This window comes from Phacochoerus africanus, chromosome 2, assembly GCF_016906955.1.
Source record: "Phacochoerus africanus isolate WHEZ1 chromosome 2, ROS_Pafr_v1, whole genome shotgun sequence".
In the NCBI taxonomy this organism is placed as follows: Eukaryota; Metazoa; Chordata; class Mammalia; order Artiodactyla; family Suidae; genus Phacochoerus; species Phacochoerus africanus.
Window position 1 is genome coordinate 202,442,366 of NC_062545.1, and position 72,089 is coordinate 202,514,454.

Sequence of the window (72,089 nt, forward strand, 5' to 3'; positions counted from 1 at the left end):
CTAGAATCTAGTATATGGCACAAATGAACCTTTCCACAGAGAAGAAAATCATGGACTTGGAGAGTAGACTCATGGTTGTCAAAGGAGAGTAAGTAGGAGCGGGATGGATTGGGAACTTGGGGTTAATAGATGCAGACTATTGCCTTTGGAATGGATAAGCAATGAGATCCTGCTATGTAACACTGGGAACTATATCTAGTCACTTATGATTGAGCATGATAATGTGAGAAAAAAGAATGTATGCATATATGTGTAACTGGGTCATGATGCTGTACATTAGAAAATAGGTAGAACACTGTTAACCAGCTATAATGAAAAGAAATAAAAATCACTATATAAAAAAAGATTGAAAGTCTTATTTGTTTGAAGAGACAAACCTCACTCAGTCACCTCTTCTCTATTCCCTCTCACTTTAAACTCCAAGATTATAGATAACAAACTAGATACATGGCCTTCTCTCAATGCTGCTTCTTTCTAAAGATATTAAAGATAAATTTCAACCACTGGACTTGCCTGATGGAAGGTAGCAAAGAGAGACTTTGGACCCCTGGACCCTCTGCTCAGGGGCTGAAACCCTACTCTTTCCAAATTTACCTGGGCATATATAGAGTTGGACCTGGCCTTAGGTTCACATAGTATACATTATCAGACAGAGTAGCTATATCATCAGGATAAAATGAATACCCAGAGAGGATAATTAGACACACAACGTTTCAAGGACCATGAAGTAAAAACACCAACTGAATAAACCATCTGAACATTGCAATGGATGGATCGATAACTTAAAATAAGTGTAATATGGTAGGATATAAATGATGATATCAGCAATATAGGCAAGAACAAGAAATCTTATTTTTTAAAACTGCTAGAAATTATGAATAAATTTCTAGCAGATAAAATAAGATGATACAATTTAAGAATAAATATGTGAATTGGGATATTATATTAAAAATACAAATGAAAGAAAAATGAAAATTAAAAATAAAAGAAGGAAGCTATAAAATCAAGCAAGATGTATGGTAAATAGAAAATGACAAATACTCAGACCAAAGAAGTTTTGATGTAGAAATGCCCATATGGAGAATGCTCTTGATAAAAAGGCTCAAGTAGAACAAAATATTTTTGTAAAACTTTTTTTATCCCCCAAATAACAATAATCATAGAAGTGAAAATTAAAGAACAGTAGGGTAGGTGGTCATCTCCTGTGCCTTCCTAACATCTTATGTAAACCTCCATTACAGGACTTTCCATTCTGTTTCAGTCTAATCTATTTATGTGCATGTCTCCTCTGGTAGTCAGTTATATCTCTCAGAAGAACAAGTGTAGGCATTTTTTACCTTTGTCTTTCAAAGTTTACACAAAGATATTATAATCTATCATAAAACTTGGCATGTAACAGGCACTCTCTATATACAGTTAAATGGAGTTGGATTAGTTTTTGTCTAATACTTTCAATTATACTATTATTTTACTTGAACTCTTGTGGCCAACTCAGACCTCAAAACTTAGTTGACTTTAACTAGCTGTTTTGCTATCTGTCTTACTGTTTTTCCTGAAATTGGTCCTAAGGCTTCCCCATTCTCTGACCACTCCATCTGATCTTCTAACCTATTATATTGCCTAATGATGACAGATTCGTGGGAGATACACAACGAGACTTGTATCCAGTTTTCATGGGCCCACAGGTTGGGACTAACATTTAGAAGAGTGTTAATAAGGGACTGGATAGAGTGAAAAATGAAATATTTGAAAGAATGAAAAACACTGTCAGATGTACTATATAAAGTATTGGAGGAAAAAAAACTATGCTATAAGATAGCCTTATGAACAAAAGTAGCCTCTTCCTTATGTAGACTGATCCACAAAATAGAGCATACATGCATACTCTTAGAAGAAATTCAGCCTATTTTAAAAAAAAAAAAAAATTCTTGCCTTGCCTTCCAAAATTGTCAACAATTCCCCTTAATGTTGATTGGGAGATAGATGTAGAAACATCTCTGCAGTCAACTTTGTGTTTGAAGTTCTCACATTGCTACCATCTTTCTAAGCCAATTAAGCATACCTTTATCATTCCTCCTGGTAGGGTTTTTCAGTATGTGCTAAATGGTTTAATTAAAATCTGTCCTATTTCCCTAATGCCCATTTGGAGGAATATCTTTCTCAAAATAGCAATTAAATATATAACAATTCATTACTTAGGAAGAAAAAAGAATCACAAATTGTCCCCCAAAGATAAACAAGCAGACTTTCAATTATCTCATTTTATATCCTGCTTTACAAATGTATAATGGCATTTTTCTTTTCCTTTCTAACTGAATTTGCCAAAGTAATCCCCCAGTTGGGAATTTTGATGTCTTATAGTAGAAACTGTCCTGTTACTATGATTAGAGTGGATGGGGAAATATATAACAGCAAACATAGTGATGTTGTTAATAGTAAAGATGCATGGTCTAGTGGAGAGAGATTAGGTTTTACAGATATCTTCACTAATTCTACCATTGGGTAAGCACTCTGCCAACCTCTTTATAAATAGCATTGCAAACTCTTATAAAGTTTAATATTATGATTCTCATTTGATAAATGATGATACTATATCTTTGAGAGGTTTAGTAATTTCCCCTAAACTAGTTATCTATTAAGTGGAGAACAGAATTTGAACCCAAATTTGCCTGACTCAGAATATATTACCTTCTTCCTTTCCAGAATAAATCAATGGAAGTTTTAAATGTAAGTTACATACTATAAACTTTGCCTGAATTTTACCTTACTTCTTTTTCCTAAGATCTGAACTTAAGTCTCTGCCCTTTCACAAACTAGGGATGTGACCTTAGACCAACAACAGCATCACTCTAGACCCTCAGAAAGGGTGGGATTTTCCTACTCTTACGATTTTTTTGTAAGGTTTCTACACAGGAAAGAACAGAGCAGTGAAAATGTGATTATGGATAGCTTACAGAAATCAGAAATTTGTCAAAAGAAGTGTATGAAGAACCACTAAGCTAAAAGATGGGCCTTCACCTAAGTGACAAAAGAGGTGAGATTTTATGGTTGAGGTGATGTGCCAAGGTATATAATCTTTACATTATTATAAGGACTTTAAGCCAAATTCTTAGATTTCTTTCCTAAACAAGGTTCCTGACCCAAGATGGTTTGTTATGCTTTGCAAAGTTTAATACATACTCAGTCTTGTGACACTCCACATCACATCAGGCAGAGCAGCATGAGTGGATGCAAATTAGCTAACTGTTTCTGCTAGATATGTTATGTAGGGAACAGAAGACTTAATTCTACAAGGCTGGACTCTCATGCATTTTCTTCCAACAATAAATTCACTACAAATAAAAAATAAACATTAAATGTTAAACCTATGAATATCTTTAAATGGCTAAAATACACACCAGAATTGAGCTGTCTTTGTACTTCCTAAGTCTGTTCAATGATAGAAAATCATTTGAAAATGGTATTCTAAATTCAATGATTAATTTAAAATTGTTCTGGGAATTTCTACTTTTGGTTGTGTCTTCTGTGTCTAATAAAAACAATCCTTGAAGATAGGAGCCTATAATTCTCTCCACACGAGAAGCAAAAGCTCAGACTTTTTGGTATCAGTTATACTAGGCTCCTGGAAATACATTTTTACAGGCTTGGAGTACAAAGGGAATTGCTATTAATCCTAGAGCACATCGGTTTTCCCTACATAGCATTCTTTAAATCAAGAAATGGGAACTAATTAAAAACAGAAGAGGTATAGAAGGTGCTATTTCAGGGTCTATCTAAATAATATATATTCACTTATATAGGATGCAACTGATATAGATTTAGAATCTTTGAGTTAGAGAGTGGATTTAGAAAACCTGAGGTATAAGGAAGGAAACATAACCAGGAATTTTCTTGAAAAGGTTATCTGAACAAGTTCACGAAATATAACAGCAAAATGGGAAAGAAGACCATATTTGAAGTGGTATGTAGGATTCAGCCAGGATCATATAGAATCCTCTCAGAAAGCAAAGTGAAAGGAACCCTTCAAATAATAAAAACATCTCTCCTATCTCAACTCTGCTTTCACAGGCATATCATCTCTCATACCAAAGGCTCACTTATTTTTATTAAAGTATAGTTGATTTATAATATTAGTTTTGGATGTACAGCATAATGATTCGGTGTTTTTGCAAATTATACTCCGTTATGAATTGTTACAAGATAATGGCTATAATTCTATGTGCTATAGAATATATAACTATAGCTAATCGATTTTATCTGTTAATCCCATAACCCTAAATTATCTCCCCCCCTTTCCTCTCCCCTTTGGTAACCACAAGTTGTTTTCTATATCTATGAGTCTGTTTCTATTTCGTATATACATTCATTTGCAGTATTTTTAGATTCTACATCTAAGTGATACCATACAGTATTTGTCTTTGACCCATTACATGAAACATAATATTCTCTGGGTACTTCTACATTGCTGCAAATGGCAGAATTTCATTCATTTTTATGACCAAGTAATATTCCATAAGGGGTGTGTGTATGCATGTGTGTGAGCATGTGTTTTCTTAATCCAGTTGTCTGTTTATGGGCACTTGGGCTGCTTTTAGGTCTTGGCTATTTTAACTAGTGATGCTATGAACACTAAGGTGCATATATCTTTTTTGAAGTAGTTTTTTCATTTTTTCCAGACAAACAACAAGGAGTGAAATTACTGGATCACACTGGTAGTTCTATTTTTTAGCTTTTTGAGAAACCACCAAACTGTTTTCCATGGTGGTGCACCAATTTACATTCCATCCAACAATGTACGAGTTACTTTTTTAAAAATTTTTCATTTTCCTTTCTGCCATTTTCAGCAGTAGCTCATGGGCTCAACCCTGTCTATGCTCTGCTTCAAGGTCACACACAATGTTGGAGCATTAGTACTGGTTAGAAGTGGTCTCTCTCTTTTAAAATACTAAGCAGTTCTCTCTAATATTACTGAATAATCTTTTCCTCACCCTCTACCACCAGTTTTTCTGCACAAGATACTGCAGGGGTGAGGGTTCAAATAGAAATCAGATCATTGGCCTAAGAAAGAATTGCACTCATTACATATTTTAACACTACTCTTCATTCTGAATAGTTAATTATGGATTTCAAGCATTAAAAAAGAAAGCCTTGCAGCCTGTACAAAAATTCTCTTGAAGAGACTGTTTTCATGAAAGTGCCTAAAGTACTTCATCTTCTCCCATAAAAGCAAGAGAAGATGATGACAGTCCAGCTGCTCGGCAAGGATTGCTTACCCTTTATGGGCTCCCAGAAACTTCCATGCAACATAAAGAAATTCATATTTTTATTGCCTCATATTCTCTCAGCATGAAGAAGAATTTACATTTCTTAATTGGATTTCTTTCTCTCGGCACGAGAAATTGCAACTATTTCACTAGACTCTACTGCTTAGCAGCCCCCAAGAAGCAGTTGTATCACTTATTTATAAGGCAGGGTGTAGGGCAAAGTTTTTCAGTAAAGTCCAAGGACTACTTACATTAGGATTGCTAAAATGTGTTATAAAAATGCAGTCCTAAGTTGTTCTCCAGAGCTACAAAATCAGACTCTCCAAGGGTGGGACTGAGAAATCTTCACTTTAAAAGTTCTGTATGCTTTTCATTTATGCATAAATAAAGAATTACCAATTTAATAGAAATGACAGAGATTTGGGAATCCACCTGAGAAAACCTTTTTTTAACTGTTTTTTCCTGGTTTGATCAATATGAAATGGTGAATTCTACACATGGTCTTTTAAGATCTAAGGGTATGCAATTTGTAAAAGATGAACCTGGAATTCATAGAGTGGGAAGAGTTCTGAAATTTTCAACTCAAGAAGGAAGCTCAGAGAGACTTCTAAGCCATTTCCCTCTAAATTATAGACACAGCAAGTATCTCTCTACAACTGTGAACTCTGGAGACAAAATCTTATGCCTTAAAAATATTTTCTAGAATGAGATCCTGGTACAGCATAGGGACTATAGTCAATAATATTGTAATAGATTTGTATGATAACAGATAGTAACAAGAATTTGGTGATTATTTTGAAACATATTATAATATCAAATCACTATTTTGTATACCTGAAACTAATATAATATTGTAAGTCAATTACATTTCAATTAAATATATATTTTTAAATTAAAAATTAAAATTAAAAAAAATGAGATCACACTCCATTTCGAAGTGCCAGTGAAAATGGGCACTTCAAAATAGATCATTTATCAAATTTTCAGGATCTCTCATTTATCGACTTTTGGATATTACTGAAAGGACCAAAGCTTAGCTGCCTGTTTACAATTTCAGGGTTGTACTTTATCCATAAAACACACTTCTGTTGGTGGTTACAAAGATGTAACAGGCTAGTCTAACCATAAGTTTGGCTCTATATGCTGCTTAGGTACTTGTAACTACATGAAATAATTATACAATCCTTGAAAGTATTAAATTGCTAAGCTGGAAACTCCAAAGCTTTTCCCCATTGATGGATGCCTCAGGTACCACAGGGAACTGAACTAGTTGATAAGCCAAAAAAAAGTGATAAAAATGTGTCAGGTACTTCTTCCTATCAGTCCATGTGTTAGATGTTCTACATACCTTACCTCAATTATTTCTAACACTGTAGAAGTTACTTTCATTTTCCATATGAGGAAGGAGAAAGGATTTAGAAATTATATTTTTCCTGACCACAATATTTTCTGCGACCAAGATAAAATTTGAGTTCAGATCTAACTATCTCCAAAGTATGTGCTTTCTCCAGACAGAAAGAATAAAGAAAAAGAATTACCAAAGGGAGAAAAAGAAGCAGAGGAGTAAATATAAAAGGAAAAAGACCCCAAAAAAGTTTCCACTGTAGGCTTTACTGAAATTGAGAAGTTCCTTGGAGAAATTGTTATAGTGAGCCAAAATGCAGAGAATAAGGGATACATTATATTCTAGAAGTAAGGTAGTTTTCCATAAGAATCCTCTATTCTTTAAGAAAGAGTAGAGCTCTAGCATCCATTATGGCATGAACCTTGCATGACTACAGGAGCTTATCAGAATGCCTTTACTCATTAGTGTAACAGAGAGGAAACAAAAATATTCGCTAGCCATCCACTTTTGCAAAGAGTTCCAAGTGTTTTACAACAAAGTTCTTTTCCTATGCATAATGTCAACTGGAGACATTTTGGTTCCTATCACAACACTGTCACTAAATGCTCTAAGTTAAACATTTTTTACAAAATAATTCTCTTGACTAAAAATAGTTATAGTGCCTAAAAACGTAGAAATTCTTTTAAAATGTAAGTCTCCAAATAGCTGGAATCTTAAAACACATAAATTTTTGTTATGAAATGTCAAAGATTCTGAAACTGGCAGTCAGAGCCCATGGTTTTTCCTGTATCTTTAAAAAGGCTAGAAGTCGGAGTTCTCATAGTGGCACAATGGTTAACAAATCCGACTAGGAACGATGAGGTCGTGAGTTCGATCTCTGGCTTTGCTCAGTGGGTTAAGGATCCGGCGTTGCCATGAGCTATGGTGTAGGTCACAGATGCAGCGCAGATTCTACGTTGCTGTGGCTCTGGCATAGGCCTGCGGCTACAGGTCCAGTTAGACCCCTAGCCTGGGAACCTCCATATGCCATGGGAAGAGGCCCTAGAAAAGGCAAAAAGACAAAAAAAAAAAAAAAACCAGCAGAGGGAAGTTAATAAATAAATAAATAAATAAATAGGCTAGAAGTCCATGAGAAGGCTTCATATTTCAATAAGATTATATAGCTCCTTCAATTTTTTTTTTCCTTTAGGCTCTGAGGGATGAGGTAGAACAACTGACACTAAGGGGGAAAATATGTGTGATCTTGATTCAGTGGTAGCTGAATACATCTTAGCCAGAGAATTATCCTCCCAATATTTGAATTAAAATTTTATAAAATATCAATAATATTTTTATAAAGAAAAGATCTTTATTCCTAAGAACTTATGGACTCCTAAAGTTCTTCGTGGTTGAATTATGGGCTACATGAGGAAAACAGAAAGGGTAGAAATAGGGAACTCAGAGGAACAAGGATCTATCAGCTCATACTCCAAAAGCATGAGCACTCATATGTGTTATATATGATATTTCCATAAAATTCTTTCAAGGGCTTCCATGGTGGGAGTAGGTATATAGGATCGATGTTAGAATTCTTTCTCTATAGCAGTTAACACCTTCAGTATTCTAACTACTTCATATCAAATTTTGTTGTTTCTGTCAATTGACTCACACATTGCTAAGTAGTAATCTCTTTCTTAGGAGTGTCCCTTGTCCTTCTCCTCTCCTTATTGAACTAGGTTCAATATTTTAGTATGAGAGAACACATTCATACAGGTGTATGCTAACATCAAGTAGAACTACTCCTTGTCCCTTGCCCAATTAGAATACTTCTGTATCATCAACAAAACTTCCTTCAAAACACTTTAAAAAAAGAACCTAGGGAGAAAATTGGAGAAGAACATAACAAAAAAATTCACATAAGAAAGCAAACAGGCAATATATTTGATTAAATATATATATTTGTAACAAAAAAATCTAATTAGAAATCATAATGAGGAAGAATTCTTCACCTATTAAATTGAAAACGTTAATTTTTATGAAAAAAGAATAATTTGGAGGACAAAGTTTAGTGTGAGAACCACTGGATATAATCTAGGAATTAGGCAGAATTCCCATTCCAGTTAAGTGTAATACTGGACCAGGACATACATACCCATTTGTCAAGAAAAATCTTTCTTCTTGCAGGAAATTTTCTCCCAAAACAAAGGATGGAATTTATCTGAACATGCTTAATTCGTTCTCTCTAAATCATCTATCAGAGTAAGTCACTCTACCTCCCCATGTGGGTAATTAATTTAAAAAAAAATAGAAAGGCAACAAATATCAGAATTTGGGGCAAGAATCTTCCTCCAAGTATCCCCATATAGAAGTTTCACCCCTGGTCTGTCATGGTTCTGAAAATCCCACTAGTCCACTAGCAGAGATTTATTCCTTTGAGTTGAGATGCCTTAAATAGAGTTTCTTTTAAATTTGAGACCCTCAGAGGCAAAATACCATTAACTTCTAATATCTTTACCATACTGGCAGAGATTAGAGTTGTCTCAAGAAAGAGAGGGATCACAGGGAATGACTCATTTCCCCCTGGGTATTAACCATGTATTTTGAGGTATACATGTTAATAAATTTGTCCATTTTTCTTTCATTAAAAAGTAATAACAGAAATTCCTTTCATGGCTCAGCGGCTAATGAACCCAACTAGGATCCATGAGGATGCAGGTTTGATCCCTGGCCTCACTCAGTGGAATAAGGATGCGACATTGCTGTGAGCTGTGGTGTAGGTCTTAGTGTGACTCTGATTCTATGTTGTTGTGGCTGTGGTGTAGGCCAACAGCTGTAGCTCTGATTTGACCCCTAGCCTGGGAACCTCCATGTGCCACAGATGTGGCCCTAAAATGCAAAAAAAAAAAAGTGATAATATTAAATAAAGATAGGCACCAGACTGGAGAGTAGAAAAGGAGACAAGACTGCTGGTCAGGACCAGATAAAATGTTGTAATTACTACATCACTGGGCTTGGTCAGGAGAACTAGTTCCAGTTTTTATGCTTTCCTTACATCTTGGAAATTCAGTGATATCAGTTGTAAAAATTAGAGGACTGAACATAATAAGATCTAGGGTTCCATCCAACAATAACTATCAATTATAGGATAACTGGAAGTAAATATAAAGATGGAACTATAGTCTAAGTCGCTGAAGAGAAGGAGAACTCTAAAAGGTATGTACAACATGATCAGACAAATGTAACCTATTTTCCATTTCCTAAGAGTCCCTTAAAGTACAGATTTTTTTTCTATTTTGCTTTACCTATCAATAATAAAATATTCTGGAAAAATCAAATTATCTTCATCCATTTATCACAAATAGTGCACAGAACTTACTCTCTTATCACCAAAAAATATAAATACCCAGGAAAAATACAAGTAAAAATTTATAAATCTACATATGAAGTATTTTTATAGACATATATATTATACTGTTAATCCAGGGTCAAATTAGAGTTCTCTTCAGTCTTACTTCACTTAGAGGAACAAAATATAAAAGACCAAGCAAGCAGACTGTGACAGAAGATTCATTATAAACTGAAACCTGAATCATTATCATTACACAGAGTTTATAAGTGCAAATGGTACCTATTTCTTGGCAGATTAAAAAGCCAAGTCGTGAGAAATATTGCTGAGCTAAACAGGGCTGTTTAATAAGCCACTCAAACCAACACTCTTCTTATCCCTTGACACACACACACACACACACAAATTGTATCTGTAAACCTAATAAAATCTCGTTTGTTTTACTTGAAGATCCTATGAACCACCTGGTGCCTCTCTTTGCACTTATTATTCTCTATTAGCTTATATTTGGTAGAAATTAAGACTTTTATATGATCATTCTTTCCACTAGCTTTAAATTATTAGGTCGATGCATGTCTTTGGAGCTAGGAGTCAAATATGAAACTATTAGGAAAAAATAAAATTGAATGCTATTATCAATTTTAGATTGTAAGACTTATACTATAATTATGCCTCTGAGTTTTCATAATGACAGCTTATTGGAAACACTGTACAATGCTAAGTTATATTAATAAAACACTTGTTCCCAGTTTCAGGCTTTGATTAGAAATTTCGTGTTTCCCTGGTCACTAAGTCTATAAACTTTGATCATGTCAATATCATTACACGTCAATATCAAGCCTATCTTTAGCTTTAAGTTTAAGGATATAACTGATGAAAAATGCTGAGTAGAAAAATATAATTAATACCTTCAAATTGTAAATACTGCTGCTCAGGAGTAAGGTAAATTTAATGACTAGGAAACCTGAGAAATTTCTCAAGGTAAATTACATGGCCTTTCATTATTGCTTTTTTGTAAGAGGAAATTAGCAGCCAACTATCTGCTTAAAAAAAAAAAAAAGGCCCTTTTAAAATGCTGGATGTTAGAAAGCAAAGTTCTTTTACTTGAGGAAATCAGCCATACCAAGAAAAAAAACTCACAAAGGTAAAGCTTTGTAAGTAAAGCAAAGAAGAGTTGTCCCTATCACTGGCTCAAGTATGGTGCCTCTATGGGAAGTTATTCAAGGGTAACAGGATATAACAAAAATAATTCCGGAAACTGCTGATGTAGAGCGGGAAAAGGGAAATAGTCTACTGTCAAGTACTTTTGTCAAAGTTTGGTTTCATGATTTCTATCCTGCTCTTTTTATTTTATTTTTTTCATTCTGTGATACCCTCTCATCTGCAAATTTGGATGTCCTGTGATCTTTTCTACTCTAATCTTTTACCAATCCTTAACAATCAGGAGGAAACTGACAACAACAAAAACCAACCCAAATGAACAATGAGCAGAAGACCTAAATAGATATTTCTCCAAAGAATACATACAGATGGCCAGAAAGCATATGAAAAGATGCTCAATATCACTAATTATTAGAGAAATGCAAATCAAAACTACGATGAGGTACCACTTCACACTGATCTGAACGGCCACCACTAACAATTCTACAAATAATAAAAGCTAAAGAGGGTGTGGAGAAAAGGGAACCCTCCTTAACTATTTGTGGGAATGTAAACTGGTGCAGCCAGTACGGAAAGCATTAGGGAGGTTCTTCAGAAAATTAGATATAGAACTGCAATATGATCCAGCTATCCCACTCCTGGGCATATAACTGGACAAAACTATCATTCAAAAAGATACATGCAATCCATATGTTCATTGTAGCACTATTCACAACAGCCACAACATGAAAACAACCTAAATGTTCATTGACAGATGAATGGATTAAAATGTGGTACATATATACAATGAAATACTACTCATCCATAAAAAGAACAGAATAATGCCATTTGCAGAAACATGGTGCAACTAGAGATTCTCATACTAAGTGAAGTCAGAAGGAGAAAGACAAATACCATACAATATCATTGATAGGTTGAATCTAAAATGTGGCATAAATGAACCTAACTACAGAACAGACACAGACTCATAGACATAGACCATAGACTTGTGGTTACCAAAGAGGAGGGAGGAGAGGCGAGAGAGTGGGATGGACTGGGAGTTTGGGGTTAGTAGATGCAAACTGTTACATTTATAACAGATAAACAATGAGGTCCTACTCTCTAGCACAGGGAACTGTATCCAGTCTCTTGGCATATATCATGATGGAAGATAATATAGAAAGGGAATGTATATCTATATATGGCTGGGTCATTTTGCTGTACAGAAGAAACTGGCACAAGGTAAATCAACTATACTTTAATGATGAAAAATTCAAAAAAAATCATGGGATATAATCGCCCCATTTGTCAAATGAGGCGAAAATGAGGAAAAATGACTTATTGAGATTGTGTAATTTGCCTGAAATTTGAGCTGAGAAAGTCAGATTGGAATCCAGGTCTGTCTGAGTCTCAAACCTATACCCTTATCATAGGTTTGGTATAAGTATTTTAATCTGAAGAAATAAGACTATGGATATTCACATGACCTGAAAGATTATCTTATGGTATTCAAGTCCCACTTTTGCATAATGGAAGAATTTATGACTTTTGATTTTATTGGAAATACTTTGAAATTCTTGTCATATTTCAAATTTTTATTATATAAAATATTGACATGAATACATTCCATGGGTGTTTTCCAAAGAGTTATAAGTAGCTTGCTAGATCCATCTTTGTCTTTACATGCTTTTTATGAGAATTCTAAGGAAAAGTACATGAATAAGCACATGAAAGATCTCTAAAGTGACTTTATTAAGGAGAATAAAAGACAACAAAATGCTTGATACAAAGCCCTGTGTCCCCTGCCTCACTGCAAAATACCCTTTATTTTTACTACATTATGCTGTGTTTTCTGTTTTTTTTTTAATAGCAAAGGCTACTGATCCTGAACTTTACTCAGTGGGATGGGCAACATACATGTCTTACAGGATTATCTGAGGAGTCTGGCTATTTGTAAAGTAAGTGGTTTACTTTACATGGCAGATTTCCAGGCTATGTAAACACTCAAGTATGAGAGAAAAACTAGATGTACTTGACGTGTAGATTTTCTGGTTACCAGATGATCACTGAAACTCTTTATATATCTTTTTTATGTAACATGTTGGCCTTAGAAAAAGGCATTTTATGTCCTCTTAAAAAAAATCTTTCCTTCTACCTTAACTGAAGTATACACATTAAAAAGTGCCTGAATAGGAGTTCCTGTTGTGACTCAGTATGCTAAAGATCTGACATTGTCTTAGTGATGTTGTCTCTGTCATGCAGATTCAATCCCTGGCCTCTCTCAGTGGGTTAAGGATCTGGCATTGCCGTGAGCTGTGGTGTAGGTTACAGACCCAGCTTGGATCTGGCGTTGCTTGGATCTGGCGTTGCTGTGGTTGTGCTATAGCTCCAATTCAACCCCCAGCCTGGGAACCTCTATATGTCATGGGTGTAGCCCTTAAAAGACAAAAAAAAAATAGCGTTGCAATTTGCCAAATCTGTAATAGGTCCTCAATAATCTTGCATTTAAAACTAAAAACACATAACAAAGTAGAACAGTTTATTTAGACAAAAAAGAGAGGGAGGGAGAGAAAGAGATGGCTTCAAGTAATACATAATCTTGATTCCACAAATTTAATTAATGCATTCAATTGTTATTTTTTGAGCAAGTACTTCAAATCCTTCCTTGGAATACCAGTTTTCCTGGAACTATGATTTTAACTTATTTACACATAGTATTTTGGGGATCCATCTCTCTTATCTCAGTTTCCTTATCTTATCTACAGCTCTTACATTTGGAATTTTTGTTATTATATGCCTGCTTAGAGTGTTTACTCTTGTTTTTGCATTTGACTTTTACAGATTTCCTTATAAATCCCCTCAGATGTTTCTGGTTTTCTGTCCAAGCCAAACAGGCAAGTAGTCAGCAAAAAAATTCCTGATGTTAAAGGAAATGAATAAAGATAAGCTATTTGTGATCTGACCCTTCCTGCTATGAATGAGACCTAAGTCATTCTCATTTGCTTGAGATTGCTGTGTGAAATACAAACTTTCCCAGAGGAAATAGAAAAACTGCTGCTATGTTCCACCTCACCTCAACTGCTGATGAATGCAGTTATCCCTGTGAATTCCATGCACACTGATTATGTTTACTGCATAACTTGGAGTGAAAGTTCTACCAGATTAGAAGATGACCATGTGCATTGGGACAGGCATGTAAATCACTGCCTGACCATTGGCCCATAACATGAACATGGTGTTTCGTTTTCTCATCATAAATTTCTTGAAATTATGCATTACACTTCTGTCCATGGTTTCATCATAGTGTGAAATAAGTTAACTGAAAAAGAGAATGTAGTAATAATCAAGCACCTGGAGGTTGGCAGCTTATCAGTAAAGATGATGTAAAATCTATTGATAGTGAGTCTGGATTCCTGAGCTGTGAAGTTAATTTTTTAATAACATTTCTAGTCAAATGGCAACAGAGTTATCACTTTTTCAGGCTCTGTTTCATCTGAAAACAACAGTGAAGCTTCTGTTCAATAAAATAAATATTGGAAAGACACTTACTGGGTGTACTTTGGTAGTAAATACCAAAAACAATAGCTAACATTAATTCAGGAAATTATCTTTCAGGCCATACTAAGAACTCTTTATGCATTATCACAGATAAGGAAGCTACTTATAAGAAAAGGTAAGTAACTTGGGTAAGTAACTTGCCCAAGTAATATAACTAAAAGTAACAGAACCAGGATTTGAACATAGAACAATACTGCTTTCCTTAAAAAAAAAAAAAAAAAAGGTGATCACTGTATTTGTGTTCTCTAAATTCAAGCTCATTGTCAATGAAAGGAGATGAGTAGATACAGACATATAGAGGCAAGCAAAATATTAATGAAGATTACAAAACAATAGATGCAAACAAAATATAAAACAATAAGCAAAGCATAATACAAAAGAGATGGAGGAAAGGATAACCCTTAATGGGAGAGTAATATTCATTCTGCCTTACATGGGGCCAGGAGGAGTGGATCCACATGCTTCTGGTTCCCCATTATATTTTTAAGATATTTATTTTCTTCAATCTTGCATGAACCTCTTTGTGACAGATGCTGCCAATTGCCTCTCAGTATCTATTTTTCCTCATATAGAAATATATATCTTGAAGTTTTATTTTGGCATATGGCTACTTAGTAAAGAGATTAAATTTTAATTGAATCAATTCCCCTTGGAGTAATGCTTAAATATTGGCATCTCAGTGCTCATGGTGACATTATGGAACACAGAACTACCACAACAATGAGAATTAATTGTAAATAATAATAGTGACACATTACAACTTATTTAATAAAATATAAAATCATAAATCCAGATAAATACAACTGAATTAATTAATTGAAAGTTTGATAAAAAAAGAAATTTTCATAATTTCTACCAGAGAATGTTTTCTACCAGATATTTATTAATTGAAAGTATGCACAACCTGGTGAGTTGTATGAGAATGCAGTAACTATCTTGTGATATTCCTATAAAAGTTTCATACTCTGCTTTTAATCATGAGAAAACACTGGTCAAGTTCCATGGTATCAAGTTTATCCTGGTGAGTTGTATGGGAATGCAGTATCTATCTTGTGATATTCCTATAAAAGTTTCATACTCTGCTTTTAATCATGAGAAAACACTGGTCAAGTTCCATGGTATCAAGTTTATGAAAACAAGGAAAGACTGAGGACTCTTCCAGAATGAACACCAAAGTGACATGACATCTCATGCAGCACAAGACTTGTATTTGGCCACTTTGCTATAAAAACACTATTAGGAGCTGTGGTTTTACCAGGGAGGGCAAGCAATTGCCCAAAGTTGGAAGCAATTTTCTACAAGAAGCATTTTCAAATTAAAGAACATCATTCTGGCACTATCCAGGACAAGATGGTGGAGTAGAAGGACCTTGAGCTCACTTCTTCTCACAAGAATACCAAAATTACAACCAACTGCCAAAAAATAATTATTAAAAGATTGTAATCTACCCAAGAAAATTATATTCCACACCCAAAAACATAAAGAAGAATCCATAATAAAACAAAGTCAAAAATCCAAGTCCCAAATTAACCTCATCAGCCTAGGGGTTCCACATCAGGAGGGGGCCACAGATCACATGACTTTGAGGGTCATGACTTTGAGGCTTCATTGTAAGACCTCCATAGGGCTAAGGAAAACAAAGACTCCACCATGGAAGGCAACAAGATCTTGCACACACTGGCACCCAGGCAAAAAGTGGTGACCTCTTAGGAGCCTGGACCAAACCTACCTGCTGGTATAAAGTGGGGAGTGGTGGTTGTCTTGCTCTCTGGGGTCATGTAAACTGAGGTGAGCACAGAGGGAAGTACTCAACTACATTAACTTTGGCTGGAGCAGATATATTGTATGGGTCCTTGGCACTGAAACCTTGCCTCAATCAACAGGCTTTAGGCTCCAGTGCTGGAAAGCCTCCAGCCAAACAACCAACATGACAGAAATACAGCTCCACCCATTAGCAGTCATGCTGCCTAAAGACTTTCTGAACCCACAGACCCTTGAAGATACACCCCTTGACACAGCCCTGCCCACCAGTGGGCCAAGACCCAATTCCACCCACCAGTGGGAAGGCACTGGCCACTAATGCCAGGAAGCCTTTGCAAGCCTCTAGATCAGCCTCACCCACCAGGGGAAGAGATCAGAAGAAAATTACAATCCTTCAGCCTATAGAACTGAGTGCAAACACAGTTCAGAACATGCCTTGGGACCATTGCTGGCCCCTGCCTGGTGGGTGATGAGAGGGGAGTGTACTGCTAAGACACACAGGAGATCCCCTACAGAAGATCACTTCTTTAAGGTCGAGAAACATAATTAACCCAACACATACATAAAAATACAAATGGAAATTTAAATAAAATGAGGTAACAAAGGAATATGGTCTGGATGAAGGAACAAGATAAAACCATAAAAGAACACCTAGGCACTGTGGAGATAGGCAATCCACCCAAGAAAAAGTTCAGAGATATGATTGTATAGATGATTCAAGAATTCAGGAAATGAAAGGATGCCCAGAGTAAGAAGTGAAAAGAAGTTTGTACCAAAGAGTTAGAAACTATAAAGAACAACCAAACACAGTTGAATAATACAAAAACTGAAATGAAAAATAATCTACAAGGAATTAGTATCAGAATAAATGAGGCAGAAGAATGATTCGGGGAGCTAGGAGACAGACTAACTGAATTCATTGCGGCAGAAGAGAATTAAAAAAAAAGAATAAAAATAAATGAGGACCGTTTAAGAGACTTCTGCAAAAATGTCGAATTCACCAACATTTGCATTATAGGGGTCCCAGAAGGAGAAGAGGCAGAGAAAGGGCCTGAAAAAAAAATTATTTGTAGACATAATAGCTGAAAACTTCCCTAACCTGGGAAAGAAAAGAGCCACCCATGTCCATAAAGTGCAGAGAAAGTAATCAAAGTGACAAAATTAAAAGGCAAAGAGAAAATATTAAGAGAAACACAGAAGCATAAATTAAAAAAAAAAAAAAGAGGATCCCTATAAGGATATCAGCTGATTTCTCAGCAGAAGCTCTGCAGACCAGGAGTCACATGATATATTTTAAATGATTAAGGGAAAAATCTACAACCAAAAATACCTTGCTCAGCAAGGCTCTCATTCAGATCTGACAGAGAAATCAAAAGCTTTAAAGATTGGCTAAACTAAAAGAATTCAGCACCATTAAATCTACTTTACAACAAATGCTAAAGGAAATTTTCTAGGCAGAAAAGAAAGGCCACAACTAGATACAGGGAAAGTAGAAAATTGGAAAGCTTACATGTAAAAGCAAACATAAGAGTAGGAAATCTACTCTTATATGATGTCTAAACCAGTAATTGTAAGAGGAGGAGAGTACAAATGTGAGAGTTTGAAATTAAGAGACAAGAAACGTAAAACAGTCATGAGAGAGAGAAGGGGACTGCTATATCAAAACCTAAAGGTAATCACAAATCAAAAATCTATAATAGATATACACAAAAAAAAGAAAATGTAATCCAAACATAACACTAAAGACAGTCATCAAATAACAAGAGGAGAGAAAGAAAAAAAGACCTGCAAAAATAAATCCAAGACAATTAACAAAAATGGCAATAAGAGCATACATATCAATAATTACCTTAAATAATAGACTGTTCTCCAAGGAAGATATACAGATGGTCAGCAAACACATGAAAAAATGCTCAACATCGCTGATTATAAGAGAAATGCAAATCAAAACTACCATGAGATACCACCTCACACCAGTCAGAATGGCCATCATTAATAAATCCACAGATAACAAGTGCTGAAGGGGTTGTGGAGAAAAGGGAACCCTCTTGCTCTGTTGGTGGGAATGTAAACTGGTACAGCCTCTATGGAGAACAGTTTGGAGATACCTCAGAAATCTATACATAGAACTTCCATATGACCCAGTAATCCCACTCTTGGGCATACAGCCGGACAAAACTCTACTTAAAAGAGACACATGCTCCCACATGTTCATTGCAGCACTATTCACAATAGCCAAGACATGGAAACAACCCAAATGTCCATCAAGAGATGATTGGATTAGGAAGATGTGGTATGTATACACAATTGAATACTACTCAGCCATAAAAAAGAACGACATAATGCCATTTGCAGCAACATGGATAGAAACTGAGACTCTCATACTGAGTGAAATGAGTCAGAACGACAAAGACAAATACCATATGATATTACTTATAACTGGAATCTAATATCCAGCACAAATGAACATCTCCTCAGAAAAGAAAATCATGAACTTGGAGAATAAACTTGTGGCTTGCCCAACGGGAGAGGGAGGGAGTGGGAGGGATCAGGAGCTTGGGGTTATCAGATACAACTTATAATAGAATTACAAGGAGATCCTGCTGAGTAGCATTGAGAACTATGTCTAGATACTCATATTGCAACAGAACAAAGGGTGGGGGAAAAAATGTATACATGTAAAAATAACTGGACCCTCATGCTGTACAGCAGGAAAAAAATTAAAAAATAATAAAATATAAAAAAGAAATAATTACCTTAAATAAAAATGGATTAAATGTTCCAACCTAAAGACATAAACTGGCAGAATGGATACTAAAACAAGATCCTTACACATGCTTTCTACAAGGGAACCACTTCAGATCTGGAGACACATACAGACTGTAAGTGAGGAAATGGAAAATGGTATCCCACGCAAATGTAAATCAAAAGTAAACTGGAGTAGCAATACTCCTATCAGAGAACATAGATTTTAAAATAAAGAATAAAAGACAAGGACACTGTCTAATAATGAAGGGATCAGCCCATGAAAACTCAACAAGGTAATACCTCATTAAATACGGCAACTACTAACAGCTGTAAAAGAAGAAGTTGACAGTAACACAATAATAGTGGGGGACTTTAACACTCCACTTACATCAATGGAAAGATCATTCAGACAAAAAAAATCAAAAAGGAAACACAGGCCTTAAAAGACCCATTAGATCAGATGGCAATATTTGTAAGACACTCCATGAGAAAGCAATAGAATACAAATTCTTCTCAAGTGCACATGGAATATTCTTCACTATAGATCACATGCTGGGCCACAAAGCAAGTTTCAAAAAACTTAAGAAAACTGAAAAGATATCAACTGTCCTTTCTGACAACACTGTGAGATTAAACATCAACTCTAAGGAAAAAAACCTGTGAAAAACAAAAACACATGGAGGCTAAATAGTATGCTATAGAGCAACTGATGGATCACTGAAAGAATCAAGAGGAATCATTAAACATCAAGAGACAATGAAAGTGAAATCATAATGATCAAAAACCCATGGTACACAGCAAAAGAAGTTCTCTAAGGGGGAAGTTTAAAATGATAAAAGATTAGTTCAGGAAACAAGAAAGTTTTTAAGTAAATAATCTAACCTTACCCCTAAGGCAAATAGAAAAACGATAAAAAGAAAACTCAAATTTATTAAAAGAAATTATAAAGTTCAAAGCAAAAATAAATGAAATAGAGACCAAAAAATAGAACAGATCAATGAAATGAAAAGCTGATTGTTTGAAAAGATAAACAAAGTTGATAAACCTATAGCCACAGAAATATATAGGACCATAAGTGATCATATGGCAATAAAATCATCAACTTAGGAGAAATGCACACATTCTCATAAAGGTACAATCTCCCAAGACTGATACAGGGATAAATAGAAATTATGAACAGACCAATTATAAGCCCTGAAATTGAAACTATGATTAAAAATCTACCAACAAAAAAGTCCATACCAGAAGAATTCACAGGCAAATTCTACCAAACATTTAAAGTTGAGAAAATACCTTTCCTCTGAAACAATTCCAAAAAAATTAATTACCTAATCCTATGAGTCTATCATTACCCTGATACCAAAGTCATAACACAGATATCACAAAAAAAGAAAATTACAGGACAATATCTCTGATGTAGATAAACAAGAATACCTCAACAAGATATCAACACATCAAATCCGACAATACATTAAAAAGATCATACATCATGATCAAGCAGGATTTATCCAAGGATACAGAGATTTTTAATATCTATAAATCACTGTGATACACCAAATTAACAAATTAAAGAAAAAAATCAAATGATTATCTCAATAGATGTAGAAAAAGCTTTTAATAAAAGTCAACATCCATCTATGATAAAAACTCTCCAAGAAGTCGGCATAGAGGGGAACTTCCTCAACACAATAAAGGCCATATAGGACAAACTCAGAGCTAACATCATACCCAATGGTGAAAAGCTTAAATCATTTCTTCTAAGATCAAGAACAAGACAAACATGCCCACTTTCTCCATTTTTGTTCAACATAGGTTTAGAAGTCCTAGCCACAACAGTCAGAGAAGAAAAAGAAATAAAAGGAGTCCACATTGGAAAAGAGAAGTAAAACTCACTGTTTGCAGATGACATGACACTATACATAGAAAATTTTAAAGATGGTACCAGAAAATGAATTCAGTGAAGTTACAGGAGAAAAAATTAATACACAGAAATCTGTTGTATGTTTATACGCTAGGTATTGGAAGAGAAATTAAGGATACAATTTCATTTATTATCACATCAAAAAGAAGAAAATACCTCAGAATAAGTCAACCTAAGGAGGCATAAGAGCTTGTATTCTAAAAATTATAAGACACTGATGAAAGAAACTTAGGATGATATAAACAGATGGAAAAATATACCATGTTCTTGGATTGGAAGACTCAGTATTGTTAAAATGACCATACTATCTGAGGTGACTACAGATTCAGTGCAATCCCTATCAAATCCAATGGCATTTTTCACAGAGCTAGAACAAATAATTTTATTATTTATATGAAATCACGGAAGACCCCAAATATCCAAAGCAATTTTGAGAATTAAAAATGGAGCTGGAAGAATCAGGCTCTCTGACTTCGAAATGGACTACAAAGCCATAGTAATCAAAACATTATGGTACAGCCATACAGATCAATGGAACAGGATAAAAAGCCCAGAAATAAACCCATGCATCTCTGGACAATTAATCTATGATGAAGGAAGCAAGAATGTACATGGGAGAAAAGACAGTCTCTTCATTAAGTGGTGCTGGGAAAACAGATGGCTACATGTGAAAGAACGAAATTAAAACATTCTCTATCATCACATACAAAAATAAAATGGGTTAAAGACCTAAACTTAAGACTGGATACTATAAAACTCATAGAGGAAAACAGTAAAGAATACTCTTTGAAAAAATTGCAGCCATATCTTTTTAGATCCATCTCCTATAGCAGTGGAAATAGAAACAAAAATAAATAGATGAGACCTAATCAAACAATATGATCTTTTGTAAAGCAAAGGAAACCATAAACACAAGTAAAATACAACATATAGAATGTGAGAAAATATTTCCAAATAATGCAACTAAAGAGGAATTCATTTCCAAAGTATACAAATAGCTCATATAGCTCAATATCAAAAAACAAACAATCCAAGAATAAAATGGACAGAAGATATAAATAGGTATTTCTCCAAAGAAAATACACAGATGGCCAAAAGGCATATGAAAAGATGCCCCTCACTGCTAATTATTATATAAATGTAAATCAAAACTACAAAGAGGTATCACCTCACACCAGACAGACTGGCCATCATCAAAAACTCTACAAAAAACAAATGCTAGAATGGGTTTGGAGAAAAAGGAATCTTCCTACACTGTCAGTGGGAATGTAAACTGGTTCAACCACTATGGTGAACAGTATGAAGCTTTCTGAAAAAAACTAAAAAGAGAATTATCATATGATCCTGCAATCCTACACTTAGACATATATCTGGAGAACACTGTAATTTGTAAAGATCCATGTACCCCAATCTTCACTGCAGCACTATTTACAACAGCAAAGACATGGAAGCAACTTAAATGTCCATCCACAGAGGAATAGGTAAAGAATGTGTGTGTGTGTGTGTGTGTGTGTGTGTGTGTGTGTGTGTATAGTTCAGCCATAAAAAAAGAATGAAATACTTCCATTTGCAGCAACATGGATGGACCTAGTGGATATCATACTAAATGAAGTATGACACAGAAAGACAAATATCATATGATATTGCTTATACGTGGGATATTTAAAAAAGATATAAGTGAACCTATTCACAAAACAGAGAGATACTCACAGACATAGAGAACAAACTTAATGGTTACCAAAGAAGAAAAGGAAGAGAGGTATGAACTTGGAGGTTGAGAATATCATATACCCACTAATATATATACAATAGAGAACCAACAAGGACCTATGGTATAGCACAAGGAACTATACCTAATATTTTGTAATAAATATATAAGAAAAAAATATTAAAATAAATCTACAAGGGAAAAAATATTAAAAATAACCCAATTGCTGCATACATCTGAAACTAACTTAATATTGTAAATCAACTATATTTTAATAAAAATTTTAAAAAATTAACAACAACCAAAAACCACTACTGGGTCAATCAGCAAAACTTGAATAGGGTCTGTGGATTAGATGGTAGTAATGTATTAATCCTAATGATCTCTGATTTTTGCCTGTGTTGTGGTTATGTAGGAGAATTTCTTGTTTACAGGAGTCAGTAGTGATTAGGGCATCCAGTTGGCAACTTACTCTCAGATGGCTCAGAAGTTAAAAAGTAATTTGCACTGTATTTCCATTTTTCTTTAAGTTTGTAATGTTTTCAAAATTAAATTGTTTTTAAAAATAGACCTATTAAAGTTTTTTTTTAAAAAAAACTACATATGCTATGTCTGCTATCAAAAAAAATATTATACCACTGTCCATTTTGTCTTAAATATATTGTCAAGGACTTTATAGTCTGATGAATGATTCTGTAAGTCTAAAGAAATCATGTAAATTAATTTATACTGAATAACAAGACAATGTGCCCAATTGCATGGAGCAGTTGCTTAGCCTATAGTCCTCCACAAATACTCCAATTCTGAGACTCTATCCTTTCACTTTTAACCTCCTTTTTTATGCCTTTGTTCTTTTATTTAAAGCCCATTCTTGGTTCATCTCAGATGAAAATTTCTGTGGAGAATTCTGAAATATGTTAGTGCCCCATGGAGCAAGAGAAATTCAATGCTTTCCTGATACAAAGCTCTCAGTATCAGCCCCAGGCTTTTTTTCTTTTTTACTTTGTACCTATGAATCCCAAATTCATAGGCTTACTGATCAAATTCCTTAACTCTCTACTTTCTTCATTGGACAATACAATATAAACACTCAGTAGTCAATTTATATGCTCACAATAGTGTCTAAGTGCTATTTCTCAGGCATATGGGTTTTGCTCCCAGAGGTCACTTGAAAACAGGATCCACATAAATGTAAAAACATTCACATCACCTAGGTTATTACTAGTGTTCCATTTTGAAATAAGAATTTGGGCTAATTTATTTGAAAATCATACTATCCCCAAAGATTTTTTTTTCAGTAACCATGAAATATAAATGGCATTTGTATCAAATATGATCACAGAATCTCTGTCAGTTTGGCATTAGGATTTAAACCTTAAAAAAACCATAATTGACTGATGTTAAAAGTGACATATTGCTCAGGTCTTTTTATTCTTGCACATTCTTCTATCTATTCATTTTTTCGTTATAGAAATGCAATTTTCAAGGTTCTGAATTTCTTTTTCTTGCACAGTAACTGCTATTCTTAGTCCCAAATGATTATTCAGGGAAATACTATTTGATTTGGGTGCTCCTTTTGTCATTGAATCCAATACGTACGATGAATTTTATTGTTAACTTTAAAATTTTACAGAAATTATAGTGGCATATGTTGAACGCTAAATAAAAAATTTAACATCATTTATAGTATAGCCACACCTTGTATATTTTGAATGCTTGTATTTAAGTTCTACAAGCTCAGTATGTATAGTTTACTGTTTCTTAGTTTGGGCTACAACTGAAAATTCCTTTAGGGCACCTACCCAGCTCACAGAGACCCTTTTTCTGACAGACGTGTCCTTGTATGTGATTGTGTTCATCATTTTTTGAGCCAGTGTACAAGCTGGACCTAAATTTAGACAAACCTATTCTTTGTTTTATAAATTTGGAATTGTCATTGAGACCAGTCTTGGCTGGACTCATAAGTAGGGAAGAAACTCAACATATGCAGGGTGTCTGTATATATAAAAAAAATCAGCGAAATCAAATTTGGGCATAATAAAGCTGATATTCAGTGAGATTCAAAGGCAGAGGATATGAACAGAGCAGAGCCTCCTAGATTCCTTATAGAGCAGTTGTCCTTGGCTTCTACAAGATTCTCAGCATCTTTTCTCTTTTTGGTATAAACTAGTTCAAATTATCTCTGATTTTTAAGACATGGGGGATAGAATGCCAAATTATTCATAGCCCTCTGCTTCAGATAAAATGGTGACATCGGAGATGCAAAAACTCTATGAAAAAAAGATTCAGGTTTTTTTTTCCAAATCCCTGGCCACACAAGCCCAGTCGATGAAGTCTACTATGATATTAAGACTGAAATATTGAAAGACTGTGTGAAGGTAAGGAGTATAGGAAAAATGGTTCTTATGCAAATATTCACAAAAATAGATTCCCACAAGTACAATATTTGACCATAAGAGGAAGAAAAGCTTGCATTTATAAGATGACTACACATACACACACAACAGACACACATCATAGGAATACACTTTATATTATGTATGTAGATGTAGTCTTATAGTAATATGTACATATATAGGTATATATAGAAAGTATATATATATATATAGTCATCTTACATTATCTAAATCTATTCATCTACATATATTCTCAGAATATATATATGTGTACACATTCTATAAGATATTTATAACTAGATATTTATAATTACATTGTGAACATAGATGTCTGTTTACCAAGGACCATAACAGTTTATGCTATTGTCTCACATAATTTCAAATAGCATGCCATTAACACAAAGAGTTTTGTATAAAGAATGTCACAGCCATCCAATTTCACATTCATTTTAAACTGTACAAATATAACACAGTTAGGAATAAATTGCTATGTTGCATATTAAAACAAAAATAAATCAATTAGTAGTTTAAATTTGTAATAATTCTGTGTAGTATGATTTTATGATCCCGAAGTTATAAGAGCTGGGATTTCTCATACTTCTACCTTACAAGTCACATTATATTCTCTCTGTGAGGTCCTATAATGAGTTTTAAAATAAAGAGTTAATATACTCCTCCAAAGGGATACAGAAGCTACAGGGTGCCAGTTACAAGTCCTGTGGCATTAGACTAAGAATGAGTCAACAAGAGATGATGCACTAACTAGTCTTATTATAGAGCTATGCTTTCACCAGATAAGTGGTTTGAGAGATTTCAAATTTCAGAAGAATCTTGTGTGTGTGAAATTTCTAAGTAAAAGAAATTATGCACTTACATAAAGTTTCAAAGTTTTCATTTTGCCAAGAAAGGACTTCACAAAAATATATATTACCTCCTTTATATCTTGTTATAACAGGATACATATTTTCAACTCATAAAAATAGAAAATCATTTATCTAAGCAAAAATACACTGACATACAAATAATAATAGATATAAAAGTTATTTTTTCAAATTTTGAATCTAAAAGGTAACAATATAATGATTTGTAAAATATGATACATAACTTGTCTTGATATAAAATTCTGACTAAATTTATCAGCAATATAAAATGGTACTTAAATACCAAACTTGCTATAGTAGTTTATTTATTACATCATCAAATTTTGAATTTTAAAATTAACAACTTTCTGGAGACGTAAATCCTGCCAAAACTGAATCAAGAAGAAATAGATCAACTGAACAGACCGATCACTAGAAATGAAATTTAATACATCATAAAAACATCCCTACAAATAGAAATCCAGGACCAGATAGCTTCACAGGTGAATTCTACCAAACATACAAAGAGGAAATTATATCCATCCTCCTTAAACTTTTCCAAAAGGTTGAAGAAGAAGGAACACTCCCAAAGACAGTCTACGATGCCAACATCACCCTAATTCCAAAACCGGACAAAGATACCACCAACAAAGAAAACTATAGGCAAATATCTTTAATGAATATAGACAAAAATTCTCAACAAAATTTTAGCCATCCGAATCCAAAGACATATAAAAAAAATCACATACCATGACCAGGTAGGATTCATCCCAGATACACAAGAATGGTTCAACATACACAAATCAATCAATGTCATACACAACATTAACAAAAGAAAAGTCAAAAACCATATGATAATCTCAACATATGCAAAAAAAAGCATTTGACAAAGTCTAACATCCATTCATGATAAAAACGCTTACCAAAGTGGGTATAGAGGGATCATTCCTTAACATGATCAAAGCCATTTATGACAAACCCAGGTAGATATAAACTCAATGGAGGAAAGCTGAAAGCCTTGCCACTAAAATCTGGAACTAGACAGGGATGCCCACTCTCATCACTGTTATTCAACATAGTATTGGAAGTCCTAGCCACAGCAATCAGACAAACAAAAGAAATAAAAGGCATCCAAATAGGAAGAGAAGAGATAAAATTGTCACTGGATGCAGACAACATGATACTACATATAGAAAACTCTAAGAATTCACCCCAAAAACTACTTGAACTGATCAACAAATTCAGTAAAGTAGCAGGATATAAGATTAACATTCAGAAATCAGTCGCATTTCTGTATACTAACAATGAAATATTAGGAAAGGACTACAAAAACACAGTAACCTTTCAAATTGCACCCCAAAAATCAAATACCTGGGAATACAACTGACCAAGGAGGTAAAGGACTTATATGCCAAGAACTATAAAACATTAATCAAGGAAATTAAAAAGGATTCAAAGAAATGGAAAGATATTCCATGCTCCTGGGTGGGAAAAATTAATATCGTAAAAATGGCTATGCTACCCAAAGCAATATACACATTCAATGCAATCCCTATCAAATTACCCAGGACATTTTTCACACAACTAGAACAAACTATCCAAAAATTCATATGGAACTACAAAAGACCCAGAAGTGCCAAAGCAATCCTGAGGAACAAAAACCAAGCAGGAGGCATAACTCTCCCAGACGTCCAGAAATACTACAAAGCCACAGTCATCAAGACAGTGTGGTACTGGTACCAAAACAGACAGAGAGACCAATGGAACAGAATAGAGAACCCAGAAATAAACCCTGACACAAATGGTCAATTGATCTTTGACAAAGGACCCAAGAACATAAAATCGGAAAAAGACAGTCTTTTCAGCAAGCATTGCTGGGAAACCTGGAGAGCTGCATGCAAATCAATGAAACTAGAACACACCCTCACACCATGCACAAAAATAAACTCAAAATGGCTGAAAGATTTAAATATAAGACAAGACACCATCAAACTCCTGGAAGAGAACATAGGCAAAACATTCTCTGACATCAACCTTACAAAGGTTTTCTCAGGTCATTCTCCCAAAGCAACAGAAATAAAATAAAAAATAAACCAATGGGACCTAATCAAACCAACAAGCTTTTTCACAGCAAAGGAAACCAAAAAGAAAACAAAAAGACAACTTACTGAATGGGAGAAAATAGTTTCAAATGATGCAACTGACAAGGGCTTAATCTCTAGAATATACAAGCAACTCAAAGCAAAAAAGCCAACAACCCAATGGAGAAATGGGCAAAAGACCGGAATAGACATTTTTCTAAGGAAGATATACAGATGGCCAACAGGCACATGAGAAAATTCTCAATATCACTAACTATTAGAGAAATGCAAATCAAAGCTACTATGAGGTACCACCTCACACCAGTCAAAATGGCCATCATTAATAAGTCCACAAATCACAAGTGCTCAGGGGGATGTTAGAGAAAATGGTGCCCTCATGCTCTTTTGGTGGGAATATAAGTTGGTGCAACCACTATGGAAAACAGCATGGAGGTACCTTAGAAGACTATACATAGAACTACCATATGACCCAGTAATCCCACTCTTGGACATATGTCCAGATAAAACTTTCCTTTAAAAAGACACATGCAGCCACATGTTCATTGCAGCTCTATTCACAATGGCCAAGGCATGGAAACAACCCAAATGTCCATCGACAGATGATTGGATTAGGAAGATGTGGTATATATACACAATGGAATACTACTCAGCCATAAAAAAGAACAAAATAATGCCATTTGCAGCAACATGGGTAGAACTAGAGACTCTCATCCTGAGTGAAGTAAGTCAGACATAGAAAGACAAATACCATATGATATCACTTATATCTGGAATCTAATATAAAGCACAAATGAACCATTCCACAGAGAAGAAAATCAAGGACTTGGAGATTAGACTTGTGGTCGCCAAGGGGGAGGAAGTGGGGTAGTTGGGGAGCTGGGGGTTAATAGATACAAACTATTGCCTTTGGAATGGATTAGTAATGAGATCCTGTTGTGTAGCACTGGGAACTATGTCTAGTCACTTATGATGGAGCATGATAGTGTAGGAAAATAGAATGTGTACATATATGTGTAATTGGGGCACCATGCTGTACAGTAGAAAAAAATTGTATTGGGGAAATAGCTATTAGTAATAATAAAATAAAGTGGTAAATGTACTGACAGAACATTAAGCTAATGTTACCTCTATTTAAAAAATTAAGAAAAATCTGGTAAACCGTATTAGTTTGTTCCATTGATTAAATGGTGGAAACAGTCTTAGTGAAGCTTTAAAGAAAGTGTTGGAATCAGGTAGTGTATGTGCTTCATGTTTGTTCTCTTTCAAACTATTCTGATGATTAAAGTTCTTTTGTATCTCCATATACATTTTAGGATTTTTTTTTTAATTTCCACAAAAAAAAAAAAAAAAAACCTGCTGGGATTTTGATTGGTATTACAATGAATGTATAGATCAATTTGGAAAGAACTGCTAAAATAATGTCGAGTTTTCAGAATTATGAACATAGTACACTTCTCTATTTTAGGCATTCCAAATTTCTCTCAGAAATGTTGTATAGGAGAGTTCCCATTGGGCTCAGTGGAAATGAATCAGACTAGGAACCACGAGGCCTCGCTCAGTGGATTAAGGATCTGGTGTTGCCGTGTGTTGTGGTGTAGGTCACAGACATGTCTCATATCTGGCATTGCTGTGGCTTTGGCGTAGGCTGGCAGCTATAGCTCTGATTAGACCCCTAGCCTGGGAACCTCTACATGCTGGAGGTGCAGCCCTATAAAAAGACAAATGACCAAAAAAAAAAAAAAAAAAGAAAAAAGAAAAAGAAATGCTGTATAGTTTATAGTATTCATATTTGTGAAAATTTTATCAAATTCATTCCTGAATGTTTCATACTCTTGATGCTATTACAAATGGTATTATTTATTTAATTTTAATTTGTAATTGTTTAATAGCTGGTATATATAGATATAGCTGGTTTTTATTTGTAGAATTTGTATTCCATAAATGTGCTAAACACATTTTATTAGTTTTAGCACCTTTTTAATAGAATACTTAAGATTTTCTACATTGATAATCATGCCATTTTTAATAGAGCTTTATTTCTTCATTCCTAAACTTTATGCCACCTTATTAACCTAAAAGAGATGTATAGGTAAATAGAAAAGGAGTTCCAGATGGAGGCAGAGAAGAACCCTTGGGTTCTAATTAGATTATAACTGAGCACTAATATGATTAGGCTGAGCACTAATCTGTGCCACTGTTAGGACATGAGACCAGTGAAAGAACAAACAAAGAGGACAAACAGAATAAGCCTTTGGTCTCACACAGTACTGATAATACTTTGGGTTTATATTGGTCAAATGGAAAGACTTCTTAATACAGGGGACACTGGGCAAAGTCCTCAGAATTAAAAGTGAGCCCAAATTAACCTTAGAATAAAGGTTCCAATGGACTTTCCCCAACAATCTTAAAACCAAGTCTCAAAAGGATCAAACTAATTCCCTGAAATTAACTACAATCCAAAACAAACTCATCAGTATTTAAAGGAATATCTCAACATCCAATATCCAATAATCTACAGTTTATATTATCTAGTATGTGATAAAAAACACCAGACATAAAGAAGTGGGGAAATACATTTCAAAGTCAGGGAGAAAAAAAAATCAAACAATTTAAACAGTCCCATAAGTTTCACATAAGGTAAAATGAACAGACACAGTTGTTAAAACATCTATTTAAAATATTAAAGATAACAGATGAATATATGAACATGAAAAGAAAAACTGAAGATCTAAGAGTCCCAAACAGACCTTCCAGAGATGAAAAATGTAACTAAAGAGAAAATACCCTGGGGGCAATTTACAAATTAGAGACCTATAAAAAAGGAAGTCAGTGAATATGAATAAATATTAAAATAAATGATCCAAAATTTAAGATACAAATGGAAAATAAAAATACTGAAAGAAATGAAGAGAATATTAATAACATGTATAATAGTATAATTGGAGGCAGAAATCGATAGTAAAGGGGGAGGACAAAAGGAAGTTTCTGAAGAAATAATGTATACAATTTGCCAAATTTTATGAAAATTAAAAAGACAGAGACCCAAGATACTCAGGCAGAAAAAAAATATTTTAAAAAATCTTATTTTTCTTTTACATTCCCAGCTCATGGCACTGCGGGATCCTTAACCCAATGAGTAAGGCCGGGGATTGAACCTGAATCGTCATGGATACTAGTTGTGTTAGTAACCCACTGACCCACAACAGGAATTGCTGATTCATATTTCTTGAGTAATATTTTACATGACTCTAATAATTTTATTGAATTCCAGACATTGTGAGTGATAAATTGATGAGAGTGGATTTTTGTTGTTTTCTTTTATTTATTTATTTATTTTTTGTCTTTTTGCCTTTTCTAGGGCTGCTCCCAGGCATATGGAGATTCCCAGGCTAGGGGTCCAATCGGAGCCATAGCCACCGGCCTACGCCAGAGCCACAGCAACGCGGGATCCGAGCCGTGTTTGCAACCTACACCACAGCTCAATGGCAACGCAGGATAGTCAACCCACTAAGCAAGGCCAGGGATCGAACCCGCAACCTCATGGTTCCTAGTCGGATTCGTTAACCACCGTGCCACGAGGGGAACTCCCGTTGTTTTCTCAAGTGTTAAGTTTTGTTTTTGAAGGCAGTTAATTTACCATCAGATCAATCTATTTTTAAACTTTTTTGAGGAGGTTTTAGTGTGACTCACATTCTAGAGCTACACTATTTCTATTCATAATGTATATTTCAGAGTTCTCAATGAAATGTCAAAGTTTCTCCTTGCTGGGTTGTCAGACCACTGACATTTTCCAGCAGTGTGGTAACACTAGAATTTCTGTTTAGCTAATAATTCCACTAGTTCTTCTCTACCATGCTTTACAAAACTTTTGCTTGTATATGTGATCTTAGTGTTCATCTGAAGGATTAATTCTACTGCCATAACAATTTTTGGAGCCCTTTCTCCATGTACCTCTGACCTATCTGGGACTCTATCCTCACCAAAGTGAACTCTTTCTGCAACTACAAATTCATATTTATAAATTCTCAGTTCAATGAGGCTACCAAAATGTACTTCCCTGCACTGTGGCCCAGAATGTATATCCAGAGTGAAATCCCCGGGAGTCATGTACATCACTCTTTTGTTGAGAATCATAGTCCTCCACTGCATATGGTAAAATTCCTAAAACTCAAGCTATTTATAGTTTTTACAGTTTTATATAGCTGTTTATGTCAGGAAGGCTAGACTAGGGTCCATTATTTCAGGATGGTCAGAGTATAAACCCACTTGAAAGAAATTTTAAATCATTGGATAGATGGCTTATTTTCTTCTCACTTCCAAATTGAGTTCCAGCTTAATCTCTACAAAGAGAGTGATTGTCACCTTTTCCAAGCAAAGAAGATTTAAAAGAAATTACGTCAAAGGGGATTTTATGCAAACCCAATCTTACATCCTACTTTATCTTCAGTCTCCCTACTACTGCTAGTGCTGATGTTAACTTCGTTAGAGAATTTGGCTTTTCCAAATCTTCAAGCTCAAATCAACACCTCTCAGTCAACGTGGATTTCACACTGCAGATTGAAAATACTGCTCTCAGAAATGCTACGTTTTCTTCTCTTTTCACTTTCAGATAGATCTTATTTCATAGAAAGCTTACTTCATGTAATTTTAAAGGCCTAGAGAAAGGGTAAGCTTAAATCATCTTTGATCAGACTTCTGGCTGCATGATTCTCTTGGTTTCATTCTTCTATGTGTCAGCCTCACTGCCTATTGACTTCCATTATGATGGCAATATGATTGCAGCATTTTTAAGTTTTACTTCTATATACTATACCATACTAGAAGGAGAAATGTTATTCGTGTAACAGAATTTCCATGGAAATATTGACATGGAATCCAATGATAGGTTTACTCTAGATCACATGCTCCATTATTAACCTAGATTAACAGCTCTATCATTAACCTCCATAAGAGGAGGCTAAATGCTCTGGAAAAGAGAACAGCAGCTGAATGTTTGGGAGGCAATCATGTTTATCTCATTTTTAATCTAACTTTATTTTCTTAATATTATATCATAAGCATTTTTCCAATCTTCAAAATTTTTGATTATCATATTGATACAATAAACTATACTTTATAAATTGCTGTTTTGAAACTAAATTATTTTAGTTGAAGCCTCTTTTTTTAAATTCAAAATATGTCATTATGAAAGAGGCTAAAATAAGATATTAAGACCCTCCTCAATTTACAGATAAAGTAATTATTTCATAACATACTTAAATGGCTAGCCCAAATTCATGGAGAGACCAAATCAATACAGTACCAGTTATCAGAACAAAATTTCATGCATCAGACTACCCTCACTCTAAAATAGCTACCTACATTATGGAAAAGACAGAAAAACTAATAACTTTTGTCAGACTATCTAAATTCCCAACAAAGAGTTTCAGCTTTTTTCAAATGTTTGAAGACAAGATATTATTAATCAAAGGGCACACAATAAAAATTTCTTCGTAAAGGTTAATTTATTAATTTTAATTTTTACTTTAAAATGTATTACTTTATAAAGATATAAAATTCTCTGTCCTCTTGTTCTGTTAATTATTACCCACATATTATGTTCTATCAGATATGCATCACTCATTCCTCTGAAATTCTTTCTGTGTCACTAATTTGATACTCAGTCCCTCTTCCTTCCCTGGCCTCTTCTTTACTCTCTCCTTCCATTTCCTCTTTTCCCTCCAACCCCAACCTATCACCTCACTGCCTCAGACATAATAAACAGGTAAGACAGAAAGACTAGAGCACTAAAAATTCATGAAACCTAATCATAATACCAAGAGTATTACTATAATTATATGCCAAATATATCCAACAAAATTTTTGCCAGGATACTTCACAACGTATTACAATACTTTATATCAATTATTTAAATAGTTCTTATATAAGTTTCATCACCTTATCTTCATATTTATTCCTAAAAGTCAAGGAAAAAATAAATCTTTAGTTTATACACAGTACCTAATACAATGCCTGAACAAAGTAAATATCTAATAAATATTATCTATCTTCAATAAGTATTACAAAAAGTACATATTTCTTAACTAATTATACCTGAAACAAACAAAAATCTAGAATAGAAATTTCAACCAAAAAAAGCTACACTTTTTCCTGCTCTCAAATACCGTGTGGTCATCTTGGCCTGTGGATGGCACTACTCATCAAAAAAAAAAAATTCGTTTTCCATTATGCCTCTCAAAAATCAGAACTATTCCTGTTTAGGAATTTTAGGGGGGAAAAAAATCCAATGATGATTGGAGCTGTATGAAATACAATTGAAGAATCTAAATTGTGTACAAGAAAGAGATGTGATGATTGGAAGAGTTTGAGAATACTCTTAAACTATAATCAGCATTTTAAAAGAATGACATTCTACTGGTCTTTTTGAGCTGTTTGATTCATCCCATTACTTTATTCAAATGATAAGAACTGCTGAAAATTGCACAAGATGAAATGTTTTGCATGAGGCCAAAGACTTTGTAACCTTAAGTAAGATTAAAGAGCTTTTCTCTAGAGGATCAAGTTAGACGTACCCTGAAGTGTTTTCTTGGTCCTCTGACCTGAGACAAGAGCACTCCACCGCAGCTTCCCACTGGGCTGCTTGTTACCACCTCCTCACTGTGGGGCAGAATTAATTAGTGTCTTGGAAGTTCTTCCCAACTGCTGTCCAAAGGACATACATAACAGTGGCCCCTCAAGCTTAATCATCCTGTCAACCTTTTACCACCCCACAGCCCATTCACACAGCTGATGTTTTAACACTTACAGTCCTGCAGTAATTTAGCAGAGACACATGCAAAGTGTTATTATTCTCCAGAGAGAAGATACGTAATATTTTCCTTTGCAGATTAGCAGCACTAAATTTACCCCTTCCTTCTTGCTATTCAGTATAGCCTTGTATTTTGGCATGCAACCTTAATAGAAATGTTTTCCTAAGCATCTGAAACAGAAACAGTATCAGAACAATTTCCAGGCAAGGTACCAAATGAGAGCCTGTTGGAATAGGGAATCACAGCTGTAAAGGGACTGAAGACTACTGTATGCACACCATCCATCATGTTTCTGTCTGAGGCACAGAGGAGGGAAAGCTTGTCACCTCTCCTACTCCTGGGAGTGTAGAGCCTATCAATCTAGCCATTTCACCAATGTCCGCTATGCCTTTCACTCTCCACTCGCATTGGAGATCTGGACTCTCTGCAGATGATCCCTGCCCTTCCATCTGCTTTTACATCTGTGCTAGGAGCAGGAGCAAAGCTTCACAGCTGTGGTTCCCTTTGCCCAAGCCTCCAGGACCAACTCTGCAGATGCTCTAAGCACAAAATAATTGGGATATTCTTTCAAATGCTGCTCACATATTCCTTCTGAGTAATGCAGAGAAGAAAATAAAAGCTATCAGAAGTAATCATGAAGAGAGGTTTCTCCTCTGTATCCAAAGAGCCACAACAAATTTCCAAGGCAAACAATTTACCAAGATTTCTGCTAAGGATGATTCAAATCACTGATTGTCTCTTGTGGAATAAGTAAGAAGAAACACTCTGCAGTACTGAAGATAAGAAAATAAATATAAATCAAAGCAACTCAATTTAGAAATTTTTATTTTATCATTTGTTGTGTGCATGTGTGTGTATGTTTTTAGAAATCATACATGCTTATTGTAGAAACCTGTAAAAATATGGACAATAATTTAGAATAGGAATGGGTAAATTATAGCCTGTGAGACAAATTCAACCTACTGCCTATTTTTATAATTAAAGTTTTATTGAAAATAATCATGCCCATTTCTTTACCTCTTGTCCATGTCTGTATTCATGCTATAACTAGGGGGCTACTTTGTTATGATAGAGATAAAATGGCCAGCAAAGTCCAAAATATTTATTATCTGGCCCTTTATAAAAAAATATTACCTGATAACTCAGATATAACTAGTTATATTTTTCCATAATCACTCCTCTTTTTAGGCCCTTAAGGAAGACTAATATACCCTTCTCTGAATCCCTATTTTTATTCCTCTTTAAAAGGAAAGAATAATCAGGTCCTAAGAAACAGATCTATATTTCCTGGTGAATAAAAAAGCCAGAAAATAGCAGCAAAATCAATCTTCCTTCTTCACATGGACACTCTCTTCTCTGCTGTTTTCTGTCTTCCCTAGAGACTGTCCAAAGGAAAAGTCTAGATTTGGACGTAGGCAGAGAGGGAAAGCCTTGTTGGCTTTCAGCCTAAGTAGTTTGCTTTGGCCTGGGTTAACGAAGAACATTTTATCTTGGAGTTCTGGACCCAAATCTAACTTCACAGTTGAAATTCAAAGAATCAACTCAGCCATGCAGAAACACATGCAAATTTATTTTTTTCTAATACGTAATATCAATTTTGCCCCAAATCTTCCACACTCTTACAATACATGTGTCTTGAAGTTAGCAATTAGTAATATGTCAGTTCCAATTATTTTGATACTCCTTACAGTTATTTTTTAGCTCTTAGAGGCAAGAAAATGCAAACATCTGAATCACTTATCATTTCAGAGATGAATATGGGTTAGAATGGGAAGATCTATTCCCAACTATTTTTTCTATTCCAAGTATTCATCCCAGCTGTAAATTTGAAGCTTTTTCTTATACTATTGTAACATAAGCTTTCTAAGATGATTATCTTACTCATTTTTTTGTATCTTCCAGAAAGCAAAGTTAGCAACCAACCAAGTTATTCAGCTGTATGACTGAAGGGTAGCCCACTGCTCTTTAACCAGCACATGCTTAGTAAATATTTGCTGATGACAAAGAACATATGCTAAGGTTTTTCTGAAACATCATCACATTAAGGCTTTTTTTTTTGCTTACTTTTCAGCTTATAATTGTGAAAATTGTCTTATATATAATATGGAGGAATTTTCTCCCTCAACTAATATGTCCAACCCATATGAACACATTTATAGAATAATCATTTTCCTCTTTCCATTAAATGATATCAGGAAATGACTTTCAAAGCCTGGTTTAGTCTTTTCCTCAAGAACAAATTCACCATGTTGCCAGAATGATGATTTATTAATGTGAAAATGCAGTATCTTATGCACTGAGGCAAAATGGATTTCTGCATGGTGGTAGTACGACTCTTGTCTTGTTTCACTCACAGTCTAGTACTTTACCATTATTAGCTAAATAGCTGGAAAAATGTATGTACCCAAACAAAGATCATGCTCCCAATATTACTGAAATGCATATAATTAATTACTAAATATCCATGAAATCAGTAACATGTTAAAACTGACAAAGAATTCTTTTATTTGTTTCTGAGAAACATGTTTGTGGAATTGAAAAGATCCTCAATAAATAGTGACAGTCCAGCTTAAGATGTGGAAATCCTGAAGTTTAGGCATTAAAAAATACTCTTGGCTTTATCCTCCTATAGTTTTATGTTAATATGCATTAGTTTTATACACAATCAAGTACAGCCTAAAAGAATAAACTGTTAATTTTAAAAAGCAACATTACATAAGATTTTTGTAGAACATTTTTATTAAAGCTCCTGAATTGAAGGTAAATAGAAGAGATATTAAATAATATTTTTAAATAGTAAAGATAATAACATTGAAAAGGCAGACTTTATTATAATAACATTTATCTTTGGAGGAAGAAATAAAATATTAGAGCTTCAAGCATAGTAGAAGAAAGAGGAAGAGTGGTCCCTCTTTCCCACACCAAAAGCCCTCTAGGCTTCTTCCACTTCTCTTGAGACAATTATCCATGAGACAAAATGGAACTTCCACAGTAATGGTCTGTTTGAGTACCATGAATGTGGTCTCCCTTCAAGCATGGCTTAGGTCCTACACATACCTAAGATTTTCTTGGTCAGGAATCACCTGGTTGCATGGAGCAGAAATACAGTTATACCTGCTAAGTGAAATGAAGGTAGGAAGGAATGTGACTGAAATATTGCAGGAAAACATCACTGAACCCCAGGGAGAGGGAGAGAACTAGGAATTAGAAATTAAGTGGAGCCCAAGTAGCAACTCTCTGGGGCTGCATGTTCTTTTAATTATTTTCTGTTTTCCTCTACACATCTCTACTTTATTCTCTTTATCTGCAGCCTAGCTTTCTCTGATCTGCTTCCTTATGAGCCAGTAGACTATGCCAGCCCTGGTTTATTTAAGTGTCCTAAAAAGAATGAGAAGAGTTAACTGTGTCTCAGATCCAAATTCCTGAGGGACAGAATCTAAGTGGCTGCCTACAAGCCAAAGGGTAATTTCCTGCTGGATTAGCTGTGGTCAGGGACTCCAAGTCACTTAGTACAGTGTTGCCCCTCCTCAGGCTATCAGAGCAATTTGAGCTAGGCTGAAAATTGACCTATTTTCCACTATAGACTGTAGGTAAAAGAGCACTATAACAAGGTTAGCTAGGGCCTCCATATACCCAGATCCAAGAGGACCAATATCTTACCAACTCCAACTGTGTGCACAAATTAAGGTTCCAGAATATTGATCAATTGAAGTATTACTTATTGTGACCAAGGAAACTGTTTTCTGAAGACTCTATCTGATAAATTCTTAATTTTGACATCTTACAGCATGGGGTTAGACACTTGGATAGCAGGCCCTAATTTCTACTGCTAGGTTTATATTACTCATAGTGCCAATTCCCTCAACTTCATGAAAAACAACGTAATTTTTTAAAAATCCCCCAAATAATCAGAAAACAAGGATTATCACCATTTTCCCATTATAATTCTGATAAAAATGTTTGTAAGAATTAACTATATCTCTTTGTCTTCTTATTCCCCTTTCCCGCTCATTCTCATTTCCGTTCCATCCCCTTCCTGAACAATTCAGTCCAAAAGCTCTTTGGTGAAACCAAGGAAGGTAGGCAACCATACGCTGGAAAAGAAGCAACAGCAGCCTAACACAGTATGCTGGAACTCAAGAGGAATGGCTATGGCATCTGTGCAAGAGAGTGGCCCAGAATCAGGAAGAGAAATGAGACTATCCGGGGCGGGGGGGGGGGTGCTGTTCATAGCTTAAGGACGGTGAGAAGGGTATCCACTCAAAGGACAGTTATGAAAATGACCTGGTGATCTCTTTTTAGGTGAAGAGAGTGTATGTTCAAATGAAAGGTGCTGTAGGGATCTGGTGCAGATCTAGGAGCCCAGGAAAGGTAAGTACGGCATCTATTTTATTTTTTAATTTTTATTATAGTTGATTTACAATGTTCCATCAATTTCAGCTATACAGCAAAGTGACCCAGTTTTATTATATAGATATATATATATAGATATATATATATAGATATATATATATTCTGTTTCTCACATTATCCTCCATCATGTTCCATCAGAAATGATTAGATGTAGTTCACTGTGCAATATAGCAGAATCTCATTGCTTATTCACTCCAAAAGGAGAGCATCTAGATGCAAGGGGAAATAAACAAAGCAGTGACAATGGAAGTTTGGATAAATCCTTGAATGTTTAATCAAAATGAGGAATACATCAAATAACTAGATTGAGGATAACAGGAACCAAGTTTCTCACTGTCAGAGAGGAAAAGTAAACTAGAATAAACCCTGTGGTATTGGATTTCAATTGCAGATACAGGAGTTAACACGTGGTTTAAAATGTACATAGTTAAGAGATATATAAACATAAATGAATATATTTATAGTTAGATAAATATCTGTAAGTATAAATAGAATATTCTCTAGTTCTGTCTATTGAAGGAGACAAATAGCAGTACCCACAAAAAGTAAGTATACCTACTTCTGAAATTTTGGTTTCTAAAAGCTATTCTACACTATAAGAAAGTATGGATCCCTGGAAAAAAAGCTGATTCCTGGATGGGAGTAGGAAAATTATAAGATGACTCTGAAATATCATTTTTATATGCCAGAAAGTAAGGAAGTATTAAAAGAATGATGAGGACAAGTCAAAGTATATAGAACTCAGATGGAAGAAGCTCTTATTGAACAAATCTGAGAAAATCTGAGCATCAATAAAATAATATAGATTATAAATCACTGGATGAAATGGTATTCCATAAACCTATAGTGATATAAAAGAATATACTGAAATTTTAATGAGAATCAGAATTTTACATGGCCTCAAAGTAATTCTTCACAAAATGCCTAGTAAATAGAGAGAAAAATGGTAAATTTACAGCAAAAATTATTTCTGATCCCACCCTAATCTAATAATCAAAATGACCATCACCTATGATGAAACAAACAGGAAATATGTTCCACACCATAGGCTGAAAAGAACATAGCATTAATTCAAAGATATTCTTGCCAAAGAAACATATCCTGAATCTAATTCATGAAAATATATCATAATCCAAACTGTGGTATATTCTACAAAACAAATGGCCTGTAATATTTAAAATCATAAAAATTAAGGAAAGTCTAAAAATGAGTTCTAGATCTAAAGAGACTAAACAAGAAGACAACTAAATACAATGTGTTTTATTGCTGTTATTGTTATAAAGGATATTACTGGAGCAACAGGTAAAACTTAAATGGCAGACAGGATTGCAATAATAAATTAATGCTAATTTTGTGATTTTGATTACTGTATTTTGGTTATGTAGGAAGGACTCTATTGGAAAATATGAATATTTTAAGCTCCAGAAATGCATATATCTAGGAAGCAGGAAATTAGAGACACAACAGAAACAAAATGAATATAAATGGTAATGAAGTCCTTGTACTTTAAGTGTTAACTCAATACAGAAAGTTAAAATTCCATGATTTTCTTTTCTGTGGAAAAGTTAGTTTGTGCCATATGATGGAGCATGATAATGGGAGAAAAAAAGAATGTATACATATATGTGTAACTGGGTCACCAAGCTGTACAGAAGAAAAAAAAAACTGTACTGGGGAAATAACAATAAAAAAGTTTAAAAAAAAAGAAATTTAAAATTCTTTGCAATTAATAAAAAAAAGTACTTATTGAGCACTTTTAATACAAGACACCACAGTATATTTATTATGCATTTTCTCAATTTAAAAAAAATTTAAGCCCCCTTGCTGTACAGTGGGAAAAATAAATAAATAAATAAAAGGCATAAGGGGAAAAAAAATAAGGAAAGGATTAGGGAGTTCCTACTGTGGCTCAGTGTGTTAAGAATCCAACTAGTAGCCATGAAGATGAAGGTTCAATCCCTGACCTCAATCAGTGGGTTGAGGATCTGGTGTTGCCATGAGCTGCAGCATGGGTCACAGATGCAGCTCTGATCTGGCATTGGCGTAGGTCAGCAGCTACAGTTCTGATTCGACCCCTAGCCTAGGAACTTCCATATGCTATAGATGCAGCCCTAAAAAGAAAAAAAAAAAAGGACTCTAATTTTTCTTCATTTTCATCTTTAAAAACTGAGTCATAGAATGGTTACTTGCCCAAGATTACATCACTTATAAATTGTTAAAGCCACCAGTGGTGTGCCAGTAAATGTTTAACAACTGATTCCTTGGAAGAAAAAATAAACACCCTGCTATATAGCACTTGCCAACTTCTGTGTTGCAAATACTCCTACCAAGACTGATTTCAAGCTATCAACAACCTCAGTGTCTCTGAACACAGAGTTAGGAAGAAACGCACATAGGCTCCTCTTGCAAGCTAATGCAAGCTAGCTTTCAGGACAGTTGTGGTTAAGGCTGTGATGTGAAACTGATAGTTGAAGTATAGAATCCACTACAGCAAGATGCCTGTACTTAACTCTTGCTCTTAAAAAATCATTTTAATATAAAGCAGAGACATATTTTTTTATAAAAATAGGTATTAGGAGACAGCACAGACCTAAGGCAACACAAAAAAGAAAATCCAAATAGACAAGAATACTTTTGCTAGAGATTTCACCAATTATTAGTAAAAAGCAATGAAAAATTAATTTTAAAAAATCACACTATGTATGATTTCTCCCACACACAATTATATCCATTAAATGCTTTATAACATAAGAATATACAGATTTGCTATTGTGTTTACATATATACACACACACACATACACATATATGTTCATATATATACATACATGATATTGGTTGTTTTATTTTATGATATTGGTTGATTAATGATAGATACAAATAAATAAATTAGAATGGTAGATAGAGATAAAAATGAGATAACTGCATTGTATAGGCCATACATTATATATTAAATTACATACTACATATATAATATGTAACAGGTATTTGAGATTGTTTGGCATACTTCCCATCCAACTTGTGGTAGTTATTGTATCTGTAAACTTGGCTGGGACTATTCTGAGTGTTTCTGTGCAGTTGTCTTTGGAAGAGAACTGCATTTAATTAGGTGGACCCAAGTTGAGAATCCTTTACTCGAGAAGGCTATCTCTAGTTAATCTTTACCTTCAGAGTCAAAGATTACCTATAACTCAAAAACTTTTTGACCTCTATTATATTTACTTTGTTGGCAATCATTTTTACTATCTTGATATTTTTCATGCATATCCATTATTTATTGTCATCAAATGATCTACTGGGTCAGGAAAATCAATTAATTTTGGTCTCGTTTTGTTCCTTTTTTCCCCCCAGAATCATAGGACTTGGAAAGTTAGAAGAAATGGCACAAATAATTAATTTATCAGACTCTGGCTTGAAAATCAGACTCACATTTGTGGTCAAAGGGCAGCCATTGATTGATCAAGTTAAATCTGCACATAGTCCAAGCTGCTGTCAAAATCTTGGTCATCAGAATTTTTCTCAAGGCTGTACCATGTGATTTTCAACATTGAAAAGTCAACTCTGGGCCCTTGCATTCAATTAATATATGTTGATTATATTTTTCTTCTGTTTCAGGTTAACAATTCTGGTTCTCCTCTTTTTTTTTTAACCATCCCTAGTATTTTACTATTTCCCTACTGGTAATTATGGACTGCCTTTTAATTAGTTATAATAGAGTAGATTATGACATAATTCAGTTAATAAATGAGGATACTTAGGCTCAGGAAGTATAAGACACCTACCCAATGATGGACAATGGTAGAGATGAGTTTACAATTCTCAGTTCAGAATTCAGTTGTGGGGTCTGGAGATTTTTATAGCTGAATTTCTTTTTCTTTTCTTTTTTTTCTTTTTTTTTGTCTTTTTGCCTTTTCTAGGGTTGCTCCCACGGCATATGGAGGTTCCCAGGCTAGGGGTCCAATCGGAGCTGTGACCACCGGCCTACACCAGAGCCACAGCAGCACTAGATCCGAGCTGTGTCTGTGACCTACACCACAGCTTACGGCAACGCCGGATCCTCAACCCACTGAGCAAGGCCAGGGATCGAACCTGCAACCTCATGGTTCCTAGTCAGATTCGTTAACCACTGCACCACGACGGGAACTCCCTGAATTTCTTTCTTTGGAAAACAATCTTTAGCAATCTTCTATTTAATTTTATATTATATTAAAACAAGGCAAACTATCTTAAAGTTTACTGGTCATTTTTAGTAAATGACTATAGTTCTCAGTGCTATTAGTAATAAGCTTGTGCTGTAATAAACAGAGTTAATTAAGAAAATAGCCCTGATTCTACCACTGTGCTTATTTTACAGAATGTTATCACATAATTATAGACACATATAAAAAAGATTTCATAAAGCCCTCTGAGATAAATGAAGGAGGAAAATACTGTTCTAGATCTGAATGAAATTGTGAAAGTGTAGCTGTGTTCTTACTGCCATTTCTTATACATTCTCCGTAACTTATGACCGAAGGATAAAGGGGTCTGGGAACAGAAGCTAAAAAATAAAAATAATAGTTTTTAAAAGTTGTATAAAATAAGAGAAATAATAAAATGAAAACTCAAGGAAAAAAGAGATTCTCTATCAAAGTTCTGTGGAGACACAACTGTCACATAACAGCAATAAAGAGTTGACAGGGCTGTTCCCAGTCTGTCTTATGGCACCTTCTTTACTGAATCAATTTCACACTATCAATATTGGCCAGTAAAGAAAATACATATCCATGCTTCAAATTTTTATGTGTAAATTCACTTAATCACTATAAAAACTGAGTGAGGTGTTATTTTTCTTAATTTATAGAAAGAACAATGAAAATTAGAGAGGGTAAATAACTTTTTAAGTAAGAAAGTGAAAGAATAAGAAGTTATATCTGGGATCTTATGAACTCAAACCATTACCTACACACCAGAGATTTTTCTCTGCTTCACAACCCTTCATAAACCCAATCAATATTGGGGGAGTTGGAGAGAGAAGTATTTATAGTCATATAAGAGTGTATACCAATCTCAACAATGGAGCCTCGAAGCAATATCTTAATCAAAGGAACACAATTTGGAAATGAAAGAAATTCCAAATATCCTAAAAGTTGTATCACCATTTTTCTAGTACAATGAAGAGAACTTGAAACCAGAGTGATTCTTCTTTCAAAACTCTTTTTGGTTTATTGTTGTTTTGTTGTTTCATTTTGTTTTCTTGTTAAGGTTGCACCTATAGCATAAGTTCCCGATCTAGGGATTGAAACAGAGTTACAGCTGCCAGCCTATACCACAGTCACAGCAATGCTAGATCTGAGCTGCGCAGCCCCCACTGCAGTTTGTCGCAGTGCTGGATCCTTAACCCACTGAGCAAGGCCAGGGATCGAACCTGCATCCTCATAGACACTATGTCAGGATATTAACCTGCTGAGCCACAATAAGAGCTCCCAAATTTCTTTTTTGTCTCTGAGGCATCTTTTCATACTATGTTGCATCAGAACTCACAAAGTCTCTGCAAAATTTATCCCCAGCCTTAACCTATACACACATTCTCCTATTTCTTTTTTTGTCTTTTCTTCTCATTCTGAATGTCTAAGCTCTGAAGACCTTTGCATAAATTATCTTATCCTAAAAATATTATGGCAAAATAACTATTCGTTTCAGAGAGGTTGACCTGCCCAAGGCCTTTACATGAAAAAAAATAGCTAAGTAGATGTATCTAATTTCAAAATCATACTCTTTCCAGCGTACCTCACTTACAGTTTTATGCATCAAAAAATTGTAAAAGCTACTAGAGAAAATCTGAATTTTTGATTTTCAGATAATTTCCCTTTTGAATAATTAATGATTCTTCATCTCATATATGTATGAGCTAAAGTCTTTTTTGCCCAAAATGAAGGAAAACATATCAAATTATAAATACCAAAAAGATGCTGGTTGATGTCATAAATGTCACTGGAGCTTACAATGATACTTTATATTAAATGAGCTTGACAGTATCCACAGAACAGACAGAAATATCTACATTTTATATGTAAGAGTGACTGTGAGGTTTCTGAGGTTTAGTGTTAAGGTTAAACAGGATGCTGAAGCTCCATTAGAATTGTGCTTATATAAAAATGGCTTATGAACTAGCCAAGAAAGAACAAATTAGCATTATTTTCCTACCATTCCTTAACCTTTAGAAACCCTTTCTGACTTATTTTCTAGAAGAGTATTTTGCTAAAAAGGTGATTATTTCCCATTGTAAATATATGTTGACTAAACCCCAGTTGTTCTTGTCATCAAAGTTATCTTGGTCTAAGTTAAACATAATGGTTTAGGGATTTAGATGATTCTTAGCGCTCTAAGGATTTCACATAATAGAGCCCAAGTGCTGCTGCATTATTGGCAATCATTCTGGAACTAATAACAGCAGTTATTGGGCCTATAATCTCCTAGGAATTAACAGCCAAACTCTTTTTGTCAATTTGTAGGACATCATCATTACCATTAAAAGGCAGTTAGATGATAATCTGCCACTAAAACTCATGCAGTGGACAGTAAAGGGTTATAGCTGAAAGTGCTGAGACAGCAGTCCTGACTCAGCCTATAGACTTGAATGTTCTCCCTTTGGGACTGCTGCTTGGAAAAAAATTTTAAAGTAGCAGAAAATTAGACACTCAAACTAAATGTTTTTTTTTTCTTTTTTCTTTGGTTCGTTGGTTTGTCTGTTTCATGGGGATAACTCTCTTCCTAATGGCACTGCACAAAGTCAGTCCTTTCCCATTCAAATGACAGGATGGATTTCCTGTGGGCCAGTTTGTTCAATGATTTAAAATAATAACTAAGGATTTCAGAACAAAGGAATGCAATTATAACACACAAATAGAGTAGAAAAAACAGTAGCCTTAGAAGAGGAAGAACTATAAAATCTACTCACAATAAGATGAGATCAGGGATGTGCAAAGTGCAAAGTAGAGAAAGTGTCAGAGAAATTTAATTTAAATCAATAAATATTTGTTGAGTCCATACTGTGTTGCAAGCATTATGCTATGCACTTGGCTTTCATGATTCCTTCCAACTTGGTACTTATACCTACCTGACAAGATAAACATATGTGATAAATATTTGTTTTTTATTTTTATGGCTGCACCTGTGGCATATGGAAGTTCCCAGGCTAGGGGTTGAACTGGAGCTGCAGCTGAGCCATGGCTGAGCCACAGCCATGGCAATACCAGATCCAAGCTACATCTGCAGCCCACACCACAACCTGCGGCAACACTGGATCCTTAACCCACTGAGAGAGGCCAGGGATCAAACTCGCACCCTCATAGAGACTATGTCAGGTTCCTAACCCACTGAGCCATAGTTGGAACTCCATAAATATTTTTTTCAATATAATAAAATTAAATGCCACAAGAACAAACAGCAAGGAATTCTACACGAATTAAAAAAGAAGTCAGTATAAAGCACCACAACAACAGAGAAATTAAATGAACTGGTAAGAATTAGGCAAAACCAAAAAAGCCTTAGAAATCACCAAAATAACTGGCAATTAAACAGCTTGCTTTAGAGGAACATAAAACTCTACCATTATAATAATAATAATGGCTACCATTTACTTAGGTCCTGCATTATGTCAAGCTAAATGCTTTACATGATATATTTTATATTAATTTACAGGACAATCTGCTTGGATGGGTATTAACATCTTTTATTTACAGGTATGTAAGTTGAAACTTAGGTAAATTTTCCAAGGTGAAATGGCTAGCAGGTATCAAAACCAGGAGATGAATTTAAACAGGCTAACTACATGGTTCATTCTTTTCACCTATATGCTATATTTCAATGCCCAGAACTAAATGGAGAATAACAACCAAGATTCAACAGCCAACTCAGTAACAGAATCAAAAAAGATATAAGAACTTAGAGTGAAGACTAGAGACTGGAGAAAAAACAATACTTCAGCCTATAACTACATGAGCTTTTTATTACCAATTTGCTACTGAGATAGGATTGGTATTCAAATTTAGCTGACTTTATATAGGTAACAGAGATCATGGTGAATAAATATGACTGATTAATTCAGCAGATCTGTAAACTGCAATATATTAATTCCTCAACATTTTGTTTTTTGAATAATTTCTATTTGTTTCAATGACATCTCCTCCCAAACACATTTAAAATATTTATTCAAAAATAAATAAAATAAAATATTTATTCAATGATGGCAATAATAGTAAAATTATTTATTATTGGAAAAAATCACAGAATCAGAAAACAGCAGTGGTGGGAAAGTGTCAAAACTACTGATTGAGGAGGGCTACAAAAAAATGAGAGAATACAAATTCTTTCTGAGCTTTCTAGGAATAAAGGTACAAAGAAAATACAAGACATGATACATGTCTCTCACTGTCTGTCAGAAAAGGAATCCATTTGATTAAAAGAAGTAAGGTTTTTCTGTAATCTAAGAATTAAGGGGAATTTGACACCAGGATCTTCATGCAAGACAAACTGAGCAACATAAAGAATGCATAATTTCATTCTTAATTATCTTATTAGGTTATTTTCAAATAATCTCTTTGTTTTGAAAGATTTATGGGAAACAACTTCTGAGGTGTCTAACATATAAGCCACAGAGTCAAGCTGCTAGTAACTATATCTCTACAGACTTGTGCCAAATAAATGATTAAAGTTAGAATAAGATCCAAAAAAGAAAAATCACACTGCTAAACTGACTATGAGAGGAGAGTGGGTAACATGATGAGAGAACTCAGAATCAAAGTTTACCCAATAAATGTTGGAGAGTGTAGAGAAAAAGGAACCCTCCTAAACTATTGGAGGGAACATAAATTGAAGCAACCACTATGGAGGACAGCATGGAGGTTCCTGAAAAAACTAAATATAGAACTAGCATATGATCCAGCAATCCTACTCCTGGGCATATGTCTGGAGAAAATCATAATTTAAAAAGATTCATGCACCTCAATGTTCATTGCAGCATTATTTACAATAGCCAAGACATGGAGGAAACCTGAATGTCTATCAACAGAGGAATTAATAAAGAAGTTGTAGTACATATATACAATGGAATATTATTCAGTCATAAAAAGCATGAGATTTTACCATTTGCAGCAACGTAGATGGACCTGGAAATTATCATATTGAGTGAAGTTAAGTCAGACAAAGATATATATCATATATCACTTACATGTAGAACCTAATTTAAAAACGATACAAGGGAGTATCTGTTGTGGAGCAGCAAAAATGAATCTGACTAGTATCCATGAGGATTCAGGTTCAATCCCTGGCCTCACTCAGTGGATTAAGGATCCCGTATTGCTGTGGCTGTAGCATAGGCCAGCAGCTGTAGCTCATGGAAACTAGCCTGGAAACCCCCAGCCTGGGAACCTCCATATACTGTGCTTGCAGTCCTAAAAAGAAAAAAAAAGGAAAAAGATACAAAATAACTTACTTATAAACAGAAACAAACTCACAGATTTCAAAACCAATCATATGGTCACCATAAGTGTAACCACTGGGGGGAGGGAAGAATTGGGAGGATGGAAGCAACATATACACACTACTGTCTAAAACAGATGATTTAAAAAAATCCACTCAATAGTTTATAATAACCTATATGGGAAAACTGGATATATTTCTAAAACTAATCAAGGTTTTAATGTATTCTTTCTGCCTCTTCTTACAATTTCTAACACACATCAAATGGTGCAAACACTATTTTAGAATTTATATGCAAACAGTGATGGGAAAGATATAAATATATATAATTTATTGAATATTAACTGTATCAAGTTTTGTGCTAGATAGTTCACATAAACTTCATTTTTTCCTAAAAGACTATTCTTAAGGTTTGTTAGGATTTGAGAATTCTTTGTTCTTCAAATTCTAAATCCTTTGAGCTATAGCAATAAAACAGATATTAAAATATCAGTTTTTGATGGGGAGGATAGTAATCATATAGTACAGCTTGGACCAGAAACAATAGGGCGTTTCTACTCCTTTTCTCTCAATCCATGTTACTCAGGTCACAGTAATTGATCAACTGCAGTTTTGTCCCTGATACCCCCACCCCCATCTCTTCACTGCAGGAGTAGACTGTGGAGTTCCTTTTGAACTGGCAAAACAATGAAAATCTTCATGAAAAGAGCATGTAAATTAAATCAAGAAAAAGGTCCAAGGAGCTGATTTTGCAGATTAAGTGTTCTTATGTTCTTTTTCCAATCAAGTGAGAAAACTCACCTACTCCTGTTTCTCTATGAATGGAGTTAAGATGTGGCAGGGTTGGGGTGGAGGGGAGTAAGTGCTGCCCTATTACCACTGCCTCCTAAACGATGGAGCCACTTCCTCTCTGTGGTGTTCCTTGATACCTAACAGTATTATTATGTCTATTTGAGAAAAATGCATCAGAAATCTTAAATACTTTGCCCAAGTACATTTGAATTCAAACACATATTTGAGTCCAAATTACATAATGGAATGTTTTTAAGCTATCCCACTCCAAGGACATTCCAGAGCAATAAAAAGGGCCCAAATATGGGAATGATGAGTTCAGACAGAAAAAGGACAAAAGCAAAACAAGAACATATGTACATTTAATTAAAACTGGGAGAGGCAGCACAGTAGGTGGATGTGATATCTTGGCAGGCAGGAGAATCAGGTTCTAGCCGAGCCTAGTAAATCATCATCTGTGTGATGTGACCTGCCTACAGCAAAACTCTGAAACCCTTGGGAACTTAATTCTCTCATATTTAAGATATTTTAAAATGTCATAAAATAAACAAATTACGCATTTCTAGTTTGTCTTCTCTTTTGCTTTGGGTGTCTTTCTCTTGTAAATATCTTTCAAAACTATGATGTAATAGAAAATAACCAAGAAAAATTATAGTCAGGCAATCAAGCTTTTTGTTCATTGTATCCCATCAACTCTTTATATAATCTGCAAAACATTACTTTGTCAGTATTGCCTTCCCAAACTTGAGTTCCTTGCTTTAATTTACAGACTTGGGTCTAGGTGTCCTTTAAAGCCAGTCATGACTCAGGCAGCTATTACTTAAGTATCCTCAGCAAGAGAGGGGACTGGAGGCCTTTCCATTCTAAGCTTTGTTTATACTATGACTAATATTGCTAGGCTCAAAGGCCTTGCTGACAGTGAAATCCTACTGAACTTAGTTAGCTCAAAGCTTTAAATCCCTCCCCACTTTCTAACCTATCCTGCCTTTACCCCATAAGATAGAACAAAGTACATGCCTATATCCCTAGCTCTCTAAGTTGATGCTCCTATGACCTGACCAACAATAATATCAGTAGTAGCACTCACATGCCTATAAAGATTAATGGATAACTAGATCTCTTGATGGCATACCTTTCTCCCTCATTTGGCTTCCTTGCATATTGTCTCTAATGTCAAGCAAACCTGTCTTCACACTCACTGTTTTCCTGCTGGTATTTTCTATACCAATACTGCATCATTTCTTCCAACCCAGGTAATTCCTCAACCTTATTTTTTCTGCTTTCCCACAGGCCTTCAAACATCACCCCAGCACACCCCACAGCAGAACCCACCCACTTTATGACAACTTTATGTTTTGTGCCTTAAATCCTTCACCTATTTAATAAGAAAAGCAGGCAAAATAATGAGAAATATCGCCTTAACTCTGAAATTTACAACTTTGCGTTATATACCTAATAAATAACTCCAAATGTTCCATTGGATTTTGTTTTTTCTTGAAGCCACATACTCCCTAAGTGTACGATAATAAAATCTTAGTGGTTAGGGAGTTTTTTATGTTCATCTTGGTACCTGGTGTTCTTCTCTTCATTCTCTAACATCAGTCTTTCTCCCTGTGTCTACAGTAATGCCTTGCACCTAAGAAACACTCAAAATTTATCCAATTAAATTGAAGGGATTTTCTTAGCCAGGAAAATTATATAAAAATGCTTCAAAGAGAAGGTCAGGAGGCTATTGAAATAATATAGAGCTGGAATAGTAGTGATAAAGTTGATGAAAAACAGTCAGATTCTGGATATTTTTAAAATCAAAGTCCAACAGTATTTGTGAAGAGACTGAATATACAACATGAAAGAAAAGAGTATGAATGTCATTAGAATGTTCCTCAAATATTTATTTTCTCCATTCTTTAGAGCACCTTTTCTCTGTGATCAGGTGCTTTTTTATTTTCTGATCAATTAGTGGAATCCTTTCTGGGTTGAGCATTTAACTGTTGGTGGCCCTCAAGAGCAGATTGTTTCCTTCCTCAGCACAGAGAACAACAGTGTTTGAGAGTGTGACCCATTCACTAAATGAGAAAAGTTCCCCAGCTGACTCATAATGAACATGTAGCATGAGAAAGAGAGATGGGGGTTGGGGGAAGAAGGCAAGAGAGAGACTTTTCATTTAAAGCGTTGCAATTTGGAGAGTGATTCTTATAGCAGAATAGCTTAGTTATCTTTATTGGTAAAACCTTCTCCTAGAAGTACAGTACTGCTCTACTAAAACCTAACATGCATGGCACTGGTTTTGAATAGATGGTATGTGAAGAGGAAAAAGTTATATTATATTGAAGGGTAGAAAGATGGTAGTTTATGTTACACAGAAGTACAGCATTTGGTAAAAAATGTCATCTGTAGTGACCTGAAATGCAGATAATATACCCAATGAGCTAGTAACTTTACAAGAAAAGAGATTATCAATAGCATATGGTGGCTGTTATTGGTGGTGGCATTTGACACAGTATTATAAGAATAATAAGAAAAAAATGACCAGTTTTTCAAGCAAGAATTTCAAAAGATTAGGACGGGACCAAAATTTATGGATTTGTAGCACTGGAAAAAAGCAACTGCAAAAGAAAATCATAAATAAAAAATATAAAATATGTTGGATGACAAAGACCAATCAAATCTCAGTCTCTGGTAGGAATCAAATCAAGAACCTGGCCATTTCAGACATTTTTAAACCTCTGAATGAATGAAAAGGTTGAATGAATTAACAGGTGGTATTGGAGAAATCCTAGCAGTTCTACAAGATGCCCCCAGGAAAAGATGTTAAAATGATATTCTCCCACCAAGGTCTCTTAGGCTCATCATGATAACTGCAATTAAGTTTAAAAAGAAAAGCAAATAGATATGACAAAGAGAAATATAAGTTTGGCTTTTGTTTGTTTATTTATTTAGGGCCGCACACACCACACGTGCAGCACATGGAAGTTCCCAGGCTAGGGGTCGAATCAGAGCTACTGCTGCTTACCTATAGCATAGCCACAGCCACAGAAACACAGGGTCTGAGCCATGCCTGTGACCTGCACCACAGCTCATGGCAACACCTGGTCCTTAACCCACTGAGTGAGGCCAGGGATGGAACCTGCAACCTCATGGTTCCTAGTTGGATTCATTTCCACTGTGCCATGATGGGAACTCCCATAAGTTTGGCTTTTTGGCATATATTTATTACTGGAATCAAAAAGAGAAAAAGCCAAATGCATCTGAGTCCAATATTCTGAGAAAAAAAATAACAAAATCAGAAAGCAAAAGCAAAAAGAAATCCCACACCAGTGTGAATTGAAAGAGACTACAGCTTCTTAAAATCTAAAATGATTGATGGGCCTTAAACTTCTACAGAAAGGAAGCAGACAAAGAAGCCTGCTCAGTCACCACCAAAAGTATATTCTCAATCACTCTTTCAAATGCAGCCAAGAAGGATAACAGAGAAATAAGAAACCCAAGAGCATGGAGCCAAGAGTCAAAGAATATAAAATAGGAAAGCTCCACAAAGCAGATTAAGAACTTATGCAACATTCTTCATCCCTAAAATGGAAGATCTTAAAAATTTTGGTCAGGCGGGATCAGATGTTGGAGGATTAAGATGTGGCATTCACTTTTTCCCACAAACACATCAAAAAACGCCATCTATATGTAGAAATATTTGCATAGAACATCTAACAAATGCTGGCAGAAGACTTTAAATCTCCAAAAAGGGTAAGAAACCCTCCAATTTTAGAATGTGTTTGATCTTATATGACTATCAGGATAAAGTAAGCAGACATAGGAAGGAATTAACATATTTGAAAAACAAGGAAACCACAAATCAAAACCAAATAATACATTCACAAAAACTAAAAAGAGGACACAAGCATAAAATAAAATGAAATCATCAAAGAGAAAGAGAAACAAAGGAGAAATAGAGAATCAACTGGAAAACAAGGTTTAAAATGGCAATAAGTACATATTTATCAATAATTACCTTAAATGTCAATGACTGAATGCTCTAAGCAAAAGATATCTAGTGGCAAACTGGATTTTTAAAAAAAGCATACAATATGCTGCCTACAAGAGATTCATCTTAGAGCAAAGGACACATATAAATTGAAACTGAGGGGGTAGAAAAAGACATTTCATACAAAAGGAAAAGACAGGAAAGCAGGAGTTGCAATACTCATATCAGACGAAGTTGACTTTAAAATGAAGGCCATAAGAAAGTTGAAGAAGGACACTATTTCATAATAAGAGGATCCATTCAAGAAGAGGATATGCCCCTAACATAGAAGCACCCAAAAAGATACAACAAATACTAACAAACATAAAAGGAGAAAGTGACAGGAATACAATAATAGCAAGAGACTTTATCACCCCAATTCATATCAATGGACAGACACTCTAGACAGAAAATCAGTAAGGCAACAGAGATCCTAAAGGACACAATAGAAAAGTTAGACTTAATTGACATTTTCAGGAAATTACATACAAAAAAATCATAATATATATTATATTCAAGTGCACTTAGAACATTCTCAAGGAATGACCACATATTGAGGCACAAAATTAACCTCAACAAATTTAAGAGTACAGAAATACTTTCAAGCATCTTTGACCACAATGGCATGAAACTAGAAATAAAAAACAGGAAAAGAAATGAGAAAAAAACTGTCCACATGGAGACTAAACAACATGCTGCTGAAAAACAATGGGCCAATGAGGAAATCAAAAGGGAAATTAAAAAATACCTCAAGACAAATGATAATGAAAACCAAAGCATTCAAAATCTATGAGATGCTGCAAAAGCAGTACTCTGAGGGAAGTTCATAGCAATACAGGCCTTCCTCAGAATTAAAAAGAAAAAAGAAGAAAGATCTCAAGTCAATAACAACCTACCACCTAAAATAATTAGAAAAAGAAGAACAAACTATACCTAAAGTCAGCAGAAGGAAGGAAATCATAAAGATCAGAGACGAAGTCAATAAAACAGAAATTCAAAAAACAATAGAAAAAATCAGTAAAACCAAGAGCTGGTTCTATGAAAAGGTAAACAAAATTGACAAACCTTTGGCCAGACTCACCAAGAAGAAGAGAGGAATAACCCAAATAAACAAAATAAGAAATGAAAAAGAACAAATCTCAATAGAATGCAGAAATACAGAAAATAAAATAAGGAGTTCCTGCCATGGTGCAGCAGAAACAAATCCGAATAGGAACCATGAGGTTGCAGGTTCCATCCCTGGCCTCACTCAGTGGATTAAGGATCCAGCATTGCCGTGAGCTTTGGTGTAGGTCTCAGACATAGCTTGGATCTGGCATTGCTGTGGTACAGGCCAGCAGCTGTAGCTCCAATTAGATCCCTAGCCTGGGAACCTTCATATGCCACAGGTATGACCCTAAAAAGACAAAATAATAATAACAATAAAGACAAAAAAAGAAATACAAAAAATATATAGAATACTATGAACAATTATATGTCAACAAATATGACAACCTAGAAGAAATGGACGATTTTATAGAGACCAGCCCACCAAAGCTGAACCAAGAGAAATAGAACAATTGAACAGACTGATCACTAGAAATGAAATTGAATATGTCATAAAAACACTAGTACAAATAAAAGTACAGGACCAGATAGCTTCAAAGATAAATTCTACCGAACATACAAAGAGGATCTTTATCCTTCCTAAACTTTTCCAAAAGGTTGAAGAAGGAACACTCCCAAAGACGTTCTATGAAACTACCATCACCCAAATACCAAAGCCAGACAAGGATACTACCAAAAAAAAAATTATAGGCCAACATCTTTGATGAATATAGACACAAAAATTCTCAACAAAATTTTAGCCAACCAAATCCAACAACATATAAAAAAAATCTTACACCACAACCAAGTGGGATTCATCACAAGTTCACAAGGATGGTTTGACATACACAAATCAATCAGTGTCATATACCACTTTAACGAAAGAAAGTCAAAAACCAAATGATCATCTCAATAGATGCAAAAAAAGAGTTTGACAAAATCCAACATTCATTCATGATAAAAACTCTTACCAAAGTGGGTATAGAGGGAACATTCCTTAACGTAATAAAAGCCATTTATAATGAACCCACAGCCAATATAATACTCAACAGAGAAAAGTTGAAAGCCTTCCTGCTGAAATCTGGAACATGACAAGGATGTCCACTCTCACCACTTTTATTCAACATAGTATTGGAAGTCCTAGTGGCAGTTATCAGACAAAGGAAAGAAATTTTAAAAGGCATCCAAATAGGAAGAGAAGAGGTAAAACTGTCACTCTATGCAGATGACATAATACTATACATAGAAAACCCTAAGGACTCAACACAAAAACTACCTGAACTGATCAATGAATTCAGCAAAGTAGCAGGATACAAAATTAACACTCAGAAATTGGCTGCCTTTCTGTATACAAACAATGAAATATTAGAAAAGGAATATAAGGGAGTTCCCATTGTGACACACTGGAAACAAAACTGACTAGTATCCAAGAGGATGCACATTCAAACCATGGCCTCAATCAGTGAGTCAGGGATCTGGTGTCACCATGAGCTATGGTGTAGGTCGCAGACATGGCTCTGATCCCACACTGCTCTGGCTCTAGCATAGGCCAGCAGCTACAGCTCCAATTTGACACCTTGACTGGGAAATTCCATATGCCATGATTGTTGCCCTAAAACAGCTAAAGAAAATAGAGGGAGAGATGGATGGAGGGATGAAGGAGGAAGGAAGGAAGGATGAAAGGAGGAAGGAAGGAAAGAAAAGGAATATAAAAATCCAATATGTTTTAAAAGTGCAACCAAAAATAATAAAATACTTAGGAATAAAACTTACCAAGGAAGTGAAAGACATATGCTGAGAAGTACAAAACATTAATCAAGGAAATTAAAGAGAATTCAAAGAAATGGAAAGCTATTTCATGCTTCTGGATTGGAAGAATTAATATCTTTAAAACGGCCATACTACCCAAATAAATCTACAGATTCAATGGAATCTCTATCAAAATACCCACGATATTTTTCACAGAACTAGAACAAACAATCCAAAAATTTATATGGAACCATAAAAGATTCAGAATTGCCAAAGCAATCCCAAGAAGAAAACAAAACAAAAAAAAAAGCAGGAGGCATAACTCTCCCAGACCCAGACAATTTAGAAAGCCACAGTAATCAAGACAGTGTGGTAGTGGTACAAAAACAGACATACAGACCAATGGAACAGAATAGAAAACTCATAAATAAACTTAGACACCTATGGTCAATTAATCTTTGACAAAGGAGGCAAGAACATAAAATGGGAAAAAGACAGTCTCTTCGGCAAGCAGTGCTTGGAAAACTGGACAGCTGCATGTAAATCAATAAAACAAGAACACACCATCAAACCATGCACTAAAATAAACTCAAAATGATTTAAAGACTTAAACATAAGACACCATAAAACTCTGAGAAGAGAATGTAAGCAAAACATTCTCTGACAACAACCATACAAATGTTTTCTTAGGTCAGTCTCCCAAAGCAACAAAAATAAAAACAAAAATAATCCAATGGGACCTAATCAAACTTACTAGATTTTCTATAGCAATGGAAACCATTAAAAAGACAAAAAGACAACCTATGGAATGGAGAAAACAGTTGCAAATGATGCAACTGAGAGGGGCCTAATCTCCAAAATATATAAACTACTCATACAACTCAACAGTGAAAAAAAACCCAATCTAAAAATAGGCAGAAGACCTGACTAGATATTTCTCCAAAGAAGACATACAGATGGCCACCAGGCATATGAAAAAATGCTCAACATCACTAATTTGCAGAGAAATGCAAATCAAACTACAATGAGGTACCACTTTACAGCAGTCAGAATGGCCATCATTAGTAAATCTACAAATAACAAATGCTGGAGAGAGGGTGGAGAAAAGAGAGCCCTCCTACACTGTTGGTGGGAATATAAATTGGCACAACCACTGTGGAAAACAGTATGGAGGTGCCTCGGAAAATTAAATATAGAACTACCATATGACCCAGCAATCCTACTCCTGGGCATATACCTGGACAAATCTTTCATTATAAAAGATGCATATACCCCTATATTCATTGCAGCACTATTCACAATAGCCAAGATGTGGAAATGACCTAAATTGACAGATAATGGATTAATAAGATGTGGTACAGTTACACGATGGAATACTACTCAGCCATTAAAAAGGAAAAAAATGCCATTTGCAGCAACATAGATGGATCTAGAAACTATCATGATATGTGAAGTAAGTCAAAAAGAGAAAGACCATATGATAGCACTTATATCTGGTATCTAATATACAGCACAAATGAACCTATCTACAGAAAAGAATCAAACTCATGGACATAAAGAACAGATGTGTGGTTGCCAAGGTGGAGGGGGAAGAAATCAAATGTACTGGCAGTTTGGGGTTAGATGCCAACTATTGCATTTGGAATGGATAAGCAATGAGGTCCTATTGTATAGCACAGGGAACTATATCTAATTACTTGATATACATGATGGAGGATAATGTGGAAAAGAAGAATCTATGTATATGTATAACTGGGTCACTTTGCTATACAGCAGAAATCGACAGGACATTGTAAATCAACTATAATAAAATTTTTTTGAAATAAATTTTGGTTAATGGGATTTTATACATTCAGCAGAGCAGTTAAATTGCTGTGCACTTTCCAATCTTTCTCTTTATGAATAGAAATATTTATTGCGATTTCTCAATTGTGTATTAGGTTTTTTTAATAGTATAAAACCCTTCTTTTTTGAATGGTATAAAGCCTGGATCTATAGAAGCCATATTAAAACCTCCTTCAGAGACTAGTACGCATCAACTAATGATCCTCAGCTTTGACCCTGAAGGAATGAGTAAGTGGTGCTCTTTTTGCTGTCTTTCTTGGAGAGGAGATAACTGATTTCATGTGCAAGGAGGAAAGTGAATCCACTATTTGATAGCAAGAAGAGTGTATTAGTCATCAGTTACAGTTTTCTACATCTACTAATTTATTGCCACTTCCTAAACATTTGTATAATTTATCTCTTAATTTTTTTAGCAGTATGTAAGGAGGGGAGAGAAGAATGATGAGTTCTCACTAATGAGTTGTGAGTAGAAGCAATGCATGCCACTTTTCTAGTGGCAAGAATTCAATCTTATTAGCAAGAAATTCATAAGCAGTGTAAGACCTTTTAGAGCTCTTGTTTTTCCTCTGTCATGGAGATCAGCAATTTTCCTTGAATGATTACAACAGAGTCTCCCACTTATCCACAGTGGAAAGGTAGTGTGAGCAAAAGGTTAACTTTTGTTACTTAAGCCACTAAGATTGGGCATTGTTTATTACCGCAGCATTAATATATCTATTCAGACTGATACAGGAAGTAACATTTCTATGGTGTATTTGTTGCAGTAAACCATTTGTTTTGTTGTAATTTTGTCAAAATTATATTATTTTTGTTACTGCTAGTAGATAGTTTGGTTAAGTCAGCATAAATGAAAAGTCCTTCTCCTTGTATCCTCACATGGTGGAGAGAGGGCTAGGCGTCTTCCTTTCCTTACAAGGCTGCTAATCCCAGCATGAGGGCTCCACCCTCATAAGACAGATATTTCCCAAATGTCCTACCTCCAAATACCATCACAATCATGTTAGGACTTCAACATATGAATTGAAGAGTGGAGGGAGACACAAACATTTAGTCCATACCAACTAGTCATCATTAAAACATAATAAACTATGGATATATGCCACAACATAGAAAAATACCAAAGTACGCTGAATGAAAGAAGTCAGGCAAAAGAATACATTCTGTATGATTTCATTTCAGTCATAATCTAGGTCATCTTTGGGGACATGAAGGAGTGTCAGAAATGGTCATCAAAGTGAGATTACTAAGAGGTATGAGGAAATTTTGAGGGGTGGCGAATATGCTTATTATTTTGAGAATTATGGTTTCACAGTATGTTAAAAGTTAAACTATACACTTAAAATATGGACGGTTGTATGTCAGTTATACTTTGATAAGGCTATTTTTAAAAAATAAATAAATGAATGAAAAGTCAATTTCTTAAGAGTCCACTTTTTATATTTTTATACATATGTATTTCTAAGCTTTTTCTTGAGCATTTCTTTCTTTAAAAAAACAAAATGAAATTAAGTGACAAAATGACTCAGTACTACTAATTTATGTTAATCAGTCAGGTATCCCGTTGCTTTATTATAAAAGAAACTTTCTTTTGAGTAACTCAACAATGTTAGAGGAATTACCTTTGGAATAATCACAGGCTTAGATTGACATACAATTTTTTTTTTTACTTCTACAATACTGTACACATTATACATATGTTTTGGAACATTGCACGTTATACCTCTGTTTTAAGATTTAAAACATAATAAGAGACTCTAGAGAAATCAAAGAAAGAATGACATAACCACAGACTACAGGTATTCCTTGGACTTAAGATCATGCATTTATTTCAAAAAAACCATTACTAAGGAAATAGATGAAATGACAAAAACTGAAAAACCTTTTGGGACAGCCAAAATTAGTGGCCTCTCTTAAGAACAATGTCATCCAACATCAATTCTCTCGTAGTGAAAAGTCACAGCTTCTTCTCATTAGCTAGAGACTATTTCAAATTCTGTGCTTGTAGACTAAATTCTGAAGCATAAATCATCCTTAATCCAGAATTCAACAAGATGGGTAAAAAACAATCTGCTTTTCAGCTCAATCCAGTTTCAGTCAAAAAGGTAGATAATGAATTTAACAGTATTGATTTTTTTCCTTCATATCGTAATGTTCACTATAGTGAGCCGATGAGGTGGTTTATATGAAGGTTTAGATAACAGCAAAGCTATTTTAATTATTTGGATTTCTTAATTGGCCATTATTAACTGGTCAGAATAAAAAATATTTATTTCAATCAGCTAAAATCTCTTTGAGTATAGTCAGAAATCATCCGGCAGCATCAGATTATTCACTAAAATATTCCAACAAAGCAGTTAAACATTATTTCTCCTTCTAAGTACTTGGTTTCATGGACCCACTGCCTCTGCTCTATAATTGAAGAATCATTTTTACATGTTTCACTGGGTCTTCTCTATAATTTTTCTCTTTCTCTCTTTCTTTTTCTCCTTCCTCCTTCCTCCCTCCATTTCTTTTCTTTCTTCGTTCCTTCCTCCCTCTCTCCTTCTTTCTTTCTTTCTTTTCTTTCTTTATCTTTCAAACAGCTGTACCTGCAGCATATGGAAATTCCCAGTCTAGGAACTGACTTGGAGCTGCAGCAGAGACCTACGCCACAGCCACACCTTTTCCAAGCTGTATCTGAGACCTGCACAGCAGCTTTTGGCAATGCCAGATCCTTAATCCACTGAGCAAGGCCAGGGATTGAACCTGTATCCTCACAGAGACAACTTAAGGTCCTTGACCCACAGAGCTACAACAGGAACTCCTTTTGTTTTTCTTATGAAAGACCACTATTTTCTAGATAAGATATGAAAAATTATCCTTTACAATCTTCTATCATCTGGCCCTCACTGCTAAGGATACGTTAATTTATCCAACTACTTGAAAGAGGACAATGATAATGAGCCAGGCCTTGAAAAGTTCATTTCTCAATCTCTTCCTTCTATCTGTTAAATGAGTATAATAAGATGTACCACAAGAGGTGGCCATATCACTTTTAATGAGATGATAACATATAACATACTAGGCATACAGCATAGTGATAAGTAAGGGTTCAGCGAATGACAAATGCTATTAGCCCATGATAGGATAAAAAAATAATACAGAAAAGTTTAGGGGCAATGAATTTCTACCATCATAAGTAACTCTTTGATATTTTAGTTGATGATAAGTTTTTTGAGAACAAGGACCATGGTTCATAACAAATTTGGGGTGTTTTAGACCAAATACCATGCCTTTAATAAATGTTTGACAAGTGACTAAATTTTCACAAATATGGAACTGAAATATATGTCCATCTTGCATTTGTCTTGCCAGTTTTTGTGTGGTCATGGTGTTATAAACCTGAATCTGTGGATTCAATAAAGATTTGGTATAGGTAGAGACAGGAAGATTCTATAAAGGTTTGGTATAGGTAAAGAAAGGGCTGATTGCTTTCTTTGGAGCTCTGTTTTTATTTGTTGGCTATGTACTGGTGGACAGAATAAAATATTTTCTCATATTTAGAAGCTAGTCATACTACAACACAAACTTTGGGATTTCTAAATTTATTCTCAACTGGCAAAAAGAATATTTTCATTTTTCAGAAGGACTTAAAATGCTCAAACAGTTGCAAACAACTCTTGGAAGGAACATTTTAATGAGTCAAATGTAAATATATGTAAATAAATTAAATCCACACAAATTAACTTTCCACACAAGTGCTTAAAATTAAGAGAAGTGTCTAAAAGTAGAAATTTGGGTTTTGCTTAGCTTTAATTAGCCAAGAGAACAAATTATGTCCAAGATTATTCTGAATATATTATGTGGAAATATAGAAATATCACTCTTCCTTGGGCTTTTACTCAGAGGGTAGCTCCTGAACTAAGGATAAATCCAACATGCAGAAGTTCCAATCCATGTTTTATGTTTTCTCCCCCCAATTCAGTGCACCAGCTAATGAGAGAACAGCCTAATCAAGAAGGCTAACCCTATGAGGCAAAATCAGAATGCTGATGCTTAATCCTAAACTTCTCTTTTCCAAGTTACTACTATATGTTCCTAATATTTGTAGCTACCTCAGCTCTAGGAAAATCTATCCTCAATGTAATCAGTCTGTTCTTTATTTCTGTTTTAACATAGATATCAGCTTTTTAAAAAATCTCAATCTTTAATACTGTCATCCTGCCTGTGGATTTCATCTCAACATTCACTTTGCTTTATCCATTCTAACTTTATGACTTCCAAGAAACTCTGTCCTAAACTAAATCTAAATTCAGATTACATCAAGAAATTCCCCATAAATAGCAGCTCTTCAGAGTGGTTAATGTCTTTCACACAATCATTAACAAAATGATTAGGGAGAAACAAATCTAAGACTTCTTAATACAAAGTTTTGGGTCATAGCAGCATCTAGGACACTGCAACAGTTTCAAAGCACAAATGATGGGCATCAACACCAAGGAGAAACAATCCTTCTATTGGCTGAACAATCCTTGTGACTTCCTCTTTCTCTCAAGTAGCCTAGAAGCACTCTCACTCTGCAGGGTCTCTCATTAATATTGGTGATAGTAAGCAAACTAACCTAGACAGCTATGTGAGTTTCCCAAGTTCAAAACTCAACTTTTCTTGACCAAAAAGCTCTTTTTTACTATAAGTGCACTCTGCTCTCATCCCCAGCTTCTCTATAGAAGTGTAAATCTGGATAGGAATAAGGTCCCTCTCCTGCAGCACTTTCCACGGTGTATCTAACCACACTCAGACAAGCATACCTCTCTATGGTATGAGAGCTTAAGAGTCCTGCTGACTCTGTACTTAGGTCTCGCTCAATAAACCGTATTTCACACTTTAGTGGTATCTGTCCCTATCTTCTGGTTTTCCAAATATTTTTCCCATAAAAGTCACCTACAGTAACATCCTATCTAATGCTAAAGCTCTGTCTACAGCATATTCAACAGATTTCTCATATCCTCAATGAATATCTACTGTCTATTTATATACACTGCCATTCATTACAAGCAAATTGTTAAGTACCCACAAGTGCTTAGTAAGGCCCTGGTCTAGTATATAGCATTATACAGTCCCACGAAAATCAAAATCCTCTGTGGCCTGTGAACAATCTGCAGTTTTCAATTTAATATCTTACTGGTGAAAAGAGATCAACATACATAATAATCTATTATAATCCAGGTACCATACATTAAAATTTCATACTACTTAAAATCATCCCAATAATGTTACCATTCCTATGGGTTGATTCTCATTATTTGCTTTGTTTTCTCCACCCCAACTGCCCCCCCAAAACATAACAAAAACCTAATGTTTTAAAAGTCATTTTCCTCATGTGTTAGCATTTACCAAATAAATGGCAAAACAGAATTCAGATACTGGTTGCCTGCTTCCAGTGCTTGTGAGCTTCCTACTATACTACGTAGTGCCTATGCCTAACACAGAGTAGGTGTTTGATAAATATTTTTGAATAAGTGGATGAATAAATAAACTAAACAAAAAAGACAATATTATTTTGCCATTTTAAAACTTTTTTTGGTCTGAGGCTTTTGGAAAATTCTACATTACTTTCTGCACAAAAGAAATTATAGTAAACATATGTTCTCCCCAAATTTCTGAGACATACATTTAAAGATTGTTTTTGTCTAGTTTTTCAGCAACCCCAGAAATTGTTCTCAGATTAGCCTGGTCCCATCTTCTTCCTTTAATAAATGGATTGCCAACTACCACAAAACATTAGCTTTAAAGTAGATAAAAATGCTGCTTGACTCATAGGTTGTCTGAGCTGGAGAAGTGTGAAGGCAATGTGAGGCCACTGATAAATTTTATTTACTGACTTAAGGGGAAAAAATCATTGCTTAATTTATAAGGCCTGACCTAGATGAAACCCCCAAGAGCCAGGCTCTTACTTGAAAATGCACATTGGTATCTTCAAATTCGATTAGCGTGATTTTCCAAGACATAAACATAGCTCCCAGCAAAGTGTCCAGCCACTGGAAACACAATCAATCATGCCAGGCATCATAAGCCTAATGCAACCCCCTGAGTGCCTTGTAGAGAGACAAGGGAAAAACAACTAGGAAAAAAAAGGTAAAGCCTTGCTAAGTAAACATAATCCACACCCAGATTTTAAATTGCTCTTTTCCCACTCAGTGAAAGATTTCTCACTGATGATAAATAGTGGAGATTTGATACATGAGCAAATCTCCTCTAAAGATATCTTTGACAAGGTAAGAGACCAAGCAAAGAAAAAAATCCAAGACATACCTTCTTACATTGGCATATAAATAATATAGTCAATAGCTTAACATTTTCCCCCCACAGTTGTAAAGCACCTTCAAGAGCATTTTCTTACAAGTAAACAAATTAAGGGAATAATTGGTCTGTACTTACCAAACTCTGGAAACAGGCCTGGAACTCAAACTGAAGTCTCTGGCTAAATGTTCAGAACTTAATCCCTCTATCATGCAAGGTCCTAAAATGTACAAAAGAGCATGGGATAAGGACAATGATATAGAAATGTAAATATTGTGCTTTCAGTGAGCTTATACTTAAAATGATGGCCACTTAGATCCAGAAGGCACTTAGAGATAATATTCCCCAGAGCTTCAATATATTGTTGATGGGAGTTCCCGTCATGGCGCAGTGGTTAACGAATCCGACTAGGAACCATGAGGTTGCGGGTTCGGTCCCTGCCCTTGCTCAGTGGGTTAACGATCCGGCGTTGCCGTGAGCTGTGGTGTAGGTTGCAGACGCGGCTCGGATCCCGCGTTGCTGTGGCTCTGGTGTAGGCCGGTGGCTACAGCTCCGATTCGACCCCTAGCCCGGGAACCTCCATATGCCGTGGGAGCGGCCCAAAGAAATAGCAAAAAAAAGACAAAAAAAAAATATTTTGTTGATGAAGAAACTAAGATCACACAAATAAAAACATTTAAAGTTACACAGTTTCTGTCTAAAAGTCTGGTCTAAAATTCAATTGTTCTGGGAGTTCCCATCGTGGCTCAGTGGTTAACGAATCCGACTAGGAACAATGAGGTTGTGGGTTCGATCCCTGGCCTTGCTCGTGGGTTAAGGATCCGGCATTGCCATGAGCTGTGGTGTAGGTTGCAGAGGCAGCTCAGATCCCGATTGCTGTGGCTGTAGCATAGGCTGGTGGCTACAGCTCCGATTCGATCCCTAGCCTGGGAACCTCCATATGCTGCGGGAGCAGCCCAAGAAATGGCAAAAAGACAGATAAATAAATAAATTAATTAATTAATTAATTCAGTTGTTCTAACCCTTCACTCATTATTTTCCCAACTTCACCATGATAAGTCATATATCTAGGCTAGAGTAGGGTGGTCCTGGCTCAGGGCAGATCAGAGTTGTGGACCAGAGCTGAGTAATGTTAAGAAGTAATGCTCAACCTACATACATTTTGATTTACAGGAAGGCAGAAGAGCCTCCTGGATGAATGATGCAGTTACATCCTCAGCTGGACTTTGATTATCACAGTGATGTCTGACAGAAAGGATGCACATCCAAAGAAATCAAGTTGCCAGGGGATACAGAAGAATGCCTCCCCTTCTAACCCCAAATTAATATTGTATGTGAAGTAACAGGCACAATGAGCCAAAATGAGCAAAAGGATTAAAGGTAGAGGGAGAAGCATGTCAGGAGTGAGTAGTGGCTCAGACTCACTTTGCAGAATGTGTTTCATGCCCTAAGGATCCCCCAAATTACCTGAGAGTACATGAGCTCTGAAACAGGGAATGAACTCCTATTATCACCAAAAGAGCTAATAAGATTCAAGTAACAAACTAGCAATCCTTGAATAACTTCAGTTTACTTTTCAAGAAAAATCTAAACCAAGACTAGGACATGCTTAATAAGAGAGTAGGCAATGGCTCCAGAGACTTGGTGTCATGGAATTACAGAGAGCGGTTCATTGTGAGCTGAGCTGACCAAGGACGGCGACAAATATCAGAAAGACCAGTTCATAGAATAAATGATAAAACTAAAGAGCAAGGCTTAATAATCAAACTCTAGAAGCTCCAATATCCCTGGTTTATAAAAGTCCCACAGATGACTGACATGAAAATCTGATTGAATAGCCTTTATTGAATCCTTCTCTAAACATACCAGCCACAGCAAATGAGTAACCAGACATAGCTTGAAATACCTTAAATGTATGCCAATTTCATTCCTGCACAGCTCTAATTATTTGAAGATTCTTCTATATGCTAATTAATGTTTTATTTTCATGTACTTTCTAGCTACGTATCTCAGATTAAGAGCAATACAGAAAAAGTCTATTCTCTCATGAGAAAGTCATCCCAACTTTTAAAATTTATATATGAATAAACTATAATTTGAAAAAGTAATCTGACTGTCAGAACTGGTATTAGAACTCAAGTCTTCAACCCTTAATTCAGTGCTCCATCCACTACGAAGGATGAATTCTGAATTTCCCCTCACCACTAAAAGGCTGTAAGCTTTTCCTATTCCTTCAGGCTGTTATTCTCAATCCTATCAGATTCAATGTCCCTTTACATAAGAAATATTTTAACTGACTTATACTCTTATAATATGAAATTCATGGATAACATAGTCTATCTATACACATAACTTTTTTTAAAAAAGCAATGTAATTGTGGTATAAAGTAACTTACTTTAAAATATTATGTATTTCAACATAAATATTTGAGCATAACTATAATATACTAGAATGCCTGCACATATGTGTAGAATCACTAGAAAGGTAAGGTACACATTGACTCAGGTGTGTTGTAATATCATGAATAGAAATAACAACTAGCTCCAAGTAAAGAACAAAATAAAATCCAATTTTCACAAGAGTAGAACTACTGAAAATCACTTATCCTTAAAATATGCAAAACTGTTTTACATATATATGGCCCTCACTTGAGGGTTTAGTGTTCCCGTTGTGGCTCAGGGGGTTAAGGACCTGGCATTGTCTCTGTGAGGATGCAAGTTCAATCCCTGGACTCTAAGTGGGTTAAGGATCCAGCATTGCTGCAAGCTGCGGCACAGGTCACTGATGCAGCTGAGAACCAGTGATGCCCATGGCTGTGGCTTAAGCCTCATCTGCAGATCCCATTCCACCCCTAGTCCAGGAACTTCCATATGCCATAGGTGCAGCCATTAACGAAGAAAAAAAGGATTTGTTTCTCAGCTCAAAAATTATAAACAGGTGTGTGGAACATTCAGAAGTTGTGAGTAAAGGAATACAATTCATCTTCTAGGTTTCTAGAATATTACTGGCATCTGGCATCCCTAGAGTGACCCCACTAAATGCCAATGGTGCCATCCCCAGTTATTAGAACAGTGAATATCACCCAACAAATTTTTAAGGGAAGGGAACTATGCTCATAGAAAACCACAGTACAAGTGATTATTATCAGTACAAGAGATCTCCTGATACTGATTTGACATTAACTTATATCAGTATTCCAAGAGAACCTAAATATCAGCAATTTCTATTTTTTTATGTGAGGAAAATTTAATCTGGGTCTTTGCAGGCAAAAGCCACAAAGGTTGGTGAAACTCAAGCCTCCTGACTTGAGCGTCAATCCCCATACTCAACAGCATTTTGATGAAATGTTTGGTAGTATGGACCAAGTATTTGGGGGGTTTTGTTAAAGAAGAGTTAAACTACTGAATTTTGACATAGTTGCCACTTTAATTAGTGAATAAATTATTGTATATATAGTATTTGTTAATATAAAGTTGGAATTTCACATTACTAGTATTACTGTATATCCTGATTTGCCTTCTATACTAGCAAAAATATTATAAGTAATGCCTATTTTAACCCTCAAAAACTTATTTTCACAATAAATTACTGTCTATGATTACCTTACTCCCAAATATTATGTTTGCTCTTATTGAATGGATTTTACTAACCAAAACTTCTGAATACAAATAATTTTCATGAGTGTGAATTACCTTCCCGTCAACTGGCTTTATTACAGCAATATCCTTTCTTAAAATCCAGTCATGTCCTGCAAGCTATGAGTTACAAAAAACAAAGTGATTGATAACCCTGATGTTAGAAAATGCTTCATTTGAGCTAATTGATCTGCATAATATATTCAGACAACTGGCCTGCATTACTCATCTGGCTCTGGTTCAGAGGCTCCACATTTCTTCATGATTAATTATAAACAAGGGTCTACTGGCCATATTCTAACTGCATGCACACACAAACAAACACATGCAATAAGATGAAAAGGGTAATGGTAAGGGTTCTGTGCATGAAATAAGCAGATAAGTACCTATGAAAAGTAAGAAAGGAGAACTGTGAGAATCACCCTTTGTGGTGCATTATGTATGATCATTTTATTATGGAGGTCAAGAAAAACTGTTCTCAGTGAAATCAAATTACTCTTTCCAAGTTCACCTTTCAAAATGCATCAGTTTTATGCGCCCCATGTTTACTAAATTTGAGAAGGTAAAAACTCCCCAATCTACCATGTCTCCCCTCTCTTTATTTAATAAAAATAATTTTAGGAGCCGGTATACACATGGTGTGTGTATTAGTATTTACTTGCTGCTATATCAAATTACCAAAAATTTAGTAGTACAGTAGTAAAAAAATAAAGTGTTGGCAAAATAAAAAAAAATACAAATGTGTTATCTAACAGTTCTCTAGGTGAGAAGACCTACACAGGTTTCACTGAACTAAAATCAAAGTGTCAGTAGGGTTGCATTTCCTTCTGAAGCCTCTCACAGATAATCCATGTTCTCACTTTCTCCAAATTCTAGAGACAACACACATTCCTTAGTTCATGGCCCTCTTCCATTCTTCAAAGCCAGTTGCAGTAGATGGAATCCTTTGCATATTGTATCTCTCGGGTCATTCTTCTGTAGTCACATCTCACTCTGGCCACAGCTGGAAAGGTTCTCTGCTTTGAAGGGTTCATGTGATCAGATTGGGCCCATTCAGATAATTCAGGATAATCTTACCATCTCAAGGTTCTAAACCTTTGTTACATCTGCACAGTAGCTTTTGCAATATAGGCTAACATACTCACAGGTTCTGAGGATTAGAAAGTGAGAATTTCTGTGTGGAAATTGTTCTATCTTATAAATAAACTGAGACAACTAATCTAGATAGAAGTCCTATCTTCAGGGGCATGAAAAAAAACTATACTTCCTATGTGTTTTATAAAATAATATTGTGTTACCATGTCTTCATTGGGTTTATCCCCCAGAAAGGTTGCACCTGAGCTGTTGGCTAGTAGACATATATTCCTGATAATAAAATTAGTTATTATGAATAATGAATATTCATAATTAATAATATTAAATTACAATGGAATATGAAATAAAAGCTAAAATAATTCCCTTCTCAAAAAAAAAAACAATTTGAAAAATTCCCTCAAACATCTGATAACATGTTTTAAAGAATTATAGAATATTGGAGATAGTTATTTAACTATCTAAATTATCTAACACAAGCTTATTTTAAACACGTAAAAAACCCCTAATATAGGAACACCCAGATACCGACAACAAATATCAAATGACATAAAAGGAGAAGTTGATGGGAAAACAATCATAGTAGGAGACTTTAACACCCCACTCACAACAATGGACAATTCCTCTAGACAGAAAATCAATAAAACAACAGAGATTCTAAAGGAAACAATAGAAAAGTTGGACTTAATTGACATTTTCAGGACATTAAAACCAAAAATCAGAATATACCTTCTTCTCAAGTGCACATGGAACATTCTCAAGAATTGATCATATATTGGGGCACAAAGCTAAATTCAACAAATTTAAGAGTATAGATATTATTACAAGTATCTTCTCTGACCACATTAGCATGAAACTAGAAATCAACCACAGGAAAAGAAGTAAGAAAAAACCTACTACATGGAAACTAAACAACATTCTACTAAAAAAATCAAAGGGTCAATGAGAAAACCAAGAAGGAAATTAAAAAATACCTTGAGACAAGTGATAATGAAGATACATCCACTCAAAATCCATGGGATGCTGCAGAAGCAGTGCTCAGAGGACAGTTCATAGCAATAAAGGCCTTCCTCAAAAGAAGAAAAAAATCTCAAATAGATAACTTAACCCAATACCTAAATGAATTGGAAAAAGAAGAACAAACAAAACCTAAAATCAGCAGAAGGAAGGAAATCATAAAGATCAAAGAGGAAATCAATAAAATAAAGATTCAAAAAACAATTGAAGAAATCAATAAAACCAAGAGCTGGTTCCTTGAAAAGGTAGACAAAATTGACAAGTCTCTGGCTAGACTCACCAGGAAGAGGAGAGGAAAAAACTCAAACAAAATCATAAATGAAAAGGGAGAAGTCACAACGGATACTACAGAAATACAAAAAAACATGAGAGAATACTATCAACAATTTTATTCTAACAAATTTGACAACCTAGAAGACATGGAAATCTTTCTAGAGACCTACAGCCAGCCAAAACAGAATCAAGAAGCAATAGGCCAAATGAACAGACCAATCACTAGAAATAAAATTGAATATGTCATAAAAACACTCCCTAAAAATAAAAGTCCAGGACCAGATGGCTTCACAGAAGAATTCTACCAAACATACAAAGAGTAACTTATACACATTCTCCTTAAAATTTTTCAAAAAGTTGAAGAAAAAAGAACACGCCCAAAGACAATCTATGATGCCACCATCACCCTAATTCCAAAACCGGACAAAGAAGCACCAACAAAGAAAACTATTGACCAATATCTTTGATGAATTTAGACGCAAAAATTCTTAACAAAATATTAGGCATCAACATATCAAAAAGATCATATACCATGACCAGGTAGAAATCATCCCAGGTGTACAAGGATGGTTCGACATACACAAATCAATAAATGTCATACACAGCATTAACAAAAGAAAAGTCAGAAACCATATGATCATCTCAAAAGATGCAGAAAAAGCATTTGACAAAGTCCAACATCCATTCATGATCAAAACTCTTACCAAAGTGGATATAGACAGATAACTGCTTAACATAGTCAAAGCCATTTATGACAAACCCACAGCAAACATAATACTCAACGGAGAAAAGCTGAAAGCCTTCCCACTAAAATCTGGAACTAGACAGGGATGCACATTCTTACCACTGTTATTCAACATAGGATTGGAAGTCCCAGCCACAGCAATCAGACAAACAAAAGAAATAAAAGGCATCCAAGTAGGAAGAGAAGAGATAAAACTGTCACTGGATGCAGATGACATGATACTATATATAGAAAACCCTAAGAACTCAACCCAAAAACTACTTGAACTGATCAACAAATTCAGTAAAGTAGCAGGATATAAGATTAACATTCAGAAATCAGTCACATTTCTGTATACTAACAATGAAATATTAGAAAAAGAATACAAAAATACAATACCTTTTAAAATTGCACCTCCAAAAGTCAAATACCTGGGAATACACCTGACCAAGGACGTAAAGGACTTATATGCTGAGAACTATAAAACATTAATCAAGGAAATTAAAGAAGATGTAAAGAAATGGAAAGACATTCCATGCTCCTGGGTGGGAAAAATTAATATTATAAAAGTGGCTATACTACCCAAAGCAAACTACAGATTCAATGCAATCCCTATCAAATTGCCAATGACATTTTTTACACAAATACAACAAACTATCCACAAAAGACCCAGCAGAGCCAAAGCAATCCTGAGGAACAAAAACCAAGCAGGGGGCATAACTCTGCCAGATTCCAGGCACTATTACAAAGCCACAGTCATCAAGACT